Source organism: Pan troglodytes, chromosome 23 (genome assembly GCF_028858775.2).
Source record: "Pan troglodytes isolate AG18354 chromosome 23, NHGRI_mPanTro3-v2.0_pri, whole genome shotgun sequence".
Taxonomy (NCBI): domain Eukaryota; kingdom Metazoa; phylum Chordata; class Mammalia; order Primates; family Hominidae; genus Pan; species Pan troglodytes.
The window spans coordinates 11482248-11554336 of record NC_086016.1 but is presented as its reverse complement, the minus strand read 5'-3'; the positions used below and the strand labels follow the sequence as shown (position 1 = coordinate 11554336).

Genomic DNA, 72089 nt, shown 5'->3' with positions numbered 1-72089 from the left:
GGTGAATCACAAGGTCAGGAGTTCGAGACCAGCCTGGCCAAGATGGTGAACGCAGTCTCTACTAAAAATACAAAAATTAGCCAGGCGCAGTGGCGGGCACCTGTAGTACCAGCTACTCGGGAGGCTGAGGCAGGAGACTCGCTTGAACCCGGGAGGTGGAGGTTGCAGTAAGCCGAGATCGTGCCACTGCACTCCTGCCTTGCAACAGAGCAAGACTCCATCCAAAAACAAAAAACAAACAAAAAAAAAACAACGTAATTTCAAAGATTAAAAGTTAAGATAGATTTTTACAAATGTATATATCTACCATTATAGTATCATACAGAATGGTTTTACTGCCGTGAAGATTCTCTGTGCTCTGTGTATCTATCTCTTCCTTCCCCGTGGTCCATGGCAACCACTGATCTTTCTACTGTTCCCATAGTTTCACCGTTTCCAGAACGTCATATAATTGGAATCGAACAGTACATAGACTTTTCGGATTGGCTTCTTCTTTTAGCAATATGCATTTAAGTTTCCTCCATGTATTTTTTTGTGGCTTGATAGTTCATCTCCTGTTAGCAGTGAATAATATCCCGTTGTCTTTATACTTTTGTGAAGACTCAGAACGTACAACGTGAAGAGTAAACGTGAATGTGCCCTGTAAGCTTTGAGTGATAATGAAGGGTCAAGGTAGGTTCCTGGTTGTCACAGGTGTGCTCCTGTGAGGCAGGAAGCTGTAGTGGGGAGGCTGTGTGTGGGGAAAGGGACATATGGGAAGTCTGTACTCTCTGCTCCATTTAGCTGTGAACCTGCACTTCTCTAAAAAATAAAATTAGTTAAAATTAAAAGCAAAAAATTAGAAAAATTAAAACATTACAATGTGTCATATAGTTTTCAAATCACAAGACCGAAAAAGACATAATAAAATAAACTATAGAAAACAACAAGGATAGGAATAAAACATCAGTGATAAAAGGTAGAAGACAGAAACGTGGAGCCAAACACATTAATTTATTTTAATCATTAGTTATACTCATTTATACTAATTTGTATTGATTTAACATATTAATTCTGACTGAATGGAATTAAAGGAGGTCTGAGGAATTTGCATGTCACATTCTGGATGAGAGGACTCAATAATATTAACTCTTTAGTTTGTTGTAAATCATTTAAAAATACGCTAAAATTCCAATAAAAATTCCAAGAAAAATATTTTCGAAAATCCATATATTGAACACACACATACAATGAGAGCCATTATTATAAAATTTACTGTACGATATTTAAGATTATTATCACTATTCAAAATTAAACAAATTTGAAATGGCACAAAAATAAACACATTAATGAAAGAGAATTAAAAACACAGAAATTGAGTGTAATTTTATCTAGTAACAGGGTAACATTTTAAACCCACAAAACAGAGCGATTGTTCCATTTGTGATATTAAAATATTGGGTAATGATTTGAGAATATAAAATGATAGAATTGAATCATTGTCCCACACCTTACATAAAAGTTAATTCCAGCATTAAATGTAAAAAAAAAAAAAAAAGAGAGAGAGGAAAAAGAAAATTAAATGTGTGTGTGTTTTATGACCTTGAGAATGAATGTCTTCTAAAATCAAAATTTCAAACAGAAACCATATAAAAAGGAATAAACCTAACTTACCTAAAATGTAAATTCTTAAACATTTCAACACCAGGTAAAAAGCACAAAACAAACTGGGGAAACTTTTACAGCAATTATGTTACATGAAAGTTAAAATCCTTATGACATATACAATGTATAAAACAGTATGATTACTGCTATTATTAATAGCATTATGATTACCTGGTCTTCCCACACACCAGTCCTCTTCAGGTTCCCTGTGGTGAAGCAGAGCCCTCCCTCTCTGGCCACAGTGAGGGATCCAGCAGGAACCTGTGCCTAAACCCACAGAGGGTGTGAGCCAAGCCAGGTCATCACATTCCCTCCTGCGAAATGACGCAGATACCCACTCACGACAGAAATTTGGTCCCTCTCTGGAAAAGTTGTGTAATAATTATTGCAGAAACTTGTTTCTTATTTTCCCAGACACATGGAGAAAGCTGGTCTGGAAGACTGATGTCCACATGCTAAGAGAAGCAGTCACTTATAACACACACACTGCACACACCACACCACGTGCACACGCACACACACCCCACACACAGACACCACACAAACAGCACACACACCATGTGCACACACACCATGTGCACACACACCATGTGCACAAGCACACACACCCCACAGAAACCAAACAGCACACACACCATGTGCACATGCACACACACCCCCACACCCACTGCACACACCACACACACCACACCTACAGCACACACACCATGTGCACATGGATACATCCCATACAGACACCACACAAACTGCACACACTACACACACACCACATCTACAGCACACACACCATGTGCACATGCATACAACCCATACAGACACCACACACACTGCACACACACCATGTGCACACACACTACACATAGACACCACACACACTGCACACACCACACTATGTGCACACACCCCACACACACCACACACACTGCACACACACCATGTGCACACACACACCAGACACCACACACACTGCACACACACCATATGCACATGCACACACTGCACACACACAACACACTGCACATACACCATGTGCACACACACCCCACACACAGTACACACACCATGTGCACATGCACACACCCCACACAGACACCACTGCACACACACCATGTGCATATGCACACCCCAGACATCACACACACTACACACTCCATGTGCACACATGCACCCCAGACACCCCACACACTGCACACACACACCATGTGCACACACACACCCCATACAACACACACACACCACACACGCCATGTGCACATGCACACCCTAGACACCACACACTGCACACAGCAGACACCACACTACACACACGCCATGTGCACACGCACACACCCACATACACACACACTGCACACACGTCATGTGCACACGCACAACACCCCACATGCAGAAGCCACACACTGCACACACCATGTACGCACACACACACACCATGCACGTGCACACACCCCAGACACCACACTGCACACACAACCAAGACACCACACGCACTGCACACACACCTCACACACACTGCACACACACCATGTGCACACGTACACACACACCACACACTGCACACACACCATGTACACATGCACACACCCCACACAGACACCACCCACACACTGGCACCACCCACACTGCACACAGCACACCATGTATACACACACTGCACACACACCATGTACACATTCACACACACCCTGCACACAGACACCACTCATTGCACACACCACAGCATGTGCACACTCACACACACCCTAGACATCACAGACACCACACACTGCACACACATGTATACACGCACACACCACACACACACCATGTGCACTTGCACACACACCCCAGACACCACAGACACCACACTGCACCCACACCATGTATACATGCACACACCCCACACACTGTACACACACCATGTGCACACATGCACACCTCTGACACCACACACACTGCATACACACCATGTGCACACACACACCCCCACAGACATCACACACACCACACAGTATGTGCACATGTGCACACACCCCACCACACACATGAATCTACTACACATACACCACACACATACAGCACCACACACATCACACACCCCATACATACTCCCCACACACACCACACACCCCACACATACTCCCCACACACTGCACACGTACATACAGCGCCACACACATAGAGCAAACACATACCTCACATACATACACACCACACACACATTCTACAAACACATCAAGCACACATCAAACACTACACACACTGCACACACACAGCACCATACACAAAACACACACATCACATACACCACACACATATCACATGCACACCACACCATAGTACACATAAACACCAAACACACATACACCACGAACACAGCACATATACACACCAGGCACCACCCACATACTACACACAGTATACACACATAACACCCACAATACACTCCACACACACATATACATACCCCATGTACCTACTACACACACAGACCACACACACATATCATGCATACACCTGCACACACCTCACAGAATACATACAATCCTCACTTTTAGAAATTAATTTGGCTTTTAAGGAGCCTGGATAGTAAAATATTTTATTGGCGTTTGAGTGTGCCAAGAAAATGCGTATAAATACACATGCGTAACTATGAGGGCACAAGCAGCACTTTCGAAATCACAACATTAGATTAAACCGTGTAAATTTTTTATTGTTTTTAAAGAGGCAACTCTTTCTCATTTTACTAGAAACTATTTACCAGAGTAAACTAATGAGATTCTTCCTGAGGTCAAAAGACTTTCTGGAAAAACTTCTCCTTGATGAAATTGCACTTAAAACATCATTTCCATCGTGAAGTATTTCTTTAAGATGTTCTTGGTCCTTTTCCTGTCATGTGGAATCGTCAATTCAAATTTTAAAAGTGACTTTGAGATGTTTTTCATCCATTATTTTAAAAATGTTGAAGGGCTTTTTAATTCTGCCTTCAACAGAGATCGACACACTCTGATTATGATGTAAAACTGAACACGTTACCCTGACAGGCTTTCTCTTCTGCAGTGCCGCTACCATCATTATTAATAATGATTGAATGCTTTTACTCCATGCACAATCTATATTCCCTGCTTTATAAAGAATAGAAATCTAATTCTCACTATGAAGGCAGATAAAAGTAATCCCTTCAATCTACAGATGACTGAATCATTTACCAAAGCACACAGACTTTAAATAGAATTTATCAAATGTGTCTATATTTCTACGCATAATTCATATAAAGAACATGTAGTTTAAATCATTGCACATTTTATGCTTTTAATCAGTTGTGATGGTCATTAGTATTTTTATCACATTTCCCCAAAGGTAGGCTAATTACTATTATTATTTTCAGCTAGAAATATAAAATGTATTTTCTATTTTTGATGACTTTGAAACATAACCCTTGGAATATAATATCTGTGTATAATATCTGTGGAAAGCATGAAATTAATATTCAAACAGTATGCATTTTTTCCAGAATGAAAATTTCCTCTACAATAACATTCATCCTTTTTTCCTGGTGGACACATAAAAGTCAACATTTCTAACATTGCTGGACGTTATTTACATTAAACTTGCCTCAGCTTCAGGTGTTGCAGAAACTGGGCAAGAGGCCACAAGGTACACAATACACACACAAAAAAAAAACTTGTATTACTATACTTACCTAAGTGTCTAAAGAGGTGGATAAATATATTAGATTGCTCCAGAACAAGGATTTTTATGGGGCCTATTGGAAAGTATGACTGCAGTTTGAGTGAGATGCCTGTAAGAGATTCAATTTGGCCACTATTTATTGAGTATCCAATTTTAAAAGTACTGACAGAAGGCTCATGAGATAGAAATTTTCACCTAAGTCTATTGGAAATGTGCTACTAGATGCCGTAGTAAAGAGTGGTGTAGTTGTAAAACACATCTGATATCTAAACCTTTGTTTGTTTGTTTTTTACCTGAAATCCTTATGGGGGTGATTGTGTATGTCAATTTGAATCTTTCCATCAACAAGATAAATAAATAAATAGCCAGCCTACCTCGATAAATTAGTTCACCTTTTCGGCAGTGCTTCTCCTCCTTTGACAGCCACAAGATTCACCCGGGGATCTCCTTAAAATGCAAAACCATAGACCACACTTTGACTAGCTTGGATAAGGGGCCAGAGCATTGAAATGAGTGTGTAGGTGACTGTGCTAAGATTCTGCTGCTCATTTGGGCACTGGCTCACCATATAAACAAAGCTTAGGACCTCTAGTCCTTGCTGGAAAAGAAATACACATACATAGGATGTGACTACGGATATGGAATGTCTGTTGTGTTCTGGACATTGTGCTAGACAACAGAGATAAGAAGTCAAATAATCCCTTGTCTCTATCTGAAAAGAGCTTCCTACACAGTGGCTTCTGAGGTCTTTGAAACTAGATTCACTTTCAGATTTGATTATTTTATTTATGATTTGATATTTTCATTGAACTCCATGATATAATAAAGTTTTCCAGAACCTGCTATAACAATTGACTTTTCTTTCAGCATTATGAAGCCACTGGGGCATATAAGTAGTTCATTTATGTTTGTATTTAACCAGACAGGAATAAGTTGAGCTACTTTTCTGGCCACCTTCGTTTAGAGCTGTTTTTTTTTAGTTATTTTTGTTTGTTTGTTTTTGAAATGGGTCTCACTCTGTCACCTAGGCTGAAATGCAGTGGCGTGATCAGAGCTCACTACAGCCTCTACCTTCTAGGCTCAAGCAATCCTCTCACCTCAGCCTCCTGAAAAGCCGCGACCACAGGCTCATACCACCATACCCAGCTAATTAAAAATATATTTTTTTGTACAGACAGGGTTTTTCCATGTTTCCTAGACTTGTCTCCAACTCCTGAGCTCAAGCAATCTGCCTGCCTCAGCCTCCTAAAGTGTAGAGCTGTGTTTTTAGTCTTTTTTGAGCTGTTTTACGATGCAGTTTTGAATTGATAAGTTTGGATTCATTCTGATATTTGCAGATTTAACATCCTACTTCACAAGATGCTCATAGCCTTGATCCATTACAGCCGCTGCCTCATCCATCTCTGCTCATAGCCTTGATCCATTACAGTAGCCACCTTGTCCATCTCTGCTCATAGCCTAAACTAATAGAAGCCAACATGAGTCCAGAACACACATTTTATAAGAGCATAAGAAATTTAAAAATAGCAAAGTATATCATGAAGTTTTTAATAGATACGCGTGGCTAAAATTTATTCTTAATCAATATATTCTATAAGCTGGGAGAAAATATTAAACACATGAAAAGTAAGGAACTTGGGCTGGACGCGGTGACTCACGCCTGTAATCCCAGCACTTTGGGAGGCTGAGGTGGGCGGATCACAAAGTCAAGAGATCAAGACCATCCTGGCTAACACGGTGAAACCCCATCTCTACTAAAAATACAAAAAATTAGCCAGGCATGGTGGCGGGCGCCTGTAGTCCCAGCTACTCGGGAGGCTGAGGCAGGAGAATGCTGTCAACCTGGGAGGCAGAGCTTGCAGTGAACCAAGATCGCACCAGTGCACTCCAGCCTGGGCGACAGAGCAAGACTGTCTCAAAAAAAAAAAAAAATAAGAAAGAAAAGTAAGGAACTTTTATCATTAATATATAACTAATATGACGAGAATGTGATTTATGTTTTTATCTTTACAAGATTTAGGAACATTTAGTGCAAAGAGGAAGAATTTATAATCATAGGGAGCATGTATGATACTGGAGGGAGCCTTTTGACAAGGGGGAAATGGCATCACGAGATATGCTATGGTCATAGCTATGTGGGAGCACAGCTAGCTATGATCTCCTTCATCAAACCCACTGGGCAGTGTTCAGTTACCAACCTTGAGATAGAGCTCACCCACCCAGGACAGAAGAGAATATATACACTGCAGTCAGAAGCCACTGAGTAGGAAGCTTCTTTCAGATAGAGGCAAGGGATATTTGACTTTTTATCTCTAGTGTCTAGTACAATGTCCAGAACACAACAGATATTCCATATGCACAGTCACATCCTTTGTATCTGTATTTCTTTTCCAGCAGGGACTGGAGGTCCTAAGCTTCATTAATGTGGTGAGCCAGTGCCCACATGAAGAATAGCATCTTAGCACTGTCACCAGGACATCCATTTAAATGCTCCTATCTTAGCTAGTCAAAGTGTGGTCTATGAGTTTGCATTTTAATAAGATCCACGGGTGAATCTTGTGCATGTTACAGAGGAAGCATTGTCCTACATCATATGTGACAGGCTCTCATACTCACCATCATCACGGGAATCTTGTACATGTTACAGGGAAGCACTGTCCTACATCATATGTGAAAGGCTCATAGTCACCATCATCATGGAAATCTTGCGCATGTTACAGGGAAGCACTGTCCTACATCGTATGTGACAGGCTTTCATAGTCATCGTCATCACGGGAATCTTGCACATGTTACAGGGAAGCACTGGGGTCCTACATCATATGTGACAGGCTCTCATAGTCACCATCACCATGGGAAGCTCCATTTAGAGCATTTTAACTATATGGGCTCTGAAATCAGATGACTTAGGTTTAGACTTCCTTCTACTTCTTCCTAAGCAGAGAACTCTGGGGTGAAAACTTTACGAGGCCCAGTTTTATCATGTCCAAATTGGAGGTATAGGGAAATTGTAGCATTTTGCATGGAATATTGTTTTAAGTATAAAATGAAATAGTACATAGGAAGCTTCTGCCATACCTTAACTGCACAATAAATATTAGTTAATATTAACTTATTACTCCTAAGAAGAGGTCTATAAATTTGTACACAATTTTTTTTTGTGGCTACTCAAATTTTCATAATTAATCTAGATTTAAAATCAAGGAATATTCTTACTTGTAGTTGGCAATCAATATGACATGCCAAAATTATATGTAAGTATTTTATTGTTGGTGGGGATATAAGAAATTTACCATCAAAAGAGAGACGATAATCTATGCTTGCAGACTCCAGAAAGCTGTCTCTCACATAAGAATTTGCAATTTCTGGGGGAAAAGAAAAAGTTGATTGTACAAATAAAGATTACTATGGAGTCTTCTCTATGGCAACATCAAAAATGAAAGCTGATTCTCATCTTCCTAACAATCTGCAAAGACGAGTGAAACACAACCTACTGAGCATCAAGTTAAAGAAGGAGAGAATTTGAGTGGCACAGGAGGAAATCATGTCACCGCTAGCGAAATCAATATGACCAGTGCTCCTCTGCCCTCCTCCAAGGCTAAGGATGGGTTAAATATCAGTGGCTGACCTCAGGTAATGGAAGGAGCAAAAAAGCTATAAAAATGCATGCATTACATAATTAAGAGGGTGGGAAGGGATTTTTTTAAAAAGGCAATTCCTACTTGGGTTCCTTCCTGTTCACCCCATTGGTGAAGAAGCTAGTCTTGCCCTAGAATTCTGGGAATGGCTGCAGACAAAACAAACACTGAGAAGAGGAAATTCCCAGTAATTTACTCGTCACACATACTCAGCCCAGCGGGGGATGACACTGCATTTATGCAGGTCTACCCAGGGTTGCACTTCGGAACAGAGGGTGTGGGAGGCAGGCTTGGTAGAAATCAGAGGGTGGGGTAACGGCTGGTTCCTTCAGGGATGTGCTTGACTAATTCAGAGTTTTGCAGTCTGGTGGGGGCATGAAAGCCATTAGGCTGAGGACATGGTGGGGTGCTGCATGAAATTTTAGGTGTCACAATAAAATTGACACGATGCTTTAACATCAGACATTAATTTTCATGATGACTAATATTTTGAGAGGCTGAGAGAAAGCTGCTGAGACATTGTAATAAGTGCTTAGGGACATGAGAGATTAGGAAGGCCACAGTTATGAGTAATGTAATGCGGAAGCCGATGCAAATCTACTGCCCCCATTTATTTAGCAGGAGGCAGGAAAAGTAATCTGGGGTCTCTGGCAGCACAAGTGTGTTCATAAATATTTGGGTGACGTCATGCATTCCCCATGCATTGGTTTAGAGATCTGGGGTCTCTGGCAGCACAAGAGTGTTCATAAATATTTGGGTGATGTCATGCATTCCCCATGCATTGGTTTAGAGATCTGGGGTCTCTGGCAGCACAAGAGTGTTCATAAATATTTGGGTGATGTCATGCATCCCCCATGCATTGGTTTTCATGTCTCCAGTGAGTTGTTGGGCAAGTCTGATATTACTGATCCACACACAGCAGGCAGCTTCCTGCACGGAGCTACCTCCACCCTTTGGACAGTCCAGGACTGAATGGTTGTCAAAAATGTGAACTCCTTGATGTCCAGTAAAGGCAACTGAGGGAACTGTGTAGCATTGGTGTAAAAAGTCCACTTTCCTATGAAGTATTAACTTAAGAGTAATCAAAGCCTGTGGCAACAGTGGAACCCAGCAGGGCATCCACTCGCTGCTTTGTAACTTAAATAGGAATTCTTTGAGGAGCTCAGTCTATCTCTCAACTAAAGCAGCTGCCTGCAGCCTATAGGGGCGGTGGAAGCCCTACTGGACACTTTCACAAGCCTAGCACTGTGTTTTCTGATGAAATGTTGTCTTGGCCACCATCAGTAGTGTCTGGAACTCTGCAGGGGATAAGGAGTGTCCCTGTGAGATCCGCACTGTGTCCTTGGTTAAAAAAAAAGGCATCTGTTACCTTGATTGTATTCTGAGTATCCATGAGGCAAGAAGTTTCTTTAATTCAATGGGGAGGGAAGGTGGACAATCCTTGGCAATTGCCAAAAATTTGTAAAAATGTACAAATGGGGCTAATTGTTGGCCCAGCATCAGTGCTGAGATGACCACCTCAAGTTTGGCCAGTTGTGCTGAGGCTTGGGTGTCATCCTTTATCAGGGACATCCTAGCTAATGGAGGGAAGGCAGCAGCATCCCACTGAGCTCCATCACATCAGATGATGGCATCCATTCAGAAGGTGGATGAACTTCACTGCTGGTCACTCAGTCGATCCCAAGGGGCCTCGGAGACGGGTGACTTCCAGCAACACAGCCTGAGGATGAAGGAGGCCAGTGTTTCCTGCAGATGAGAATGGCAGGGGGTCCAGGTTTGACTCCATTCTGAGGCAAGGAAGTCTCTGCAGCTGTGCCAACGCTGTGGGGTGCTGCTTCCCAAGGCCTGATGGCCAGATGGGCATGAAGGCTCGTGGACATGGATGCAGAGCCCTCTGTTTCCAGAGGGTCCAGTATGTGGTCAGCAATCACTGCCCTGATGCTGTACAGAGCAGGGTCAAAAGGGGTAGGTTTATCTTTTACATCAGAAGCCCATGGACTACTATGGCCACCATATGCAACCCAGATACTTCAGGAGGCATGGGAACAGGTTGCTAAAGCATCCACATTGTGTTCTCTGAAGGAATTCATAGGAGCACCTGTTAATTTAAATTCGGACAGATTCCACACTTGTTGGAGGAGGCTTCATTCAGGGTGGGTGAGTTTGCCAATGACAGCATCAGTGGGATTAAGTAAGATTTGTAAATAAGAAATATGTTGTCACCTGAACCCCAAGTAAAGAATTAAAGGGCTGGGCACAGTGGCTCACACCTGTAATCCCAGAACTTTGGGAGGCTGAGGCAAGAGGATTGCTTCAGCCCAGGAGTTTGAGATCAGCCTGGGTAACATAGTGAGACCTTTTCTCTACAAAAAAATAAAAAAAATTAGCTGAGTGTCATGGCACACACCTGCAGTCCTAGCTACTTGGAAGGCCGAGATGGGAGAACTGCTTGAGCTCAGGAGGTCGAGGCTGCAGTGAGCTGAAACCGTGCCACTTCATACCAGCCTGGGTAACAGAGCAAGACTGTGCCTCCAAAAAACAAAACACAAATTAAAGAATATTAGGCTTGTATTAACATTGTGGACGCTGAGAGGATGAATAACTATTTTTTGAAAGTCTCAGGAATAGGGCAGCCCCATATTTACCAAGGAATTTTCAGGAATTGAAGCAAAGTGGCAGGGCCTTGCACTACTGTGTTGGGAAACATCCATTCCCTTTGTGTAAGCCTCCTTGTATCTGTGTGTCCTTAGTGGGTAAAGCGAATTTTCTCTGAGAATGATGTCATCAGTATAATGTCACACCTGTGCTCCTGTAGAAAGGTGGTTGCAGTGAGATCTTGTCTGTGAAGATTGCATGCAATGACAAGGCTGCCGAGGCACTCCGTGGGTCACCTGGTCCCTTCAGAGACGAAGGCAGGCTATGACTGAGACTCTGTTAAAATAGGCACAAAAAGAACATGGTAGCCAAATCTGTAACAACAAAATATTTATCAGTTGCATGAATATATATAGGTTTATTGTAAGGAATTGGCTCATGTGGTTATGGAGGCTAAGAAGTCCCAAGACCTTCAGTCAGCAAGCTGGAGAACCAGGACTGCCGATGTTGGAGTTCCAGTCCAAGCCTAAAGTCCTGAGAACCAGGAAAGCTGATGGCATAAGTTACAGTCCATGTCTGACTTCAAAGGCGAGAGAAGATCTACGTCTCAGCTCTGAAATCAAAGAGAGTGAATTCTCTCTCCCTCTACCCTTGTGTTTTATTTGGGTTTTAGTGGACTGGATGAGGCCCACTCACACTGGGGAGGGCAACTACTTTACTAAGTCTACATATTCAAATGTTCATCTCATCAAGAAACACCCTCACAGACACATCCAGAGTGTTTAACCAAATATCTAGGCAACCCAACTTGGCAAATAAAATTAACCATCATAAGGCGAAAGATGTATACAATCTGAAGAGAAACCAGGGATGCAGGATGGTTAAACATCTGCAAGTCAATAAATGTGATACACAATATAAACAGAATTTTTAAAAAAATCACATGATCATCTCAATACATGCAGAAAAAGGATTTGACAAAATCCAGCATCCCTTTATGCCTAAAACCCTCAGCAAAATTGACATAGAAAAAGCATTTGACAAAATCCAGAATCCCTTTATGATTAAAACCCTCAGCAAAATCAACATCAAAGGGACATACCTTAAGGTAATAAAAGCCATATATGACAAACACACAGCCAACATTATATGGAATGGGGAAAAGTTGAAACACTCCCCCTGAGAACTGGAAGAAGACAATGATGCCAACTTTCACCACTTCTATTCAACACAGTACTAGAAGTCCTCACCAGAGCAATCAGATAAGAGAAATAAAGTGCATCCAAATCGGTAAAGAGGAAGTCGAACTGTCACTCTTTGCTGATGACATGATCATGTACCCAGAAAAGCCTAAAGACTCATCCCAAAAGCTACTAGAACTGGTAAATGAATTCAGCAAAGTTTCGGGATAAAATATTAATGTACACAAGTCAGTGGCTCTGCTATACAGTAATAGTGAACAAGCTGAGAATTAAATAAAAAACTCACCCCCTTTTACAATAGCTGCAATAAAAACCTTAGGAATATTATAATTCCTATAATTATAATAGTATATTCCTATAATTGTCAATTGCATGCAATCTTTGCAGACAAAATCTTAATTATATCTGGAATACTTAACCAAAGAGACAAAAGACCTCTACAAGGAAAACTACAAAACACTGCTGATAGAAATCATAGATACAAACAAATGGAAACATACCCCATGCTCAAGGATGGGTAAAATCAATATTGTGAAAATACCATACTGCCAAAAGCAATCTACAAACTCAATGCAATCCCCATTAAAGTACCAACATCAGTCTTCACAGAACTACAAAAATTCACATGGAACTAAAAAAGACATAGAAGGGACATACCTTAAGGTAGTAAAAGCCTAGAACCAAAAAAGAGTCTGTATAGCCAAAACAAGACCAAGCAAAAAGAACAAATCTAGAAGCTGACTTCAAACTATACTAGAAGGCCATAGTCACCAAAACAACATGGTACTGATATAAAAATAGCCATATAGATCAATGGAACATAATAGAGAACCCAGAAATAAAGCTAAATACTTACAGTCATCTAATCTTCAACAAAACAAACAAAAACATAAAGCAGAGAAAGAATAGCATTTAACAAATGGTGCTGAGATAAATGGAAAGCCACACATAGAAGAATGGAAGTGGATGCTCATTTCTCACCCTATTCAAAAATCAACTCAAGATGGATCAAGGACTTAAATCTAATACCTGAAACCATAAAAATTCTAGAAGACGACATTGGAAAAACTCTTCTAGACACTGGCTTAGGCAAAGAGATCATGACCAATAACCCAAAAAGCAAATGCAACTAAAACAAAGATAAATAGATGAGACTTAATTAAACTAAAAGGCTTCTGCACAGTAACAGAAATAATCAGCATAGTAAACAGGTAACCTACAGAGTGGGAGAAAATCTTTGCAATCTGTACTTCTGATTAAAGGACTAATACCCAGAATCTGCAAGGAACCCAAACAAACCAGCAAGAAAAACATCCCATCAAAAAGTGGGCTAAGGACATGAACAGAAAATTCTCAAAAGAAGATAAGCAACTGGCCAACAAACACATGAAAAAATGCTCAACATAACTAATTATCAGGGAAATGCAAATCAAAACCACAATACAATATGATACCCCTTCACTCCTGCAAGAATGGTCATAATCAAAAAATCAAAAACTATAGATATTGGCATGGATGTGGTAAAAAGGGAACACTTTTGCACTTTTTGGAGGGAATGTAAGCTAGTACAACAGCTATGGAAAACAGTGAGGAGATTTCCAAAGAAGTAAAAGCAGATCTATCATTTGATCCAGTAATTCCACTCCTGGGTACCACTCAGAGGAAAATAAGTCATTATATGAAAAAGATACTTGCACACGTATGTTTATAGCAGCACAGTATGCAATTAGAAGAATTTGAAACCAGCCTAAATGCCCATCAATCAGTAAGTGGAGAAAGAAAATGTGGTATAAATATTTACCACATGGATTACTACTCAGCCATAAGATAGAATGAAATAATGCATTCACAGCAACCTGGATGAAACTGGACACCATTATTCTAAGTGAAGCAACCTAGGAATGGAAAACCAAACATTGTATGTTCTTATTCATAAGTGAGAGCTAAGCTATGAGGATGCAAACGCATAAGAATGATACAATGGTCTTCGTGGACTCAGGGAAAGGCTGGGAGTGGTGGAGTGGGTGTGGTGAGGGATACAACACTACACATTGGGTACAGTGTACACTGCTTGGGTGATGGGTGCACCACAAATCTCAGAAATCGCCACTAAAGAACATATTCCTGTAAGCAAACACCACCTGTTTCCCAAAAACCTATTGAAATAAAAAAATAAAACACCATTATATTCCCCAAAAACCTATTGAAATAAAAAAAAATTAACCACAATATTAGGCATTGGGTACGAGGGCCTTAATGGATGGGAGCACTGCAGTCACATTACAGTAATCCACTGTGAAACGCCATTTATTATTTGCAGGTTTAAGAACAGGCCAAATTCTACTGCTAAACATTGAAGCAATGAGGATTATCACCCCTTCACTAATTAATTAGGTCTTATATAATAAGTTTTATTTATTTGAAGTCATGTTGTAATTTATGTTGGACCATATTTCCTAATTTATCAAGATGGGGAGGCTAGGTACGATAGCTCACACCTGTAATCCCAGCACTTTGGGAGGCCGAGGCAGGAGGATTGCTTGAGGCCCGAAGTTAGAGACCAGCCTAGGCAACATAGCAAGACTTCACTTTTTTAATTGGCTGTGTTGGTGCATGCCTGTAATCCCAGCTACTTGTAAGGCTAAAATGGAAGGACTGCTTGAGCCCAGGAGTTCAAGGCAGCAGTGAGCTATGATTGTGCCACTGCACTTCATTCAGCCTGGGTAATGGAGCAAGACCCCATCTCTAAAAAAAATGAAAAATTAAAAATAAATCAAATTAAAAAAAACAGGAGAGGGAGTTTTGTAAGGTTACATTTGGTGAAGTCAATGCGTAAGTGCAAATGATTTAATATCAATTTGTTTCTCATTAGGTCAGAGCATCCATGTCCCCTATGGACAAAGACTTCTATGACTACGGGAAATTTAGTCAAGGTAACAAATGTGAGGCATAAATATGTGTCCTCTATTCTATATGCAGTTACTCTGCTAGGATTAGGGGATGCAATGTTTAAATTTAGTGAAATCTCAGGTATAAACAAAGTTTGAGCTCCAGTATTAAGTTTGTGAAAGTATGCCAATTGGCAGATTTCAGCAGATGTTAAAATTGATTCGAATATGTGCTAGAGAGTTACAAATACCAATCAGCACCCTTTTATCTTTGGACTGTATAAGTTGTTTTAGAAAATAGAACATTTTCAATTAGGTCAGATGATAGACTTCCGTTTTAATTTAAATTTTGTTTTTGTGCGTATCCAAGTTCCTTCCCTTCCTTCCTTCCTTCCTTCCCTCCTTCCTTCCACCTTTCCTTCCTTCCTTCCCTCTTTCCTTCCTTTTCTTCCTTCCCTCCTTCCTTCCCTCCTTCCTTCCCTCTCTCCTTCCTTCCTTCCCTCCCTCTTTCCTTCCCTCTCTCCTTCCTTCTTTCCTTCCTTCCTTCCTGCCCTCCTTCCCTCTCTCCTTCTTTCCTTCATTCCTTCCCTCTCTCGTTCCTTCCATCCCTATCTCCCTCCCTCCCTACTTCCTTCCTTCCTCTCTCCTTCCTTCCCTCCTTTCTTCCCTCTCTCCTTCCTTCCCTTTCTCCTTCCTTCCCTCTCCCTCATTTTTTTGCCACTGGATATTGGGAAGGTTGTTCTCTTTCCCGCTCATATTTATAATTTCTTTCTTTGAAACAGCCCCAAATCAGTATCTTCAGAGTTAAGGTCCTCCTTGTGAGCAGATTGTGTGGTTTAAGGACCCTAGACTTAAGTCAGGTTTGGATTTCTCCCTTCTCTGTGCCTTAGGGGTACCGCATGTGTCTTTTCCTATAACCCTGAGAATTAGATCTTTGTTGCGGCAGAACCATAAGTCACAGAGCGATGCAGCACAACCAGCCCACAATTCAGGGGTCAGGGGATTGAAATCATCTTCTGCTACGGCCCCATCTGGTTCTTCCAGGACTTCCCTCACCCATTTTTTTCCTTTTACGGTGTTGAAACTTTAGTGGTATACACATTGCCTCATAATCAGTCAAAACTCCCCTTATCCCACATCATGGATTAAAGAGAACATTGCCAGGAGCCCTTCACTGTCTAGAAGGACTTTATTTGATAGGTCCTTTTTCCATGGTTTAGAATAAAAGAGGTAATAACTAGAAATATCTCCCTCATAATAGGCTCTACAGCAAATTCTACTTTAAAGGCTGTTGTTCGTGTCTTTAACTGTGGCTGCCCTTAATGTTTTGATCAACCACAGACAATTGTTGTCTCATTTTGGTCCTCTTTAAATGATGGTTTTCTAATCAGCTATAAAATTTAACAGATGCCCTTAAATGCAGGATTCTGATTAATAACGCTGGAGATTGTGACATTAGAATAGAGGGAAAACTTTCAAATTGAAGAGTGAATGGTGTTTGGTCTACTTTGGACTGTATTTTTATAAATATGTTATTAGTATGTGTTCCAACATTATTGGAAACTTCTATAGAAATGTAATCCCCAGTTTCGGAGATGGGGCCTGCTGGGAGGTGGCTGGTCCATGGGAGCAGTTTCCAGTGGTTCCCAGTGTCAGAGACGGGGCCTGCTGGAAGGTGGCTGGTCCATGGGAGCAGCCTCCAGTGGTTCCCACTCTCAGAGATGGGGCCTGCTGGGAGGAGGCTGGTCGGTGGCTGGTCCATGGGAGCAGTTTCTAATGGTTAAGCATAATCCCTCTAGCGCTGCTCTTGTGATAGAGTTCTCATGAGATCTTGTTGTTTAAAGTGTGTAGGACCTTCCCCCTCTCTCTCTTCCTCCTGCTCTTGCTTTCCCTTCCACCATGATTGTTAAGTTTCCTGAGGCCTCCCCAGAAGCTGAGCAGATGTCAGCATCATGCTTGCTGTACAGGCTGCAGAACAGTACTCTTGTTTTCTTTTTATTTTTTTAAATTATATTTTAAGTTCCAGGATACATGTGCAGGACATGCAGGTTTGTTACGTAGGTAAACATGCATTATGATGATTTGCTGTACCTATCAACCCACCGCCTAGGTGCCTAGGTATTAAGCCCCACATGCGTTAGCTATTTATCCTGATGCTTTCCCTCCCCGTCCCCACTGACAGGCCCCAGTGTGTGTTGTTCCCCTTCCTGTGTCCAGGTGTTCTCATTATTCAGCTCCCACTCATGAGTGAGAACATGTGGTGTTTGGTCTTCTGTTCCTGTATTAGTTTGCTGAAGATGATGGTTTCCAGATTCATTCATGTCCCTGCAAAAGACATGATCTCATTCCTTTTTATGGCTGCATAGTATTCCATGGCGTGTATGTACCACATTTTCTTTATCCAGTCTATCATTGATGGGCATTTGGATTGATTCCATGTTTTTGCAAATGGGAATAGTGCTGCTATAAACATATGCGTGCATGCATCTTTATAATAGAATGATTTATAGTCCTTTGGATATATATCCAGTAATGGGATTTCTGGGTCAAATGGTATTTCTGGTTCTAGATCCTTGCAGAATCGCCAAACTGTCTTCCACAATGACTGAACTAATTAACATTCTTACCAAGAGTGTAAAAGTGTTTATTTCTCCACAGCCTTGCCAGCATCTGTTGTTTCTTGACTTCTTTTTTTTTTTATATTATACTTTAAGCTTTAGAGTACATGTGCACAACGTGCAGGTTTGTTACATATGTATACATGTGCCATGCTGGTGTCCTGCACCCATTAACTCGTCATTTAGCATCAGGTATATCTCCTAATGCTATCCCTCCTCACTCCCGCCACCACACAACAGTCCCCAGTGTGTGATGTTTCCCTTCCTGTGTCCATGTGTTCTCATTGTTGAATTCCCACCTATGAGTGAGAACATGCAGTGTTTGGTTTTTTGTCCTTGTGATAGTTTGCTGAGAATGATGGTTTCCAGTTTCATCCATGTCCCTACAAAGGACATGAACTCTTCATTTTTTATCCTGCATAGTATTCCATGGTGTATATGTGCCACATTTTCTTAATCCAGTCTATCATTGTTGGACGTTTGGGTTGGTTCCAAGTCTTTGCTATTGTGAATAACGCCACAATAAACATACATGTGCATGTGTCTTTATAGCAGCATGATTTATAGTCCTTTGGGTATACACCCAGTAATGGGATGGCTGGGTCAAATGGTATTTCTAGTTCTAGATCCCTGAGTAATCACCACACTGACTTCCACAATGGTTGAGCTAGTTCACAGTCCCACCAACAGTGTAAAAGTGTTCCTATTTCTCCACATCCTCTCCAGCACCTGTTGTTTCCTGACTTTTCAATGATTGCCACTTTAACGGGTGTGAGATGATATCTCATTGTGGTTTTGATTTGCATTTCTCTGATGGCCAGTGATGATGAGCATTTTTTCATGTGTTTTTTGGCTGCATAAATGTCTTCTTTTGAGAAGTGTCTGTTCATTTTCTTTGCCCACTTTTTGATGGGGTTGTCTTTTTTTTTTTGTCAATTTGTTTGAGTTCATTGTAGATTCTGGATATTAGCCCTTTGTCAAATGAGTAGGTTGTGAAAATTTTCTCCCATTCTGCAGGTTGCCTGTTCATTCTGATGGTAGTTTCTTTTGCTGTGCAGAAGCTCTTTAGTTTAATTAGATCCCATTTCTCAATTTTGGCTTTTGTTGCCATTGCTTTTGGAGTTTTAGACATGAAGTCCTTGCCCATGCCTATGTCCTGAATGGTATTGCCTAGGTTTTCTTCTAGGGTTTTTATGGTTTTAGGTCTAACATGTAAGTCTTTAATCCGTCTTGAATTAATTTTTGTATAAGGTGTAAGGAAGGGATCCAGTTTCAGCTTTCTACATATGGCTAGCCAGTTTTCCCAGCACCATTTATTAAGTAGGGAATCCTTTCCCCATTGCTTGTTTTTGTCAGCTTTGTCAAAGATCAGATAGTTGTAGATATGAGGCATTTTTTCTTAGGGCTCTGTTCTGTTCCATTGATCAATATATCTGTTTTGGTACCAGTACCATGCTGTTTTGGTTACTGTAGCCTTGTAGTATAGTTTGAAGTCAGGTAGCGTGATGCCTCCGGCTTTGTTCTTTTGGGTTAGGATTGACTTGGTGATGCGGGCTCTTTTTTGGTTCCATATGAACTTTAGTTTTTTTCCAATTCTGTGAAGAAAGTCATTGTTATCTTGATGGGGATGGCATTGAATCTGTAAATTACCTTGGGCAGTATGGCTATTTTCACGATATTGATTCTTCCTACCCATGAGCATGGAATGTTCTTCCATTTGTTTGTATCCTCTTTTATTTCACTGAGCAATGGTTTGCAGTTCTCCTTGAAGAGGTCCTTCACCTCCCTTGTATGTTGGATTCCTAGGTATTTTATTCTCTTTGAAGCAATTTTGAATGGGAGTTCCCTCATGATTTGGCTCTCTGTTTGTCTGTTATTGGTGTATAAGAACGTTTGTGATTTTTGTACATTGATTTTGTATCCTGAGACTTTGCTGAAGTTGCTTATCAGCTTAAGGAGATTTTGGGCTGAGACAATGGGGTTTTCTAGATATACAATCATGTCATCTGCAAACAGGGATAATTTGACTTCCTCTTTTCCTAATTGAATACCCTTTATTCCCTTCTCCTGCCTGATTGCCCTGGCCAGAACTTCCAACACTATGTTGAATATGAGTGGTGAGAGAGGGCATCCCAGTCTTGTGCCAGTTTTCACAGGGAAAGCTTCCAGTTTTTGTCCATTCAGTATGATATTTGCTGTGGGTTTGCCATAGATAGCTCTTATTATTATGAGATATGTCCCATCAATACCTAATTTATTGAGTTTTTAGCATGAAGTGTTGTTGAATTTTGTCAAAGGCCTTTTCTGCATCTATTGAGATAATCATGTGGTTTTTGTCTTTGGTTTTGTTTTTATGCTGGATTACAGTTATTGATTTGCGTATGTTGAACCAGTCTTGCATCTCAGGGATGAAGCCCACTTGATCATGGTGGATAAGCTTTTTGATGTGCTGCTGGATTTGGTTTGCCAGTATTTTATTGAGGAGTTTTGCATCAATGTTCATCAAGGATATTGGTCTAAAATTCTCTTTTTTGGTTGTGTCTCTGCCAGGCTTTGCTATCAGGATGATGCTGGCCCCATAAGATGAGTTAGGGAGGATTCTCTCTTTTTCTATTGATTGCAGTAGTTTCAGAAGGAATGGTACCATCTCCTCCTTGTACCTCTGATAGAATTTGGCTGTGAATCCATCTGGTCCTGGACTTTTTTTGGATGGTAAGCTATTGATTACTGCCACAATTTCAGAGCCTGTTATTGTTCTATTCAGAGATTCAACTTCTTTCTTGTTTAGTCTTGGGAGGATGTATGTGTTGAGGAATTTATCCATTTCTTCCAGATTTTCTAGTTTATTTGCGTAGAGGTGTTTGTAGTATTCTCTGATGGCAGTTTGTATTTCTGTAGGATTGGTGGTGATATCCCCTTTATCATTTTTTATTGCACCTATTTGATTCTTCTCTCTTTTCTTCTTTATTAGTCTTGCTAGCGGTCTATCTATTTTGTTGATGTTTTCAAAAAACCAGCTCCTGGATTCATTAATTTTTTGAAGGGTTTTTTTGTGCCTCTATTTCTTTCAGTTCTTCTCTATTTTAGTTATTTCTTGCCTTCTGCTAGCTTTTGAATGTGTTTCCTCTTGCTTTTCTAGTTCTTTTAATTGTGATGTTAGGGTGCCAATTTTGGATCTTTCTTGCTTTCTCTTGTGGACATTTAGTGCTATAAATTTCCCTCTACACACGGCTTTGAATGTGTCCCAGAGATTCTGTTATGTTGTGTATTTATTTTTTTTAAGGCAGAGTCTTGGTCTGTCGCCCAGGCTGGAGTACAGTGGCTCGATCTCAGTTCACTGCAACCTCCAACTCCCAGGTTCAAGCAATTCTCCTGCCTCAGCCTCCTGATTAGCTGGGATTACAGGTGCCTGCCACCACACCCAGCTAATTTTTGTATTTTTAGTAGAGATGAGGTTTCACCATGTTGGCCAGGCTTGTCTCAAACTCCTGACTTCAAGTGATCCACCCGCCTCAGCCTCCCAAAGTGCTGGGATTGCAGGTGTGAGCCACCGTGCCCTGCCTGTTTCTTGTATTTGATGATGAAAATCTGTTATTGACAGTAAGAGGATGGGGGCTCAGCTTAACAACAGGGTGTTAGAAAAGCAGCAGTGAAATTTTGGTTCTCAAAACAATTTGATGTCTTATTCCTTTTTTTGAACATAGGTTTTGCTAAAAAAGGCCAGCCATTTTGAAACTTGATTTTATTGTCGGGCTCTCATTTTGAAATTCATCTTTTTGTCTGTATGAATTGGCAGCTGTATGTGGGAAATTTCAGTTTTGCATATTTTCAGATTACTTTCATTTTTACATCAGAGATTTTGAACAGATGCTATACAAAAGTATTCATTTATTTATTCAACAAAATTTAGTTCTGGTTATTTTGCAAGCACTTAGTGAACTTCATGGTGTACGTGCCTCAGATACTTTTGTGAATGTAATGGCAATATCAAAAACTTTGCCCTTATGCACCTTATAAACCTTTAATTTCAAGGCATGTTGATGAGTGAGCATCTGCTATAACATAATTTCATTGTCATTTAATTAACCATTATTTGGGTATACCTTATATTAAAGCTGATTATTAAAAACTGTAAGACATTTAACACATCTTCATCTTGCCTTTTTCCTTAACATATATAGATCAAGGGAGTCACTGAGAATCAATTTTAGGGATAGTTACAAAATCTTAACTTTGCAACTATAACTTTGTCCTCAATGTAATAACTGGAAAAAATAATTTACGTTTCAAAGGCTTTACTCTTTGTATTTTTTTGAAAAGGAGCCTTCACCGAGATTCTTTAAAAATTCTTGCTCTGTCCTACAGTAGAGACTAATGGACTCATGGATATGGTCCTGTAATGGATCTGTACCACCTCAGTTCTCTGATTGTCGCCCTCCTGTGGTGAAAATTAAAGCTTATTTTCATTTCATGTCTAGGATGTAGTATGTTCTTGTTGGGAGAAAATGATGTTTCTTGAGAAATAAGTGCCTTCAGTATCACTGTGTGTCACTTAATAAATATGACTAATATCTACTTTTACCAATTGCTGCAATTTGATCCTTAAACAGCCACCTTTAAATTATACTTTTTCTTTGGTTAAAGAAATTATAATAGACATTAATTATTTTACATTATTTTCTTATGTGGACAGCCATTCTTAGAACTAAAACTTTCAGATGTTTATATTACAAGTACAATTATTATTTACTATTATTAATGTCAGTGGCCAAATGTAATCAACTCTCTTCCTTTTACTTCCTTTTTTGAATCAAACTGTTACACTTATACAAGCAAGAGCAACCATTCTATATCTCGATCACTGCAGTGCCTAGAAGATACAACAGCATAATTTACAAATCCAAATTTCCAGGAAGTCTCTGCACATACCTCTAGTACAAAAGATGCTTCAGAGACTAGAGGGTCAGAGGGCAAAGAGAGGAAATATTCAACTCCCAGTTCAGGTCAAAAGGGAAGAAAACCTGGTGTTGAAAGAAATCCAAGAATGACTGTGTCTGCCACTCGCTCCTTTCTGTAAAGTATTCATGGTGTTTTACTTAAAATATTTGCTCTTATGATGGTCAATAATATTAATAGTTAGGCTTTGTAAAAGAATTTATGCTTTACTTATAATTAATGGATCATTCTAAGTTACTATATGTTTAGTTGCTATAGTAAGATGATGTGAAAGATTTGTTACCTGTTAAATGTTTCTGGGATCTTTATTATGATCTGTGCTTCCAAAGTTGAGCTGTAATTTTATTGTTTATACAAATGTAGAATAAAGCTTAAGTATGGGGAGAAAAATAAAAGCTAGAGTTTTCCTTTCAGCTATAGAACAGTCACTTATTTCTATAAATGTTCTTTATGTAGCTTTCCTAGTTCCATATTTAAAAAGATAAATATGGGGATCTACACAGGTCTCATTAAATAATAGTTCTCGATTAATAATGAATTTATTATAAAGCTTGAAGTTTAAACTAGAATTTTGCTCAGCCTACATACCTTTTATGGTCAGGCTGCTATAATTATGTAATACCCAGTTAAATTTCAATTTCAGATAAACAAGGAATAATATTTTAGTATAAGCATGTCCCAAATATTGCATGGGATATACTTACACTGAAAAAAGTATTTGTTTATCTGAAATTTCAAATTAACTGGGCATGTGATATTTTCTGTGGCAACCTGTTTTACAGAGAACAGAGTAAGTCAGCTGAATTTTAGAATACTTAACCCTAACCTGGTGTTCTAACTCTTTCCTTTTTGTAATTATTATTATTATTTGGAGTCAGGGTCATGCTCCATCACCCAGGCTGGAGTGCAGTGGCACAATCACAGTGCCCTGCAGCCTTGAGCTTCTGGGCCCAAGTGATTCTGTCACCTCTGCTTTTGCCTCCCAAGTAGCTAGTACCACAGGTACGTGGGCCCAGCTAATTTTTTTTTTTCTCATAGAGACAGGGTCTCAGGCTGGTCTGGAACTCCTGGGCTCAAGCAGTCCTCCCACCTCTGCCTTCACTTCCCAAATAGCTGAGACCACAGGCACATGCCACCACCATAACCAGCTTATTTTTTATCAGGTTGGTGCAAGAGTAATAGCGGGTTTTGCCATTGAAAGTAATGGCAAAACCCGCAATTACTTTTTGCATCACCCTATTAATTTTTTGTGAAGACAGGGTCTTGCCCTGTTGTCTAGGCTGGTTTCCAACTCCTGGGCTCGAGTGACCCTCTTGCCTTGGCCTCTAAAAGTTCTGGGATTACCAATGGGAGCCACTGCACCAAGCTACTTTGTATAATTTTTAACATAAACATAAATATTTTGAGAAATAGAAATGTTAAAACCATTGGAGGAAAAATTATTGTAAAGTATACAATAGAAAAAAAAATCAAACAAAATACAACAAACAAAAAATTATCAAAATTTTCAGAGGAACAAAACAAAATCTAGTTTTACAATCTTCAGAATTCAATCCCATTATATCAAACATATAAAGAAACATATTCAAAGAAAAAGGCAATCAATAGAGACTGACCTCAAGATGACCCAGATGTTGGAATTAGTGTGGATTTTTAAAGTAGTTATTGTAATTCTTACTGAAATCAAAACCCAAAAAACCCTTAAAATAAATCAATAGGAAATCACAGCAGAGAAGAAGAAACTACAATAATAACAAAGGCTCAAGTGGAAATTCTAGAAGTGAGAAAGTTTTCAGAATTAAAAAATAATAATCAGTTGTGTTCAGGAGCAGCTTGGAGGTGGTAAAGAGTCAATGAACCTTAAAATACAACTGAAATGATTCAATCTGAAAAATGTGAGCAGTCATAGGTTGGGGTGAGGGAGCTTTTCCTTTGGTTAGTACTTTTAGGTAATCTTGGTTTTGATAAGGTTGCTACACTGATCCGTCAGGGGCATGCTAAGCCAGAGTTTATCTTGGTTTCAGTAGTGCTTTAAATAAAACTCATGATATCCTTGTGTACAAGATGGAAAAAGAGTGGACCAGATGACAATATTTAGATGCAGTCATTCTTAACCTCTGTTGCTCTCCCAGTGGTCTAGCTGGGGTTTGTATAAAGTGGAATGGGAGGAATAGGGAAGGAGCCCCCACCTACCCTCTCCCCTTGTCCACTTGTCCTCCACTAGTGGATAAAGTCCACAGGAACAGGCAAGTTATTTTAAATCTGTAACTTCTGTTGTCAAGATCTGTAATCAGTTCTGCTCGCTGGACTGGGGACAGGAACCAAGGGAACATGAGGGTGAACGGGTTGACATGGAGTCCAGGAACACACTGTGCCTACAGGCAGAATGTTGTTCCAGGAAAGCCAGTCAGCAGGCAGATGGTCTCAGATACCAAGCTAGTGTTGGGAAGCAAGATTCAGTCTCTTGAAGGTGGTGTTCCTCATTCTGTGGTTTGTATCAATTGCTTCAGAATGACCTGGAGTACTTGTTAAAATGCAAAGTTTGAGCCCAATCCTAGACCTCCTAAGCCTGCATCTCTACGGATGGGTCTCAGTAGTTGATATTGGAAATGTGCATGTCCCTAGGAGATGCTTATGCATATAGATTTGAACTGTTGTGTTTTAGGGTTAGGGAGCTGGCAAAAGCAAGGAATAGACCAAGCCCTTGGGTGGGAAGGCTCCATAACCTTGGCACTGTTAGCATTCTGAGCGGAACAGGATTCTGCCACATGCTTCTCAGCATCCCTAGCCTCTACTCTCTAACACCGTATTCCAGTTGTGAAAACAAAAATGTCCCATGGGAGGCAAAATAGTCACCAGTTGGGAACTGGAACCACTGCTTTGTGGGATCAGAGTGGTTACTTTGTTCCCAATCCAAGGATCAGAACACACGATGAGAGAAAGTCCAGCTATTGGAACTGGAGTGCCAAGTTGGAGCTAGACCTACAACAAAAGCTCCAAAAGCTCCTTTACAGAGCTGATCCCATGCCTCAGCTACCTAGCTTGTACAGATGCCATGTAACTCTAGATTTGGTGACAGAAGGAATTTAAAGGCTAGAACTAGATAGGGTCTTTCAGGTTAGGCCAGCACACAATGTGGAATTTTGACATCATCCAGATGCTTGAATCAACCTCAGTCCTGAGGCAGAATTTCCTGTGGCATCTGATACACAGCCTGGATTTGGAGCACTCACTGGGATTAGAGGCCACGGGAATATTGTGTTTAGGAACTCTGAAAGAGACAGGCTTCAACAAAGCAGACCTAAGCAACACGTAGCATCTGAACTTCTTTATCAGCTTCCATTCCAGCCCATGAGGACAAAAGCATCACATACATATCCACTGTGGCAAACCTGTCCTCAGTAGGGAGTTTCCCCAGTACTACTCTCCTCTCTGTTCTGAGCCTACTTGCTCCTTTGTAATGTTTCCACTTTCTGTCCCACTCCCTAATAGATGATTTGTCCTCTTTGTCCAGCCCCCTAGTTCTGATATTTGGATTGTCTGTGATCTGGGTAGTACTTAGGAGGTAGAATCAAAGCCTTGTTGATTGGATTGGGAGTTTCTAACTTCCTATTAAAGGCACTGATTAAGCATCTATTGTATAAAGTAAAGTAAGATTATGATCCAGTAAGAAAGATTCCACAAGTAGAGCAGGAAGAATTGGTTTCTAGTACACTTCATGCTTCAGGACTGGAAATCCAGAAAAAAATTCTGTGGTACGTTAAGTGTTTACTGTAAGTTTCATTTCCATGTGAAAAACTGTAGTTAGCTAAAAAGTACATCCATGAAGAATCCTGATTAAACTTGTTTAATCCTGGTTAAACTAGCTACTAGCTAAACAATAAGTTCACAACAACTCAATAACTCTGTAAAAGCATCTCCTCTGAATATTTTATTTAGAAAAAAACACAAAAAGATAAGGCAGAAACAAAAATCCCAGTCATTTGCAGTATCTGTCGGCTTTCAATTTGGTTCTCTTGTTTAAATAAAGAAAAATAGTAAAATTAATCTATGTAAAACATGTCATGTATATTCAACTGCTACTAAATATAAAAAGCTTTAAAACTGCGTGTTCAATTTTGGTTAGTGTATTACCACAACACTTATATTAATTATGTATACTTTTAAATTTGATTTCTATAAAAAATGGATTCTAATCTTATAAAAGTTATTTCCTAATATTCAATAAATGTTGCCTAAGGGCTTTTTCATTCCAAATAGCAATTTTAATTATTCCAGAATTTAAGGGTGCTCTAAATTTCCATTTAACAGGGTGAGAATGCTGTATTATTACAAGTGAAAAAAGTTACAGGACATAGAGCTTATTCTGTTTTAGACTCCACAACCTGATTATATTTTATATCCTCTTCTTGATTTCTCACAACTAGATACATATTCATTTGCTCAGCTGGAAAAAATTCTTAACATTATTTACTGACTTTAGGTATGAACTCTACCAGCTAGTTAACAGGAAATATGTAATTAAACATTGCCTTCATCAAGTAATGTAAAAAAAGGGTAAGAGTAACTTTCCAACATAGGACTTGAATGAGCAGCTGGTGATTATCAAAATCTGGCACTTAATTGATTTATACTTGTACCCTCACAGCTAAACGTCTCTACCTGTTTTTCTATGTTGTAAATCTAGGACATCACTTATCTACATAGGAAGAGTAATAAATATTAATAATGTGCTATGATAAACATCCTGCACTCTTCCAAATCTTACAATAAAACTGCTTCAATTTCACTTGTTTAGCTTTTATACTCAGTTTTTTAGTTGATCTATGCTTATTTTAAGGAACCTGAACTACTCTAACAGAATCCACATAATTTTTATATTAGTCAAACTGCTTCTTTCTAACTCTGGTTCTAAAAGTTATAAAAAGATAATGATAAATTTATCAAGTAGATACAGTCAAACCTGAATTTCTTAAAGTATATACTTAGAATTGGTTATAATTTTTAGATATTCTTTCTTGACAGTCTTTTCCCAAACTCATGATGTCCTCTCTAGGTAATATTACCACACTCATAAATTAGAAATAAAGACAAAAATTTGAAAACTACAGTAATTTAAGAGAATGTAGGTTTTCTATATGCCATTTCTATTGGCTACTGAAAATAGTGGAAATAAGTAAATAGCTACCTGTCCAGAAGCGTCTCATGCAAAAATCCATCTTTCTGAGCCTTTTTAAGAATTTTACTGTCTTCTTTACTTATTTTAAGTTTGTGGTCTTGGAAGCTCTGAAATTTCTTTCTGCAAAGAAAATGTCTTCATTGAAAAATACCTCAAACTCTGATTATACATATTTACTATTAAATTTATAAACACTGTTAATTTCTTTTTCACTTATTAAAAAAGTTTAATTGTAGGCCAGGCGCAGTGGCTCATGCCTGCAATCCCAGCACTTTGGGAGGCCAAGGCAGGCAGATCACTCGAGGTCAGGAGTTCGAGAACAGCCTGGTCAACATGGTGAAACCCCGTCTCTACTAAAAATACAAAAATTAGCAGAGTGTAGCGGTGCGTGCCTGTAGTCCCAGCTACTCGGGAGGCTGAGGCAGTAGAATCACATGAACCTGGGAGGCGGAGGTTGTGATGAGCCGAGATCGTGGCACTGCACTCCAGTCTGGGGGACAGAGCGAGACTCCGTCTTGGGGGAGAAAAAAAAAGTCTAATTATATTTTTTAAATAAGCTGGAGCTTTTGAACAACAAAGATGATCTTCGTGACCTCTCAAGAGGAGGGCCACTCATTGACTGGGTAGCAGAAGGCCCCACTTCTATTAGGGCATGCTGTCTGGAGTCCCGTGTCCTGGTCATAGCACAGCCTTTGACAGGCATTACGCCCATTCTATGAATGAATACAGAGATTGACTAACCTGAGTGACTAGCTTTGGGAGCTGGTAGGATGATTAGGAAAACTGAACCCTCAAGAAAAGAAAAGCATTTAGCTCAGTGCTCTGTCCCAGAGGCTACATTGTGTTGCCTCTTCTTGACCATCAGTTTTCATTTTTTCAGACAGGGTCTTGCTCTGTCACCCAGGCTGGAATGCTGTGGTGATCAGAGCTCACTGCAGCCTTGAACTCCTGGGCTCAAACAATCCTCCTGTCTCAGCCTCCCGGGTAGCTGGGCCTACAGGCGTGCCTCACCATACCCAGCTAATTAGGTAATTTATTTTGAAAGCACTTTGAGAAGCACTTCACTGTCAAATCTGTAGGTCTAAAAGGAAAAGCATACATACACATAACTGATTTCACCTTGTTTTACATTTCATTTGTCTTCTTCTGGAATGTCATCTTTTTTCTTGGTTTCTCTTTCAGCACAGGATCTAATCTAGATATTTGAAAAGAGAATCCAATGGGTTATATGTTTATCTTCCATCTTCCCCACTTTACGTATCACATAAGAACATTCGAGATGATTTCTTATGCAGAAGAAAAAATTAACTGAGCAACTATATTCAGAAAAAGACAGGTTCTGGCTATGTGTTTTTACTTCATATATATAATCTATATGAGTAAGTGCTATCACATGCTTCCTCCAGAGCCCTTGTGTCAGAAACACTACAGACAAAATTATTTCAGAAACATTTTACACATCAGATCCTGTTAGGCAGTAAAGCAATCATTAACTAATTTAATTTTGTCCTCCAAGTCAATACACTAGGATCAAATTATCCCTAGTAGACAAGTGTTCATTTGATCAGATTGAAAGCTTAATAGCTATTTTAGATTGCACAGACTATTACCAAAGTATTAAAACGTTTAACATTACACAACTTGTTTTTAATTAATTGGAACCCACCTATTTTACTAGCTTCTTATATCCTCCTAAGTTTGGATAGATGCTTACTATCACATGTCATAAGTTAATTGATCTGCATTCAACAATTAGGATCGCCCACAGAACAGGCAATTGGCAATGGTAAGGACTCATGTCTCCTAAGGGATCTCTGTGGCCAGAGTCCAGTTCCAGGGCTGCTTAGAAAGTGATGACAAATAACGTGTTTGTGCCAATGACATCTTTGTGACAGTTTTGATTAGAGGGGTCCCAGACCTGAAAACATTCCCTGCTAGGGCCTATAGCACAATGCTACCTTTAGTAAGAGGGATCTGTGTTCTGGTAGATAAGGCAAGGTCATAAAGGTGAAGGGCTGACAGAGATTAGGAGGTCCTGCAATTAAATGGTACGAAAAGAGTCCTAAATAATCACTGTTCAGAGCTTCCAAGTACTTGACTAACCAAAGAGATCCAGAAAACTTTGTATTTCATCTGAAAATTGCTTTAAATAGTGAAAAACTCAATCTTTGTGTAAGTATCATTGTATCTTTGTATAAGTGCAAAGCACTGCACATATATTTGCAATTGTTGCCTTCAATAACACTTTTGTGATGATATCCAAATGAAAAATAATTTAAACATGATACAATAAAATATAAATAAATAAAATTAAATGTAAGTCACAAACCAATCTGCATTTCCTCAGTGACCTGTTTCCTGAGAAGCAATGTGCTATGAAATACTGAGACTGGCCTCTGGAGTCAGCTGGGCCTGGGTACACATCCTCTCTTACCACACCTTGAAATCACTGTGATTTCCATGAACTGACTGACAAAAACCACGAGGATGTAAGGAGGTTCAGAGGCTGTCTTACTGTCTGTAAGGCTGAGCTCACATCCACCTCACAGGAGCATTATGGAAATTCAAGACTACAACGCATGTGCCGGATGCATGCAACGAAAAAATATAACACTTCACTTCTTTAACTGTAAGAAAATTCCTACATTTTAGATTGAAATTGTTTGAGCTTTAGATTTGAAATTATCTGAAATCAAGACTATTCTAAAAAGAAAATCAAACATATGACCGGAAATCTAACATGAAGCACATACAGAGAATTGATAGATGCTTTTAAATTACACTGGTAGTAGAGAAAAATGTAACATAAATTTTTATGCTCTGATTATAAGAACGAAGGGCATTTTAGAAAAGGCATTTGCCCCCTCTCTGAGAGCCTTCCACTCTGGCCCCCACAATGCCTGACAGAGCAAATCTGGGTCAGACTGGATGCAACCTATGATTCCCAACAGAGACAAAGCAGATTCAGGATGCTCAGTACTGCGATGGAATGCCAAGACACAGAAAAACCATGTGTCAAGAAGGGGGGAGTTATTCTTTAGACACATCCTGGTATATGTTTATCATTAAAGATCAGTGGCTTTTGTGAGTCTAAAAAATTAAGCCTTAAATGTTTTCATCAAATTCCATTTAACTACCTGATTTATCTAGGTTATATTAACAGTATTATTTAGAATTTCACCTTGATATGAAGATGTCTGTGTAACTTTTACGATGTAAAACAAAGAGTAGGATTAGGGAGGGCACAGGCCACTGGTGCAATGCATAACGCGTCTGACTACAGATGAGGGAATTTAGCCTGGAATAAGGAATTTTTATTTCCAGCTTAGTGATGCACACAAATTTTAAAAATAAAATAAAAATCATGTTTTATGTGATTCATGTTTCTCCTAATGCAAAGAAGATGGGTACTATTAATAAAAATATTTTTAAAATGTAAGGGCTAAGGCCCCAGAAGTTCTGCTATGATTTTTTACGTTTCATAGAGTGATTATCATCACAGAAGCTCAAGCATTACATAAATACAAACGTGTATACCCCGACCTGGTAATTCTGCTTCTGGAAATTTATCTTCAGGTCCACCCGCACATCTACAAATTGATGCATATTCAATGTTATGTACTGCAGCAGTGTTTATAAGAGCAAAAGACTGGAAACAGCCTAAATTTCCATCTACAAAAGACTAAATAAATAAAGGTACATCCCTAAAATGGAATATTATGTGGCTGTTAAAAAAGAGAGAGAGAGAAAGAGAGGAGAAGCAAGAAAAAGAGAAAACTTTCTACATTCAAACTAATAGTAGAAAACTCTCCAAGATACAATTTTAAGGAAAAAAAATCAAAGTCGAGAAGACTATAGAGGAGACTGCCTTTAGTGTAAGACAGTTGAAAATTATAAATATATTCATATGTTTATAAAGAAATTTTAGGAGGCTATAAAAAAACAAAACAAAGGGAAAGAGGAACAGGAGCTGGGACACAGGTGAGTAAGATGCATAGCAGGCATATGTCTTCATCTTCGTATGCTTTTATTTAAAAATGTTGGACCACATGTACATGTTATCTATTTTAAAAATTAGATTTTAAAATACAAGCAAGAAAACAAGAAAATGAAAGCATGAAAAGAGCATGTGGAACTACCAGAAAAAGATACTAATCCATGGAGATAATGGCAAGGTAGCTCCTAGATACACTGATTTCTCTACCACATTGTATAAACAAGCCATCAACTATGGGATTTATAATTAAAAATGAGTCTATCTGATATACCACATTATAAAAAGCTATTAAGTAAATCTTTAAAGTGACAGTAAATGATGACTTAACATTTTAAAGAGATACAGTCACATCGCATGTGTGAATGCAGTCATCTGTATAAAATGTCATCATTACCTTGATCATTTCTTCTTCTGCTGTTTTACTTTTTGCTTCTATGTCCCCTGCTTCATTGCATCTAATAAAGCAGCTATTTGAGGCCAACAAAGCCATTTTCCCCTAAGTGCAACAAAATAATGAAATAGCCATGAGGATACTTCTTGTAGAAGAAACATTAAGTGTTTAGACTGAATTAATTTTTCCTCCCTGATTTAAAAATCAGAGAAAAAAACTTAGAGAAAAACCTGAAAAATATAATACAAGAACATATAGAAAAGGAAACCAAAATCACCTTTCATTTTGCTATTCGAAGATTACCACAATAAATATTTGTAGTGTATCTTCCTAGTAGGACTAAATTCTAATTACATGAGGTAGGATTGCTTCCTTTCTAAAAGATCTAATGAAGATAAAACTGATTTAGTTCTGTTTGAAAAATTAACTTTAAAGACAAGAACATAATTATGAATGCATACTTTATTCAAATATTAGCATTTTAAGTAAAATTTATTTTCTTCACAATTAGAAAACATGAAAAGGCATATACAATGCCTTTGGTGTTTTGAATTTAAGAATCAATGTCTGAGGGACTTTTGTGTGTGAAAATAAATATTCATATACATTTTCATTTGTTTAATGTTTGATGTATTACACTGCTTTCTATTAAACAAAACTTTAAAAATTGATTTTCTTGCGTATCTAAATCTGGGTTATAAATTTGGTTAGCTTAACTCCCGTAACAAATATATTGTTTATTTATAACTTGTATTTGGTTGATTCTTTTGGAAAACTTGGAATACAATAACATTTAGACAAAATATTTATAAATACAATGATTACAAAATATGTTAACCTTACATCACATCCAGTTAAAAACGTGCTGATAACATGGATTTAATTTCTTAGTTAAGTCACAAGAGCTGGGTGGTCTCTCATCGCGATGGCTCCCGGTGAGCCCTGGAACATGGCGGTGTGGTCCAAGGTGATTTAAACCTGTGCCACAGATTATTCAGCTGAGTCCTTTTTGCAATAGAGTTTTAAGACCCTCTTTCATTTAAATTTAAATTTTTGAAACTTAGTGTCCTTCCTAAAAATAAAATGAAATGAACTTTCCTAAAGTGTGGTATTATTAGTACTATCTAAGTCATCATCCTGGCCTTATGAAATATTGGCATTTTCTACTGGTGTAACTTTTATTAGAAGCATCTCATCATAACTAGTAGGATCATCTCAAAGGGGTTGCAACACATTAGCAGGTAATGAAATCAATGTAGTGTTTCCTGAACAGTACTGGGTGGGTGGGGGGGGGAAAGAATACACACAGACACACAGAGGAAGGGGTAAAAGAGAATAAGAAATATCAAGATGCATAACACATGGATAAGTAAGTATTGTTAAGTACAACTCTTGCTTCAGTTACACATATGTGTGTGCTGGGCTGCAATGTAAAAATGCATTTCTCAATGGATTGGGTCAAAATGGTTTTCAAGTCACTGACTTATGATTTTATCCTAGGGGATGAGGAAATTAGTGTAAGTGATTACCACTTTCTGGTGGGATGTTTGTTTAATCTGTCATTTTAGAAAACACTGCTGAGTTCCTATTTTCAGTTCATTATTGTATACTGCCAAAGCTGCTACTCAAAGGCTGAGCTTATCTTCTATTTGCTTGTTCTGCGTGGTGCCCATTGGTCCTTACTGTTTTTGATACAGTTATCTACTTTTTAAAGACAGTTTAGCACTCACATATTTTTGTTCAATATTTACTTCTCACATAGAAAAAGGAAATTATGTATTCTGTATCAACAAAGATTTAACAAAACATCCATATACTACAACTGTCTACTTACTAAAATTAAGAATTAGTATATTATCTTTTTTCTTCTTATATTAAACTATCTTTTCATACACTATTTTAAGCTTATGAACTGGAAATCTTTTAGAGATAATTTACTTCAATGAACTCTAATTATTTAGATTTTATACGCAAATTGTCACAACTTGGTCTTAGCTAGCTCCACTGTTTGCTTACAGTCTGTAATGTTTCTGAAAGCATCCATGATTTCTGCTACAAAGAAGATACTTAGGAACTATTCTGTTTTCCTACTCTGTGACCTAAAATTGACTGGTTCTTCAATGGAAATGAGATATATATCTAGGCACTAAGGGTATACGAAATAATTGTGGGCAAAAGTACTAATGCTATTTTTGTTGCACTACATTTTGAAATCTCTTTAAGGCTCTATGTTCTGATTTATTCCAATTTAATGTATTATACTATTGCATCCTACTTTTTCTTTTTAAATATATTATGATTGACTGTTACAGACTTTCTGTTAAACTGACAGGAAGTTTTTATAAACAATAACAGCACTTACATTTTGAAAGACTGTTTCCCATTGTTCTCTTGGTCCAATTGCATCTGAACGCCCAACAACAAGTTCATCTGAATTTATACCAAGATATTTTCCATAGCCAGATTTCAGGGTGATTCTGTACATTAATAAGATAAATAAAAGTTAAAAACTGAGAGAAAATTAATTATAGGACACCAAAACAGGACATGTGTATGTGGGTGTGTACATATCTAAAATTTCAGACTGGACATATTCCAAGTGTTCAAAAGATGCATGTGGCTGAGTGGTGACTCACTCCTGTAATCTCTGTGCTTTGGGAAGGCAATGGGAGGATTGCTTGAGGCAAGAAGTTCAAGATCAGCCTGGACAACATAGTGAGACCCCATCTCTACAAAAAATTTAAAAAGTTAGCTGGGCATGGTGGTGTGAGCATGTAATACCAGCTACTTGGGAGGCTGATGCAGGAGGAGTGCTTGAGCCCAGAAATTTGAGGTTATAGTGAGCTATGATCACACCACTGCCCTCCAGCCTGGGTGACAGAGTGAGAATCTGTGCCTTCAAAAAAAAAAAAAAAAGCTACATGTGACTAGTTGTTGCCATATTGGACAGTGCAGTTTTAAATTTAGTTTTATATTTTGCTTTTTTAATATAAACATTGTGCCTTATATATTACATAACAAATATTTTCAAAACTCATCATTCTTTAATTATACCTCTTTAGTTATAAACTTCAATAATAAATTCTAAAACTTTATGTCATCAAACTGTTTTCCAGAAAATGCTGCTTCCATTTACATTCTTACCTCAAATTAACAGAATATGTTTTGTATCATGGATTTTTTTTTTAAACATTATGACTCTAAAAAATACTTGAAAACCTGATATGGAAAAAAACAGTACCCTATTAATTTGCATTTTAGTAGCTAACTAGAATAACAATTGTTTTTGTTTTCCTTTCCTTTTTAGTTTTTAGATTATCTGGTAATGTCCCTTGTCCATTTTTCTATTCAGATCTGATTGTTTGCAATTTTCCTACTGGGGTCTTCAGTGCTATGAATTCTATACAAGATACATATGAAGATTAAGAACTCACTGCCTACTAAGATTGTTGCAAATATTTTCCTCATTTGTCAGTTAATTTTCTTTATAATCCTTTTTTGTTTATAATTGTAAAGCAGTTTAAAACTATTTAATTTTTTCTTCCTCTGCTTTTCTTCTTTGTCTTTCACCCTACTTATCAGATTTTCAAAGAAAGTATAGAAATAATCATCTTAATGTGATTTTTTAAAATTATGATTTCTTTTACCTTACCAACAATCTCCTCGGATGCCAGAATTGACTTCTACTCCTTTATATGTTAATGATTATATAACAGAAATCATTATCATGTTGATGTAACCAATTACTAAAATATGTAAATTCACTTTCAGTATCTTTTACCCAAAGAATCATTTTATACTTCTGCACAAGGTGAGAATAAAAAAGGTTACTTTATAAAATGACTGTAAAAATAGTGAGTAAAAATATTCTTTTGGTCGTTATGATGCTGTAACATTCTCTGCTGGTTTCAACAATATTCCTTTTTTTAGTCTTCCTGTTTCTCTTTAGACTTCCAAACAGTGAGTTTAAATATCATAGCAACAGTGAACCAGGTTTTGTACTATTTGATTTATTTTTTAATCTATCTTATTTGGTGTGTGAAGTTATTAATCTTCATTTTTTAACTTACATATCTTTTTTCCAGCCTAGCATTATACATTGATAGGAAATCCATTAAAAGTTGATCACAAAATCTACTTTTCAAAAAAGCTATTTCATTTTTTATATCAAAATTACCGTGGGCTTAAGACAGATACTAAAATTTTTAATGAATACAATTAAATTTTTAAAATAACTGGTTACTAATTATATTACAACATAAGCTCACCTGGAATCAGATAATTTGACAGCTGTAAACTGCTCTGGAGGACTAAGGCCCTCATCAACTATTGGAGAAAAAACATTTGAAAATAAATTTGACATTTGCTATAAATATAAAGACATTATTTTGCTTTAAAAAATGTGGCTATTTTCTTCTGCAATTAAATGTAAGAATATTCAGATATACTGATGTCACTGTAATACTGTATCTTTGGAATCAAGATCTATTTTACCTTCTTTTAACTACAGTGCTAATTTTATACACTGAGTAAGACAGGGTGATATAATGCTTATTTAACAACTTTCGAGATAGCTTCTCTTTATGTTTTAAAATACAGTCATAAATAAGCACTTATTTAAAAAAGCTAAATGCTTTCATTTATTCAATGGATGGCCTTGCTGACCAAATGATACTGCTTTTTATCTTCTAATTATTTCGTATCTCATTAGTGCTTCCTCTAATGGGCTAAAGAAAATGAAGAAACTTCAAATTGTTAAATGCACCCAGGTTAGTTTTGGTAATAGGTCTGAATGAAAAAGAAATTCACACATGTTTGACTCAAATAGGTTTTCTTTTTTCTTTCCACTTACTATTTTAATTATTCATATTGTTTTGATTTCCAAAGATACTCTTCTGGAACAATACGGAATGTTTTCCAATGCTTATATTAGAAAAAGGGACTTGCCAATGGCTGGTAAATATTAAGGAATTAAAAAAAAAAATGGAAAAGTCAAATGCAATGGTTCCATTCCTTTGGAAAATGTTTGAGACTAGTTAGAGTTTGGCCTAAGTGAATGAATGTCCTAAAATCTACACTTGTGGCAGGATCTTCCCTTCCAGACACAAACCTTCTTTGTGTGGAGCTCCCAGGGTAAAAAGACCATTGTCAAGTGCATGTATATAGGTTCCCTCATCCATTTCAATGGCTATGGTTCCTGAAATTTCACCAAAGTTTGTTACTGTCCGCCAGATTCCTAAAAAATAAAATTGATATTTCAACTTTATATCTTAGTTTTGACACAGAGTTCTTTGTTATTATAACTTAGTTTTAAAAACTTTTTATTTGGCAGTCGTAAGAAATAATATGAAGATCTCACATATCCTTTACTTGCTTTGTCTCAATGATGACATCTTGCGTAAGTATCATACACTTTTAGAATCAGGAAACTGACACTGATATAATCCATGAAGCTTATTCAGATTTCACCAGTTTTACATGTACTTGTTTGCATGTATGTGCACAGATTCATGTGACTACCAGCACAGTCAGGATTAGGTTTTTAAAATACATAATAGCAACATACAGCCAGGCATGGGGGTGCATGCCTGTAATCCCAGCTACTCGGGGAGCTGTGAAAGGGGATCACTTGAGCCCAGGAGTTCAAGGTTATAGTGAGCTATGATCACACCACTGTACTCTAGCCTGAGTGACAGAGCAAGGTCCTGTCTCAAAAAAAGACCAAAACAAAACAAAAGGCAACATGTGAAGGTACAAAGTGATATATGGAGAACGGTCTCTCTCATGATAGACCCCAGCCTCTATTCATGCCTGCTTTCCAGAGGCAATGCCTATCATAATGCTTCTTAAAAATGCCTCTACAGGAAGACTTTCTAGCATAGTAATCTTTTTTGTTTGTTTGTTTGTTTTTGTTTTAGACGGAGTCTCGCTCTGTCGCCCAGGCTGGAGTGCAGTGACGCGATCTTGGCTCACTGCGACCTCCACCTCCTGGGTTCAAACAATTCTCTGCCTCAGCTTCCTGAGTAGCTGGGGTTAAAAGAGCCTGCCACCATGCCCGAAAAATTTTTTTGTGTGTTTTTAGTTAGAGACAGGGTTTCACCACATTGGCCAGGCTGATCTTGAACACCTGACCTCATGATCCACCCGCCTCTGCCTCCCAAAGTGCTGGGATTACAGGTGTGAGCCACCGCACCCGGCCAGTAGTCTTAACTATGATTTTAGATTGAAAGCAAAATGAGCAGAATCTATGTCTATGTATACTAATTTCCAATTTGCCAATAGAAATGTTAGACTCTAGCAACAATTATTTTAGCAGTTGTTATAAAAGTTTATATCTTAATGTTAAAAAATATCCTCAAACCTCTTCCTAAATTGTACTTTAACTAGAGTAGAAATGAGTCAATCATTAACTGGATATGACATATTAAGGAATTCTTGTTAATTTTACAAGGTCTGATAATGACATAGTATAATATATAGAAGTAAAGAACAAAACATGTGATGAGAGAAAGACATACCACGTTAAGAAATGTACATTTATGTACTTATGGGTAAAATGATGTAATATCTGTGATTTTACTTAAAATTTTATAGGAAAAAATGTGTGTGGGGGTGTGCATGTAAATGAAACGAGATTGGCAAAATATTGATAATTAATGCTAGGGCCTAGACACATGGGGGACTCATTATATTCTTCTACGTATGGATTAGTTGGGATATTTCCATAATAAAAAGGTTTTAAAGATTCAGTTAATTCCACTGCACAAAATTTTCTATTCAACTAAACATTTCATGCTTTTCATAATCAATTTTAAAATACATAAAATTTTAGCTAAAATGAAGTTGGACCCTTATCTAACACCAAATACAAAAAGTAACCTAAAATAGACCAAAGACCTAAATGTAAGAGCTAAAGTTAGAAAACTTTTAGAAGGAAATGGGAAAAGCTTCACGATAATGAATTTGGCAATGATTTCTTATATAGAACATCAAAGGCACAGGCAACAAAAGAAAACACAGACAAACTGGACTTCATCAGAATTAAAAACTTTTGTGCATCAAGAACCACTGTCAACAAGAGTAAAAGGCAACCCAGAGAATGGAGAAAATATTTGTAAGCTACATACATTATAAGGAATTAATATCCAGACTATACAGAGAACTCCAAAAAGACAAATACCACAATTCAAAACTGGGCAAAGGATATACACGGGCGTTGCTCCAAAGATGATATACAAATGGCCAATAAGCACTCTAAAAGATGCTCAACATCACTAGTCACTAGGGAAATATAAATCAAAACCATAATGCAATACCACTTCACACCCATTAGAATGCTATTATCAAAACAAACAAAAAACAGAAACCAAGAAAACCAGAAAAACAAATGTTGGGCAGGATGTGGAGAAACTGAAACCCTCTGCAATGCTGGTGGGAAGGTAAAATGGTGCATGTATTTAAATGCCACTGAAGTGTACACTTAAAAATAGAAAAACTGGCAAATTCTATATTCTGTATATTTTACCCCCCCACACACACGAAACCAATGGAGAAAAAGAAAATTAATCAAAATTAAAATTTCAGCTAAAGATGATTAGAAAGCAATAAAACTAATGACAATTTAGATGATTGAGTTATAGCTACAATTGTTTTCAGGAAAAGAAATAATGCTTTATTCAGAATCATTACGAACAGTGTTATGATTAGCAAGTCTTTCTTATAAATGTAATAGTTAATAATTTTAAATTAGTTTTATTTTGTATGTTCTATGCCACATTCACCAAGTACACTTAATATTAAATAAAATCATTTAAATACAATATCTCATTAATGTTTTGCAAATGAAGAAGAAATTTCTGGCAGACAAGCTCCTCAAAATTTTCACACTCTGTCCAAGTAGGGAAATGATACAATAACATTACTTATAATATTGTCAACTGAAAAAGAAATTACATTGAGCAGATGCCAGTATTTCTTCTCAATGAGATTTCAAATAATAAGAAAGCTAAACACAGTATCATCAAGAATTAAATGTGAGCATTCTGCCTACTTTCTGCAAGTGGCCTACATTCAACATTTGGAGGTATGCTTATACGTTTAACGACTAAAGTAACATAACATAATACTTAACGGTGCCACTCGGGGGTTTTAGCTGTGAAAAAGCAGTGGATCCTAAGAACAGTGGGCACTGAAGTTGCCTGTCTCTACGTCAGGTGACAGCTCAAGCTGTGTATATGCTGCAGACGCCCGAGCTGAATTTAAGAGAATCCGCTCTAAAACATTATTTGCTATTTAGACACATGCTTAAAGTTATTTCCTTTTAAACCTTAGGCAGATGATGAAATATTCCCGCTGTGTTGTCTCACAATGCATAACAAAGCTTTTCACACATTTTCACATAGTTGAGAATGTTTCCATATGTCTGGCATGCCTGTAATCCAGCACTTTGAGAGGTGGAAGCAGGAGAATCACTTAAGCCCAGGAGTTCAAAATCAGCCTAGGCAACAAAAGGAGACCCCTATCTCTACAAAAAAATTAAGAAATTAGCTGGGTATGGTGGTAAAAGCCTGTGGTCCCAGCTACTCGGGAGTCCGAGGTGAGAGAATTGCTTGAGCCTTGAGCCTACGAGTTCGAGGGTGCACTGAGCCATGATCATGTCACTGCATTCCAGCCTGAGCAACAAAGCAAGAGCCTGTCTCAAAAAAAAACAAAAAACAAAAAACAAAAAACAAAAATGGCCCGATGCACCAGTGTCATGGCTGATAAGATACTACCAGGGCACCATCATTCTAGCATCAAGGCTGTGAGACAGCTCACATCACCTTCTGACTAACCCAGTGCTTCTGTGTTAAGGGCCCCCTTAAATCTCTACCTTCATTATGTTCTTGGCACAAAGGAATGATATATCTTAGATTTGGAAATGGAATTTTCTTCCCCAATCTTACTGTAGTCTAAGTACCCTTCACAGACCTTCTATTAACCCATAGTTTACTTAGCTTTAGTTCCTGGGTAAATCAAATCTGTGTTTTGCAAACTACGATGTTGTAAGTTCAATTGCTTCTGAATCTAGCAGAGCTCAGTGAAACCCTTTGCTTACAGACATGCTCATTTTTATTAATGTCACACATGGTATTCTCCATGTGAAAGACAGAATTTCTTTCATCCTATTTACCAATCCCTTCAGATCCTTGTGAGGAACCAACAGAACAGCTTTAAAAAATTAAAAGGGTTTTTTTCTTTCCCTTCACAAATAGGCACATGCTTACTTATACGGCAAGTTTAGAATATCCACAATGCAAAAGAAGGTGGAAGGACAAGGAGAAAAAGACGCAGAAGGACTTCCTCTTCCAGCCAAGATGGACTTGCCCTCCCACCATGACCAACGAGAAAACTGAAACTGGTTAGAATATTTGAGAAAACTGTTTTCGGGGATTGGAACACAGGCAGAACAGGACTGTGATATTTGAGAACAGGAAAACACAGGAGGCAAATCTCACACACACTTCTGTTTTCTGCCCAATGGCAGTTTCTTGACCACACAGAGAGAGGTAGAGACCTCCAAAAATGAGGCAATGTCACTGTCACTAAGCTGAGAGTCTTGCAGTACTAACATGTTTGGAGTTTATAGAATAAGGTACTGGAGAAGAGAGAACTACATACAGGTGAGGCCTCAAAAGAGAATGCAAAAGTTCTCTGCAGGTCTGGGGCCAAGGGCTGGGGGGAGTGCATACAGCAGGCAGGCTCCACAAGGCCTCTGCAGAGTGGCTGGCACTTCTGAGGGCTGACTGGAGATGCCAGAGATCACACAAATTTGGGACATAGCAGAGTGGAGAGAACTCATCAAGTATACATAGAACATGTGGCTGAGGCCCATGAGGATGAACCTTTCCTAGAGTAAGAGTCACTGTCTAAGTCTACAGGCAAAAACCTAATAAATAAGCACAAACTAACAAAGGCCCAGGCTTGACAGGAGAAAAAGGGTGGCCAAATAATATAACTAGGCATCAAGACATTTAACAGAAATAAAGGTTAAAATGTTATGAAAATGAAAGACTGAATTTATAAGGAAGACTTAACAATCCTAAGTGTGTACACATGACAGCTTCAAAATACTTTAAGCAAAAACTGCTCAAGTAGACAGATCTAGAATTACAGCTGGCGATTTTAACATAACTCTCAATACATTGTAGGATGAGTAAAAAATCAGTAAGGACACAGAAGATGTGCATAGTCACAAGCTCCACCAGTTGATCTAACTGACATCTAAAGAACACTGAACCACCGGGCGCCACGGCTCATGCCCGTAATCCCAGCACTTTGAGAGCGAGGCGGGCGGATCGCCTGAGGTCAGGAGTTTGAGACCAGCTTGGCCAACGTGGTGAAACCCTGCCTCTATTAAAAATAAAAAAAAAAATTAGCCAGGCATGGTGGCAGGTGCCTGTAATTCCAGCTCCTCCAGAGGCTGAGGCAGGAGAATCACTTGAACCTGGGAGGCAGAGGCTGCAGTGAGCCGAGATCGCACCACTGCACTCCAGCCTGCTGGGCAACAGAGCGAGACTTCATCTCCAAAAAAAAAACCAAAAACAAAAACAAAAAAACCCTGAACCAACATCTGCAGAATACACATTCTTTTCAAGTGTACATGGAAATTCACTAAGAAAGTATGTTCTCCAACTATATTATAAATGAATTAGAAATCAGCAACAATAACATACCTATAATATCTCTATGTAGTAGAAATTAAAAAACAATACACTTTTAAATAACTCAAGCATCCATGAAAAGAAAAATCACAAGGAAAACTAGATGATATTTTGAATGGAATGAAAATGAAAGCAAAATGTGTTGACTACAACTAAAACTAACGTGGAATGAAGAGATCTAACTCTCTTCTTAAGAAGCAATAAAACAAGAGCAAAGTAAACTGAAAATAAGTTAAAGGGAGGAAAAAAAAGACTGAAAATAAATGAAATAAAAAATGAAAAAAAGAGAAAATAAGTAATACTGAAACAGGCTTGTCCAACCTGAGGGCTGCATGTGGCCCAGGCCAGGTTTGAATGCAGCCCAATACAAATTCATAAACTTTCTTGAAACATTATGAGATGTTTTTTCCTTATTTATTTATTTTTTTTTTTGGCTCATCAGCTTATCGTTAGTGTATTCTATGTGTGGCCCAAGACAATTCTCCTTCCACTGTGGCCCAGGGAACCTAAAAGATTGAATACCCCTGTACTAAAAGATCATTAATGATCTAAAATAAGTGATCTTATAAAGAATTGATAAACCTCCAGCTAGACTGATCCAGGAAAAAATAGAAAAAAAAACAAATTACCAATATGAAGAGACTGCAATACAGATTAGATTCTACGGATATTAAAAGGATATTAAAGGAATATTCTGAAAAATTTTATGCCAATAAATCCAACAACTTGGATAAAATGAAATTTTCCTAAAAGACACAAATTACCAAAACTGACAACAGAAAAATCTGAAAATATCTCTTAAAAAATCTTAATTCTCCCACAAAAAACTAAAACCAAACCAAACAAAACCCTCTAGGTTCAGATGACTTCACTGGTAAATCCTATCAAACATGTAAAGAAGAAATCATACCGATCTTACACAGCTATTTCCAAAAACAGGGAAGGAGACAGCACTTCCCATCTAATTTTATGACACCCAATATCACCTTGACACTAAAATCAAATAAAGACATTACAAGAAAAGGATACAAAAGTCCAATATCTCCCATCAACACCAATATAGAAATCTTAAAAAAAAACAAAAAAAAAAAACCTGGAAATCAACTCTAGCAATATCCCAAAGGACAACGCACCACAACCAGGTGGGGTTTATCTCAGGGATGTAAAGTTAGTGTAAAAGTTGAAAATGAAACCAATGTTATTCATTGGCAGAATGAAGAAAGTTGTATAATCATCTCAACAGATACAGAAAGAGACATTTGACAGCATTAAACATCGTTATGATAAAAACTGCGAGAAACAAAGTTTAAAAGGAATGTCCTCATTTTGATAAAGGTTTTCTCTGCAGATCCTACAGACATACCATATGGTGGACCACTGAAAGCTTTCTGCCTAAGCTTGCAAACAATGCAATTATGCCCATTCTCGTGACTTCTGTTCAACACTATGGAAGTCCTGGACAGTATAATAAACCAATAAAAAGCAAGACAAGACAAAAGGATTAGAAAGAAAGAAGTAAAACGATAGTCACAGGAAACATAATTGCAAATTTCTTAGTTTTCTATATAAACAAACCACTAGAAGTAATAAGTGAAACAGACTTATCAGACTACAAAGTCACTATACAAAAATCAATTGCATATCTACATACTGACAGCAAACAACTGGAAAATCAAATTCAAAAGTTCTACTGACAGTAGTGTAAAATTATAAAATACTTAAGAATAAATTTTTAAACAGGCATGCAAGACTGCTACATTGAAAATTATGAAATATTGAGGCCCAATATTAAGATGTTGATTATCCCCCAAATGATGTGGACTCAATACAATTCTCCGAGAAAATCCAACAGGCTTCACTGTAGAAATTAATAAACTAATAGTAAGTACAAAGTTGGAGGACACACACTACCTGATCTCAAGACTTCATGAAATTATAGCAGTCAAGATAAATATATCAAAAGAAAAACAGACAATCGATAGAACAGAGTCCAGAAATAGACCAATACACAGAAAGTTAATTGACTTTTTATGAAGATACGAAACTGGATTAATGGAAAAAGGAAACACCAGTGGTGCTGGCACAAATGGCTATCAAGATGTTAAAAAAAAAAAAAAAAAGTAAATCTTGAAACCAAACTCACACCATGCCAAAAATTAATTTGAGATTAATGACAGATTTAATGTAAAAACTAAAACTATGATGCCTCTAAAAGACAATGTAGAATATTTTCCTGACTTTGGGGTAAGCAAAGATCTCTTAGATCAAAGAGATAAGGCAGTAACCATAAAAGAAAAAAAATAAACTAAGCTTTATAAACATTAAAAGCTTCTGACCATCCTGGCTAAAATGGTGAAACCCTATCGCTACTAAAAACACAAAAAATTAGCTGGGCGTGGTGGCAGGTGCCTGTAGTCCCAGCTACTTGGGAGGCTAAGGCAGGAGAATGGCGTGAACCTGGGAGGTGGAGCTTGCAGTGAACCGATATCGTGCCCCTGACCTCCAGCCTGGGTGACAGAACGAGACTCCATCTCAAAAAAAAAAAAAAAAGAAAAAGCTGTCCATCCAAAAACCATTAAGAAACTGAAAAGGTAAAACTCAGACTGGGAGAAAAGACTGATAACACCATCAACTCTTGGCAAGGATGTAACTGGAGAACTAATTCATTCTTGGTGGGAGGATAAAATAGCACAACCACTTTAGAAAATTTTTGACAGTTTCTTATATAGTTAAACATTCACCTATCCTTTGACACAGCAATTCCACATCTACATATCTACCCTAGATATTTACCCTAATTTTAGAATTGTTGATTTGCCATTTCAAAAGCAATGATTCTTCCAGAACATTAGCTTTACATCATTCCATATTTTATATATTTTTTAAGCTAACATAATTTATGAAGATTCAAAATGCAACTTGCCAAGTTTTAAAAGAGAAAAAATAGTATGGAAACAGCTAAATGGAAAACAGGCTGGTTAAGTGTGTTTGGGTCAGTTTATTTCTAGTATCATTTACAGGCTACCCTGATATTGTAATTAAAATTTTCATTCATTTCAGAGTTCACAAAATAATGATTTTTCCTGTGAGGATACTTCGTTTAAGAGACAACTGACTTCTACAACAAAAATGCATACATGTTCAAAGAAAATATCTTGTAAAATATATTTGGTTGAATAATATTTACATTAAGCCTTTAAAATTATGTATCAGAATCTGCGGCTATTAAGCAGTCTAATGGTGCCTATTAAGTCAGAGAGTTGTAATTCTTCTCTCCTGTGCTCTTTTCTGATAATGAAGTAAAGGGATCAGTAGCATATACTGTGCTAAAGAATAAATGGAATTTGCAACTGTAGGTAATATTTAAGCACTTTAAGACAAATATGAATACATCATAAATTTCTAACTAGGAAAATATTTTCAATGAGATCTCAAGAAATGTTAACTTTTTTCAGAATAAAGCACTGAAAACTGACTCACCAACATATCAAGCTGGGTTTCTTCATCTTCTTCTCTTTTTCTCTTCTTATCTTTGCTCTTTTTCTTCTTACTACAGGAAATAATTTATATAGATGAGTTTAAGTATATTGATTTGTGTGATAAATAAATATCGTTAAGATTGAAACTTGGAAGTCTTTTAAGTTGTTTCATTTATAAATTATTGATTTAGGAAGACTTACATTGCTATGCCCTCTTAAATACAGTACTGAGAATTTGCTTCAGGCTTTGTACATATTATGTTAAAGTTCAAAGCAGATTGTAGAGCCACACTGCCAGATTTTAAATCCTGATTCTGTCACTTCTTAGCTCTGCAATTTTTGGAAAAGGTACTGAATCTCTCTGTGAGTCAGTTTCCCCACTTAAAAAATTAGGATAACAACTCTTAAGGCTATTGTGGGGATTAAGAGGTAATATGTATCTTCACACATTGCTGGTGGAAATGTAAAATGGTGCAGCATCTACAGTAAACAGTTTGGGGTTCCTCAAAAAGTTAAAGAGTTACCATATGACCCAGCAATTTTACTCCTAAGTATGTATACCCAAGGGAAATGAAAACATACACCCACAAAAATACTTACATAAGAATATTCACACTCGCATTAGTCACAATAGTCAAAAAGGGGAAACAATCTAAATGTTCATCAACTGATGAATGGATGAACAAAATATTACATCCATACAATGGATTACACTACGCAGCCATAAAAAGGAACAAGTGCTACAACAATTATGGACCTCAAGAATGTTATAAGTGAAAGAAGCCAGATACAAAAGGCCAGATGTTGCATGATTTCTTAGGAAATATTCAGAATAGGCAATTTCACATAGATAGCAGACTAGTGGTTGCCAAGGACTAGGAGAGGGGGAAGATCGGATGTGACTGCTTTAATGGGTAGGAAGAGATTTCATTCTGAGATGATGAAAATGCTGAGCAACTAGACAGTGGTGAACCTCTTGGATATATACTAAAAACCACTGACAGTACAAAAGGGTGAATTTTATAATTATGAATTACATCGCAATAAAAAAATGAAAACCCAAGAGCGATTTGAAAAAAGTTAATGTGCAAAGTGCCTACAACAATTTCTGGTCAGACTGAAAGTGCTATATAAGCATTAATTATGATTATTACGATAATCTTAAGACACTCTTGTCTGCATTTTCATCATAAAGTTTTCAGAAGATAACTCACCACTTCTCACAGGAAATTCACAGAGTAAAAATCTCACATTCATTCAGGATGTACCTGCCATTTATTCTGGCATCTTCATGAGGCCAGACTCCTCGAGAGGGTTCTCAAGGGCAGTGGCTTCAGCTCACTCCTTGATACTTTCTTTCCATCTCGCCTAACAATATCAAAACCTCTGTTTATCACAGAGGCCAGGAGGAAATGCTCAATATTTGTATGTACAGTCAACCTCAGGCAAATCTGCCAGTTAAAAAAGAAGCGGGGATATGAATGCACAGGTATTTTTCTCCTAAAGAGCTAATAAATTACCACTACAACCTCCTCCTCATATTTGGCTCAATTTATTTACTGTATGTATGTTCTCTCATTTAATCCTCACAGTCTTCTAAAGGTATAAAAAATGGTCTGAAAGTATAAATGTGTAAACGGAGGTTCAAAGATACTTGATCTCTTAATGAGTAAATGGAAGTTCAGACATATTGACCAATTTGCCACAAATTACAAAATTAGTAAATGACAGAGTGCAGGTTCCAACCCATATCCCTATCAAAGCCCATATACACCTCAACCACTCTGTGATTCATCCTGGTTTCACTCTACATATTAGCTTAGAAAAAAATTAATAATTTTTCCAGGAAGAGACAATAGAGAAAAGAATAATCCCTAATAAAGGAAGTTATTATAATGAACTACAAGATCAGACTAACACAGACCCACCAGGCAGAGGCCTGGAGAGATGCCTCAGGGGACCCAAACTCGTGGGTACGGGGCCACGGGTCACCCGCCCTTCTATCCTGTTTCCAGGGTCGTCCGCGCGGGAGGCTGCCCCTCTCTGCACAGGCGCCAGGAACCGCGGTCCGGCCTCCGTCCAGCCCAGACAGGGTCAGAGCGAAGCCTGGGAGGCCACGAAGCCGGCTCTCCGCACCACGGCTTCCACCGGATTCGCGGGGGTGGAGTGCGTCCGAAAAGAACTGAGGAGGCTCCCGCCGGAGCTGCAGGACCCAGCTCTTCACCTCGGTTCCCTTGAGCACAAGCTTGGTAGACTTCACATAAGAGTACTAGGCCATGGCTCCGGGAGACTTCTGCGCGGAGAGGCTGAAGCCAGCTCAGGATGAGTATGTGACCTGGAGCAGCACCACGGCGGGGAAGAACAGAAGTGGAGGCGAAGTAAACACTCCCTGACAGCGTACGTCTGTCCAGAACCCGCCTCCGTCTTCACCCAAACGCTGAATGACTGAGATTTCCACTTCCGAGTTTCTGCCGGCGAGCTATGGCGGCTGCAGAGGGCCGAAAGGTGTCCGCACGCATCTGCTCCCTGGCGCCCTCTCCAGGAGCCCCTGAGGATTCGTGCCTCCCAGACGTGGGGAAAGCCCGCCCGAGGCGCAGGTGCTGACGGTGGCGGGGCTGTCGGGCGCGCTGTGGAACCGCCTCCCGCTAGAGCTGCCGGCTGGCGAAGGTTCCCGCGGGGGCGGGAAGCGGCTCAGGCTGCCCTCCCTGGCCTGCGGTGGCGCGTCTGGAAGCGCGGGCCACTCGTGCGCGGGTCACTCGGGGATGTGCCTCGCGCGACTGTGTGTGCAGGAAACAAGCAGGAAATACCCTAAAATAGAATGAAGCGCCATGTTGAGGGCCGCGGACGTCGCGAGTGCTGTGGGAATGTGGGCCGAGGTGGAGAGTTATGGTGGCGCGTGTTACAGGCTCAGGAGTCAGGAAGAAACCTAATCGTGGAGGCGGCATCTGAGGAGGGTCTTGAACGCTGGGCAGGCTTTTGCCCGATAGAAAAGGAGGAAGCTAGTCCTGTCTGATGGAGGAAACAGGGCAGAGGCGTGGAGGGAGCCGTGCAGCGCTGGTGTGAGGAGCCGCGAGCAGGCCAGGCCTGTAAAGCAGAGTGGTGGGAACCAGGATAGAGAAGGCAAGTCGGGGTCCTGTGGTCGCTGAAGAATTTGAATGAAATCAGTAAACAGGTGAGAGGGATCCATCGCAAGAGCATGGGATGAAACAAGGAGTAGTCCACGGTGATTCCTCTGCAGCGGTGGGTATTATTAATCGCGTATGTGACACCAAAACGGTGAGTATTATTGATAGCGTATGTGACACCAAAACCACCCCACTCAAGCTGTGGCTCTTTCCCTAAAGTAGAAAACAGAGACCAGTTGGGTTCCAAGCATCCACGAAGATCTTATTAAATTCGTGATCCCTGGTGGCACCATGGGATTGGCTCATCTCAAACCTAACTCAGAAACAAAACTATCTCAATGTGCGGAGATGAGCATCCTTACCCGCTATCATAACGTATTTTCTGGTGTTTTCACAGTGCTGCGCTTCCTAATCCCCATTCTAGGGCAATCCACATGCCATGATGCCCAGAGGCATTAACAAAGGAGACACACAGGGGCTCCTCACGTTGGCTTTCCATGGTTTTGATGAAAATCTCAGTTTCCTCATCTCATACAATGTGGCTCATAATAGTATCATTTAGGGTTGAAGAATTAAATGGTACAAATTATATAGTATGCTTATTATAACCTACATGGAAAATGCCTAGGATATGTTAGCTATGCCCATCACCAACATCGTTATATGATGGTAATAATCAGATAGTCAGGAAGGCCGACACCAAGTAAATGGATACATGCTCTGAGGGAATGAATGTGGAGAGATCAGAAGGTCAAGAACAAAGCCATACAACATGTCTGCAGTAAAGGGATAGAGAAAAGAAAGGCTATAAAAGAAGGAATGAAACAGAGTAAAATTATAAAATCAAAGCTAAGGAGAATTTCCAGAAAGGGTAATATCATTTAATATCATAGAAGTTTAGGAGCACAAGATGGAAAAAAGGCCTCTGGGTAACTGACATTGAGGCAGTCTTTAGGGCAGCTCCGTTTCCGATAGAGAAGTAGACACAAAGTCAGCTTGAAGCAGGGACTAGGTGAAGAAGTTGTTGGCTGGTCGCATGGGGAAATAAATAAGGATGGCTTATGCCATATTTCTGGATTTCTTTCTTGCCCAGCCTCTATATATGCATAGAGTTTGGCAAAAACTTACAAAAAATAAAAATGAAACCAATTTCGTTTGTTGACTCAAATACAATGCTTTGTGTTAGAATCAATATAAATTCATGCCTCTCCCTTCTATTGTCACCGTCAGTTTTGAAATTAAACATCAGCTTTTCTTCTTCATTAAAAATCATTTTCAACTCCTCCCAGGTGTTGGTGGTTTGGGGGAGTTACATAAGCAGTCAGGTCTTGATGAGTAGAGGAGGAGGGAACAAACACTTTCAGCAAAGGCAGAATTCTGAAATTCTGCTCGTATTTTTCTCCAGTAACTTTCCTATGTTTGTGAGGTTATTCAGTCATAATGATCGTAGTGAAATTTTTTTCAAGCTTGACTAATCGTAATCACTGTGGATGTTTGTTTAAAATGTGTATTCCCAGGCCTCTCACCTGCTGATTCTGATTCAGGAGATCACGGATGGGACTCAGAATACACGTGTTTGACAAGTACCACAAGTGTTTCTTATGGTCAGGCAAATTTGGGAATCTAACCAGAAATTTATGTTTTTATGACTGGCAGCTAGAAAAGATTCCTAGAGTCTTTGCTATTTGAAAATAAAATATTTCTTTTTTAAAAGGAAAATTGTATGACTAGATACAACATTTATACATGTGGCACATGTACTATACTGTGTGCTTTTGTCATATTTACAGTTGAAGATGTGTAAGAACACTCTGAGAAAAATTATATATTAAATGCAAAGAGGGGTAAGTCAGGGTTGGGGAGAAATGGGAAGGTTGTGCTTATTGTTGCTAAAAGGTAGAAAAGCCAGAATGATAGCATCTAAGGTTGCAAATAGCACATTGTAAGTTGAGGGAACTTCGTAATCATGTCTGAAACCTTTGATATACTGAGTTGTAAACAGTGGCTTTGGACAAGATTTGAGGGAGAAACCAACTATGCTTTAAAGTGTTAATTTAAAAGGCTTTAATTAAAGGAAAGTCTTTATATTTACTTGAGCTAATTTAACTTCAGGACTTTAACAAATTACTAGCCCTTAACCTCTTAAAAATTGTCTTTCATTTCAAATGAAAGTTTAAGGTGGCCTTTATGTTCGATTGGTATACTTGTGCGAAGACTTAACAGCAAGGTACTGTACATTTCTAAATGTTTACTTCTTAATTTTGCTGGAAGAAATATACTACTCAATTGATTATTTTTAAAGCAAAGTAAAACAATTTATTTTGACAAGCGACACTGTATTTTCCCAGTTTTCTGGTGGCAAAGATTAGGCTTAACATCACTAATCATCAGAGAAATGCAGATCAAAACCAAAATGAGATACCATCCTACACCAGTCAGAATAGCTACTATTAAAAAATCAAAAAACAACAGATCTTGGGAGGCTGTGGAGAAAAGGGAACATTTACACATAATTGATGTGAATGTAAATTAGTTCAACCACTATTGAAAGCAGTTTGGAAATTTCTTAGATAATTTAAAATAGAAATTCCTTTCAAGCCAACTATTCCATTACTGGTATATGACCCAAAGAAAGTCAGTTATTCTACCAAAAAGACATACGCACTTGCATGTTCATCGCAACACTATTCAGAATAGCAAAGATATGGAGTCAGCCTAGGTGCCCATCAACAGTGGATTGGATCAATAAAATGTGGTACATCCACATTAGTATTATTAGGCCATTCTTGCATTGCTATGAAGAAATACCTGAGACTTGGTAATTTATAAGGAAAAGAGATTTAATTGGCTCATAGCTCTGCAGGCTGTACAGGAAGCATGGTGACAGCATCTGCATGGCGCCTGTGGAGTCTCCAGGGAGCTTTTACTCATGATGGAAGGCCAAGAGGGAGTAGGTACATCACATGGCCAGAGCAGGAGCAAGAGAGAATGGGAGTGGGGGTAAGTACCACACACCCTTACACAACCAGATCTTGAAAGAATTCACTATCACAAGGACGGCATCAGGCCATGAGAGATCCACCCCCATGACCCAAACACCTCCTACCAGGCGCCACCTCCAACACTGAGGATTACATTTCACCATGAGATTTATAGGGGCCACCTTCCAAACCATTTCACACACCATGGAATACTATGCAGCCATAAAAATAACAAAATCATGTCCTTTCAAGCAACATGGATGCAGCTGAAGGCCTATCCTAAGTAAATTAATGCAGGAATACAAAACGAAATACCACATGATCTCACTTATAAGTGGGAGCTAAACACTGGGTACTCATGGACATAAAGACGGAAAGAATAAACACCAGGACTACTAGAGGGGAGAAGGAGGAAGGCAAGGTTTGACAAACTAACTATTGGGTAATATGCTCATGTATTAATCTGTTCTCACACTGCTATATAAAACTACCTGAGGCTGGGTAATTTATAAAGAAAAGAGGTTTAACTGACTCACAGTTCCACAGGCTGTACAGGAAGCATGGCTGGGAGGCTTCAGGAAACTTATAATCATGGCAGAAGGTGAAGGGGGAAGCAAGGCACGTTCTACCATGGTGGCAGGAGAACAAATGAGCCAGGGGGGATGTGCCATATGTTGAAACCATCAGATCTCATGAGAACTCATTAGCCATCTAAGAACAGTAAGGGGGAAATCTGCTCTCATGAGCTAATCACCTCCCACCAGGTCAGTCCCCCTACATTGGGAATTACAATTCAACATGAGATTTTTGTGGGGACACAGAGTCAAACCATACCAAATCAGCATCTGGATGATGGGAACATTCATACCCCAAAACTCAGCAATATGAGATATACCCATGTAACAAACTGGCACACGTACCCCTGAATGTAAAATACAAGTTAAAATTATTTTCAAAATAAATTAATTAATGAATAAATAAATATGATTAAATGAAATTAAAATTTTGAATTAAAAACATTTGAGAGTGATTTCAGCTTGACAGTTATGTAAGTTATGTAAATTGAAACAGTGAATTCTGTAGGGTTCGGATCAATTGCACTATCTGTACTAAGTTGATGACCAGTTGTTTGGATGAAAAGAAAAGAGGAGAAACATATAGATCTAACAGGAAAAAAATGGACCAGTTTTTATGATAACAAAAAGAAGAATGGAGGAAACAGGACTGAGGTTATAGTGACTGATAGATATTAATAGACGACTAAGTCAAAAGCCACTGGTTGCAGAAAATATTGATTAATTTTGTTTTATTCCAGTCAGACAAAAAAATCCTATAACCTGCCTCTAGAGAAAACCCTTTTAGCCCTGTAATTATCTTTATTCCAGGCACCATTCCATTCATTAAGTAGTGTATAGGGTGATTAATAAGTGAATTATTCACAGAAGTAAGACAGAATTTTTGAGTATTTCAGGACATTAATAGTATAGTCAATGAACTAAAATAAAATTTGACTAGAGGTGTACACGATCACCATGAATGCCATGTTGGTCTCTTGTTAGATTTGGCAACCTAAAGTTGACAAATTTATTAATAAAATAAACGTTCCTTGATGATTAATTTACATTTAGTAGACATGCTCTTTCTTCTTCCTTCCCTTTCTTATTCATTCATTCATTCATTCATTCATTCCTACAGAGCAGTGACTTTCATTCTAAGATTCCCAGAATCCTAAGGAATTCTTGAATGTCATCATAGGGAGCCAGGTGTGAGGATTCCCAAAAGTTGTATTTAATACTTGAAAAATCTCGAAAAGTTATATATTTACACCAGAAAAAGCTATACAAGTTTGAAGTTATATATATATAGTTGAATACTTTTTATTTCTATCCAGAACTAAGTCATTAGAGTTAATAATGTTGATTATTTCATACTGACCTAATGGTTAGCCTTTATATATCATTGATTACTTATTAGTAAAATAAGAACCCCCCCAAAATTACAAAATAAATATATTTTGTGGTTTTTTCTTAAGGCTTTTGAAACATAAAATCAGAGGAGAGGATTAAAAGTAATCCTTGATTGTTAAAAAGGCAGGGAACTACTAACTTAGAAAATTGTATGAAAACAGCAAGATATATACATGGCCCTCAGACCAGCTGCCTGTTTTAATAAAGTTTTATTGGAGCACATCCATGGATCTACGGTGCTTTCCTGCTACAATGGTAGAGTTGAATGGTTGCTATAGAGACCGTATGGTTTGCAAAGCCTAAAATATTTATCATCTGGTCCTTTATAGCAAAAGTGAACCCAGTTTTAGAACATTCACTTTACAAATTAAGATACAGTGGATGCTGCCTTAACTGACCTCCACTTAACTGATTTACAATCAGCACTTTTTTGTACCCCTGTACAACTTATTGACTGATGTTCACTGCAAACTGAAAGCCTTTGAGCTACTTTTAATGCCTGTACATTTCTCCTTCCATCACAGAAATTGTATAGTTTCTAAGAGGAAGCTGTGTTCATTCCTAAATATGTTTACACCATTTGTTCTTGTTCTTGTAGTTATGCAATTTAATTAAATATGATGTTGAGAGGCTGAGACGGGCAGATCACTAGGTCAGGAGATCAAGACCATCCTGGCTAACTTGATGAAACCCCGTCTCTACTGAAAATACAAAAAATTAGCTGTGCGTGGTGGCGGGTGCCTGTACTCCCAGCTACTGGGGAGGCTGAGGCAGGAGAATGGCATGAACCCGGGAGGCGGAGCTTGCGGTGAGCAGAGATCGCACTACTGCACTCCAGCCTGGGTGACGGAGCGAGACTCCGTCTCAAAATAAATAAATAAATAAATATTACGTAAACTGAGAAAATGAGTATAACAAGAGTAGTATTGTTGTTTCTCTGAGAAATAAACTAAATGTGTTGGAAAAATGAGAAACTCAAACAGTTGCTGTCAGCTTAACTGTTGGCAAGACAACTAGAAACAAATGGGAAAAATTGTGTAATCTAGGATTTCAGATTGCTTTACCCCAGTTGTCTTCACAGAAAGTGAACAAGAAATCAATGACAACATATCATTGGCGTAGTTTCCACAAGAAACTCCACTCTGAATCCGTGCAAGGCTTTGACCTTGTCATCAAAATTCTGGCAAATTTATTTACACATGTCTTTTAAATTAAAGTTAAATTTTAAGGACTTACATCTAATACGTCTTATGATTCCTCCATCTAACTTAAATTTGTGATTAATCTGTTTATTACTGGTCCCAATCTGATTGAATAAGGGGATTTCTACCGTTTTTGCTAACCAAAAGTTTACTTTGATGAAGATGGGATTATAAATACAATAATTCAAGTTTAAAGAATTAGAATGGTAATGGTTAATACAATTTAGTATGCCTAAAAATCACTTGAAAAGCTTAATAACAATGTAAATTCTTGTGCCTGAGATTTTGATTCAATAGGTCTAGCATGGGGCATAGGAATCTGTATTTTTAGGAATGATAAAGGAAAATTGCTTAAAATAGGGTAAATTATGACTTACAAATATAAAATGAACACTTGTCTAAGATTTTTGTTTAACTCATTTATTTAATGAGGGAGCCAGTAAGATGTTATACTGAGTTTTATGGAAAATTAAAAGAGCCACACGTATCTAGGCACTAAGGAACACTGAAATAAATTTGCTTGATAGGTTCAAAACTGACTTCTTGATGGAAGGTGGAAAAAGGAAAATTAATTATACTTCCACCAAAATCAATCATTTGCCTATGTATAAACATGAATATTTGCATTACTATCAGTAATCTACAACTAACAGAATTGCTAATAACAAAGAAAACAAAAGGCACAGAGACCCCATAGAAACAGATAACTCAGGTTATTCTAGACAAGGCTGAGGTTTCCATTAAAGACACTCAGTGGTAATTTCGTTGGTCCATCTTAAAATCTTTCCATTTTCTCCTGAAACAAATTGCTCAAGCAATTCAAATACAATGAATGTGGTCAGTGGGTCACACCTGGAGAAATCATTTTCTAACCTGTAATCAAGACTGTTGAATTACTCCCTTCACTGGAAAGAATAAAATATTACCACATAAATTTGTATTATGATAATGGCCCACTATGAATGCTTTGGTGTTCTTAATTTTCTTAAGATTTATTAATATTTCTGAAGTAACTACTGAATGCCAAGCAATATATCTTCTAATTTAATCTTTCATTGACTTTTACTTTCACTTCAATTGAGCTACTCACTTTCATGGCTATAAACTTAACTTTTCAATAACTTAAAAATTGATTTCTAATGTTATAAACTTTAATGTTCCACTCTGTGACATGCTCTTTCAGACTCTCTCTTCCTTACTGCCAATTCACCTTCTCTTCTATCTCTTCCAGTGCCTCAGTATCTTGACTCTTCCATTTTCTTTTTTCTTTTCTTTTATTAAGTGGATACATGATAATTTCACATGTTGATGGGGTACAATGTGGTATTTTGATACATGACACATTGTTAAAACCTCTCCTCCCTATCTTTCCCAGTCTGGTAACCACTCTTCTACTTTTTATTAGATCGGTGTTTGTAGATTTCACATATAAATGAGATCATGTGATATTTGTCTTACCGTAGTTAGCTTATTTCACTTACCACAATGTCGTCTATGCTCATTCATGTTGTCACAAGTGATACGATTTTACCCTTTATTATGGCCAAATGTGCATATGTTATAGTTTGGATATTTGTCCTGACCCTTATCTCATGTTATATTGTAATCCCCACTGTTAGAGATGGGGCCTGGTAGGGGGTGTTTGGGTCATGGAGGTGGATCCCTCATGGCTTGGTGCTATCCTCATGATAGTGAACGAGTTCCCAAGCTTCCTGACTAGTCAAGCAGATGTTGGCATTATGCTCCCTGTACAGCCCATGGAACCAGGAGCCAATTATGTCTCTTTTCTTATAAATTATCCAATCTCAGGTATTTCTTTATTCTTGCAATGCAAGAATGACCAAATACAGCATATATGCCACATTTTCTTTCTCCATTCATTCATTGATGGACACTTAGGTTGATTCTAGGCTATTGTGAATAGTGCTGTAATAAACATGAGAGTCCAGAAATCTCTTTGACATACTGATTTAATATTCTTTGAATATATACCCAGTAGTGGGATTGCTGGATTTTATGATAAGTCTATTTTTAATGTTTTTGGAAGTTATATTGTTTTCCATAACAATTGCTCTAATTTACATTTCCACCAACAGTGTATGAACATTCCCCTTTCTTCACATCCTTGCCAGCGTTTGTTATTTTTTGACTTTTTCATAAAAAGCATTCTAAGCAGGGTGAGATGATATCTCACTGTGGATTTGACTTCCATTTCTCTGATTATTAGTGATGGTGGGCATTTTTTCATACACCTGTTGGTGATTTTTTTGTCTTATTTGGAGAAATGTCTATTCAACTGTCTTGACTATTTTCTAATCCAATTATTTGTATTTTTGCTATTGAGTTGTTTGAGTTTTCTATAAATTTGGGATATTAACCCCTTGTGAAGTGAATAGTTTGCAGATATTTTCTCCTGTTTTGTAGGTTGTCTCTTCACTCTCATGATTGTTTCCTATGCAGTGCAGAAGTTTTTATTTGGTGTAATCTCATTTGTTTATTTTTGCTTTTGTCGTGCATGGATTTTGATGTCTTTTCTAAAAATTCCTTGCCCAGACCAATGACATATAACATTTCACCTACGTTTTCTTCTACTAGTTTCATAGTTTGGGGTCTTACATTTAAATATTTAATTTATTTTGAGTTGATTTTTGTATATGATGAGAGATAGGGGTCTACTTTCATTCTTTAGTATGTGGATATGCACTTTTCCCAGAACCATTTGTTGAAAAGACTGTCTTTTCCCAATTGAATGTTTGCACCTTTGTCAAAAATAAGTTGCATGTACATATGTGGATTTATGCCTGGGCTCTCTATTTTTGTTCCACTGGTCTACGTACCTTTTTTCATGCCAATACCATGCTGTTTTAGTTCGGATAGCTTTGTAATATATTTTGAAATTAGATAGTGTAATACCTCTAACATTGCTCTTTTTGCTTAAGATTTATTTGGCTATTTGGGGTGTTTTGTAGTTTCACATGGATTTTAAGATATTTTTTAATATCTGTGAAGAATGAAATTGGAAATTTGATAGAGATTATATTGGATTTATAGATTGATTTGAGTAGTATGGTCATTTCAACAATATTAATTCTTCTAGTCCATGAACATGGGATATCTTTCTATTTATTTTAATTTTTTAAATTGCTTTTATCAATGTTTAATAATTTTCATCTTTCCATGGCTTAATTTACTTGTAGGTATTTTGTTTTTTTAATAGCTATTTTAAATGGGATTATTTTCTTGATTCCTTTTTCAGATAGTCTGCTATTGATGTATAGAGGTGTTACCAATTTTTTATGTAGATTTTGTATCCTGAAACCTTATTGTATTCATTTACTATTTCTGATTCTCAGTGGCGTATTTAGGGTTTTTTACATATATGATCATGTCGTCTGCAAAGAGGGACAATTTGACTTTTTTTTCCAATTTGGATGCCTTTTATTTCTTTATCTTACCTAATTGTTATGACTAGGACTTCCAGTACTATGTTGAAAAAAGTGATTAAAGTGAACATCCTTGTCTTGTTCCAGATCCTAGAGGTAAAGCTCTCAAGTTTTCACCATTCAGTACAATGTTGCCTGTGGGTTATCACATATGGTCTTTATTTTATTATGTTCTTTTATAATAACTAATTTGTTAAAAGGTTTTATCATAAAAGGATGTCTAATTTTGTCAAATGCTTTTTCTGCATCTATTGAAATGATTATATGTTTTTTATCCTTCTTTGTTTAATGTTATGTATCACATTTTATTGATTTACATGTATTAGACTATCCTTACCTCCCTGGGTAAATACCACTTGATTATGGTGAATAATCTTTTTAATGTGCTTTTGAATTATCATTGCTAGAACTGCTGGCTTTGAATGTTTGCATCTATGTTTATCAATGATATTGGCCTGGAGTTTTCTTTTATTTGCTGTTCTTGTCTCATTTTGGAATCAGGAAATGCTGTCTTCATAGAATGAGTTTGGAAGAGTTCCCTCCTTTTCATTTTTTTGAAATAGTTTGTAAATAATTTGTATAAGTTTTTTAAATGTTTTGTAGAATTTGTCAGTGAAAACCACCAAGTCGTGAACTTTTCTTTCTTCCTCTATTTTTTTAGAGACAGGGTCTCACTCTATCACTGAGGCTGGCATACAGTGGTGCAGTCATAGCTGACTGCAGCCTCAAACTCCTGGTCTTAAGTGATCCTCCTGCCTCAGCCTCCTGAGTACAAGTACACACCACTATATCTGGGGAATTTTTATTTGTATTTTTAGAGATGGAGTCTCATTGTGTTGCCCAGGCTAATCTTGAACTCCTGGCCTCTAGTGATTCTCCTGCCTTGGGCTCCTAAACTGTGACAATACAGATGTGAGCTACTGTGTGAAGTCTTTTGGATTTTCCTTGACTGAGAGCCTAAATCACTCCTTCAATCTCATTATTTGTCATTGGTGTGTCCACATTTTCTACTTCTTCTTTCTTCAATTTTGATGGGTTATATGTGTCCAGAGCATACGTATTTCTTCTAAGCTTTTCAATTTATTGGCATATAATTGTTTGTAGTACTTACGATTCCTTATATTTCTCTAGAGTCTATCATAGTATATCCTTTTTCATCTCTGATTTTATGTGAATTTTCTCTTTTTTTCTTAGTCTGACAAAACATTTGTCAATTTTACCTTTTCAAAAAAGATTCCTTCATTTAATTAGTCGTTTGTATTTTTTGTCTTCATTTATTATATTTGTGCTCTGACCTTTATATTCTTTTGCTAATTTGGGTCTTAGTTTGTTCTTGATTTTATAGTTCCTTGAAATACATTGTTAGATGCTTTATTCATTATCTTTCTTCTTTATTGATGTCGAAATGTATTGCTATAAACTTCCCTCTAAGAACTGTTTTGCTGTATTTCATAAGTTTTCATATGTTCTGATTTCATTTTTATTTGTCTTAAGACGTTTTAAAATTAAATTTTTTTCATTGACCCATTGGTTGTTTAGGGATATGTTGTTTAATTTGTATGTATTTGCACAATTTCTGAAGTTCCTCCTGTTGTTTATGTCTAGCTTTATTCCATATGGTCAAAAAAACACGTGATATGGTTTGATTTTTTGATTAGCTAAGACTTGTTTTGTGCTCTAACATATCTATCATGGACAATATTCCATATGCAGGTGAAAAGACAGTGAATTATGCAATTGTTGGATGAAATGTTATGTAAATAACTGTTAAGTTCTTTTGATCTAGAGTGCAGTTTAAATGTTTCTTTGTTGAGATTCTCTCTCAATGATCTGTTCATTGCTGAAAATGGGATGTTGAGGTTTCTTACTATTATTGTACAGTTTTTTGTCTCTCCTTTTAGATCTATTAATGTTTGCTTTATATATTTAGGTTCTCCAATGTTGAGTGCATTATATATTTACAATTATTGTATTCTCTTGTTCTACTGACCCCTTTATTATTACATAATGGCCTTGTTTGTCTGTCTTTACAGTTTTTTTACTTGAAGTCTATTTTATTTGATATAAATATAACTACTTCTGCATTCTTTTGATTTCCATTGTCATAAAATATATTTTTCCATCTGATCACTTTCAATTTATGTGTGTATTTACAGGTGATGGGAGTCTCTTGTAGAAAGAATATAGTTAGGTCTTGTTTTTAATCCATTTACCCATTCTCTGTCTTCTTACTGGATAATTTAATCTATTCACATTCAAGGTAATTATTGATAGATAAGGACTTGTACTGCCATATACTGTTTTCTTGTTGTCTTTTAGAATTTTTGTACCTTTTTGTCCCTTTGTTGTCTTCCTTTGTAGTTAAGTGATTTTCTCTGTGTGTTTTTATTTCTTGTTCTTTTATTTTTAGTGTATCTAATAAAAATGTTTGCCTTTTGGTTACTATGAGGCATGTGAAGAATATTTTATAGTTTCAATAGGTAATTTTGAATGGATAACAACTTAATTTTGATAATAAGAAATGGGGAAAAGCAATCACTCTGCTCTTTAACTCAATCACTCCTCCACATTTTGCATTTTTGATGTCTTAATTTACATCTTTTATATCACTTATCTCTTAACAAATTATTGTAGTTGTTATTATTTTTGTTTTAACCTTGTATTTTAACCTTCTTACTAAAAACATGTAAGTGCTTTACATTCAGTTATTGCTATATTAGAGCATCCTGAATTTGTCTGAATATTTATTTTTACCTGTAGATTTATAACTTCCAATTTTTTGTATTACATATTAGTGCCCTTTTCTTTCAGTTTGAAGACTGTTCTTTAACATTCTTTTAAGGCAGGTATGGTTACAATGAATTCCTTCATCTTTTGTTTGTCTTAGAATGTTTTAACCTCTCCTTCATTTCTAAATGAGAGCTGTGCTGGAAAGTATATTCATGGTTGACAGTTTTTTTCTTCAGCACTTGATTCTATTATGCTACTTTCTGCTGGCCCATATTGTTTCTGCTGAGAAGCCTGCTGCCAGGCACATTGGAATTCTCTTATGTGTTATATGCTTCCTTGTTCTTAGTGCTTTCAGGACCCACTCTTTGTTTTTGACATTTGAAAGTTTAATTATAATATGTCTTGTGGTTGTCTTATTCAGATTAAATCAGATTAGTGAGCTTTGGCCATCCTAAACATCTTAATCCTTCTCCAAGTTTAAAAAGTTGTCTGTTATTTCTCTGAATAAGCTTCTCTTTTTCATTCTTAGTTCCACTTTAACATTGTAGATTTGTTTTTCTGATGGTGTCCCATGGATCTCATAAGTTTTCTTCGTTTCTTCTCATTTTTTTCTCTTTTCTACTCTGACAGTGTATTTTCAAGGAGCCTGTCTTTGAGCTCACTGCTTTTTTTCTTCTACTTGATCAGTTCTGCTCTTGATGCCCTGTAGTGCATTTTTCAGTTTGTTTACTGAACTTTCCACCTCCAAGATTTCCTTTTGATTTTTTCCCATTATTTTAAATTCTTTGTTGAATTTCTCATAAATTTCCATATTGTTTCTCTTTACTTTGTTGAAGTGCACAGATTTCTTTTTTAAAAAAACAGCTATTTGAATTTTTTTGTCTGCCACATCATTCATTTGCATGCCTTTAGGTTCAGTTGCTGACACCTTGTTTTCTCCATTTGGTGAGGCAGTTTTTCCTAGGCTATTCTTATTTTTGTAGATGTACATCTCTGTCTACACATTGATGAATTAAATATTTATTTCAATCTTCTCAGTCTGGGTTTGTTTTTGACTGTTTCTCAGTGGGTTTGTTTAGAAATTCTGTGTGGATTTCCATTATATTCCATTTTAGCATTAGGAGGTGCCCAAAGCAAAGTTTAGACATAAGTCTTGCAATGGGGCTTCACCACTGATGCAATGTAACTGGATGGGCCCATGGGTGATCTGTAGAAAGACTGCTGTCTGTAGGGGGAGAACAAGTCAGGCCATCAAATCTGGACAGTCTGTGTATCAAGTTTCCCACAGCGTGGTGCCCATAAACAACCTGTCTGGTATAATGTTTCCTCTGGTAGGAATGACTAGCCACTGCTAAGTTTCATATAGTAAGTATTGCTAACGCAATCCCTTCTCTATGTCCCTAGCATGCCTCTGGTGGTTCAGCTCTGTTGACACTCATGGTGCTGCTTGTAGGCTGATGCAGGAGTGAGTCTACTGTGAAGGCACTCAGTATGGTGGAAAAAATATTCAACTTCTGCTCACTTTATTCAGTGTAAGAATTGTGAGTTCAGGAGGACTTTCTGCATATAATACCATTATGTCCGGGGGGAGGAGTATCACAGTCACAGAGTACTGTTTCCTTTACTGTCCAAGCATGGTTTTACTCCTCTTTGCAGTCCAAAGGGGCTTCATAGACTCACTCATGTATTCAGGGTTCATTAGCTCTTGTAAAGTTAATTTCATATGTGGATAGTTGCTCATACAGATGTGTCCATAGGGGTATGATTACTGGAGAGATCTACTCCACTACCTTGCTCTGCCTAAACCCTTCCCCTTTCCAACAAGAGTTTGCCACCTCCTAGTTTTCTTTTTTCTTAACCAAACTAAGTTTAGCCTTTTAATCCTTCACCCTCCTCCACTTATAATGCCCTTGCTTCTTTGTATGCTTATTGTATTTTCCATGCTATATGACTTTCAGCTGGTTATTTACAGTATGTAAGTTTTAATATCCTGTAAAAGGGAGATAATAATAGCATCCATTTGATAAGGATGTTAAAGATACTAAATGACACTGTCCATGTTAAATAACTTCTTGAGATATATTGAGATGTTTCTGTACTTCCTTGTTTTGCCCTTCTTGTTGAACCAGAGGAATCTATTGCCATGAAAAACAATAAAACTGTGATAGTAGAAATTAAAAGTGAGTAGGAACTTATTTAAAAATCATCATTCTCCTTTTCAATGCAAAAATAAGAACTAGAAACTTTTAATAAGGCAATAGTCCGAAGAAATTACTTATGGAAGATAACATGGGTTTTTTAATCTTAAAGGGTTCTTTTATATATTCAAGGGTCAAGATTGGCTGCCTTGAATCCTACTAAAATTTCAATGTAAGTTTTAGAGAGGGAGGAAAGTGTCAAAGAAAAAAATCACTGGAAAAAGTTAAATAAGTAAGGAAGATATTATTCAAGCTATTGCAATATGGGAGAGAGGCCAGACCTAGTCTGAACTCAGCTCACCTGATACAAAGGGCCGTGGAGTTTTTGAAAGTGAGGGTAAGGGGGCGATCATAGGCCACCTGTCTTTGCTAACTGTCTTTTCTCAAAGGAAAAATAAACTTTCTTTTATCTTTATGATATAAGGTAATTTTTACAACTTGGAGCAAGATTAGGCTCCTACTCTCTCCTAGAGACTGGGAAATAAGGTATTATATTTCCGGAGGATTACATTTGAAAGGGATGGCTCCCAGATCCTTGAAAAAGGAAATTTTCTGCTTGCAAGTTACACATGCCACTTCTACCTGCATTTCACTGGCCTAACAGGTCACATGTCTTAATCTGACCCTTCCTTCAATAGGACAGAAATGTATAATCTTCTAGGAGACAGGGCCACTACAGCAGGAAGACCAGATAATGGGAGAATGGTAATATAATCTACCACAATGACCACAGTGAAAACATTAGTAATCCTCAGGGTTAAACCAAGTCTTCTTGGACACTTAGGTTGATTCTAGGCTGTTGTCAATAGTGGAATAACAAAAAATAAAGAGAATAGCCCATTTATTTTTTTCAGAGAAGCTAGACAATTCACAGGAACTCATGGCCTAGACAATTTTATTTCTTGATCAACACAACTCTTTATAGATGCCTGTGGTCCAAAAATGCGGATTCCTAATCGTCCCCAAAAAGAAGGGATCCTCTGCAAGGCAACCTGGGAGGGAGCTTAGGATTGTTCTGAGGCAGTGAAAGCCACTGAGATTCACATGTAAGAGAGTAGAGAAATGGAATCCACATGTTTTGATCCCTCCATGTGCTGGATATAACTTCGTCTTCATTACATTGCACCACTTTGGTGTCAGAGAGAACTGGATTTGAATCCCAGTTCCATCACTCATTATGATTTGATGGTGACTGTGTTTTAAACTCGTCTGCGCCTCAGTTTGCTCATCTATAAAAGATGGGATTGTTATGAGACTTACATAAGGTAAGTGTTTAAAAATCTGGGAATAATCCCTGTAATTTAAAAGATGGGATTGTAATGAGGCTTCAATAAAGTAAGTGTGTAAAAATCTGGACACAATGTTACTAATTTTGTAGGTTTTCAATATATAGAGAAGGAGGAGTATTTTTCTTTCATTTAATTTTTAGAACAAGTTTATAAAATTGGTATTATTCATATTTTTGAGATAATCAAAGGATCAGTAGGTTTAAATAAATCACCATAGTCACAAAGCAGTTCACAATATATTGACTGGATAATTGCTAGTGAAAAGTAGCAATGATGATCACATTGAAAATCTTGTGTTAGGTGGTGGTTTTCTCTTGCATAAGCCTCTTCATTTGTTGAAACCATAGATTCTAAGTTTGCTCTATCAAAGTGATCATTAGAAAAATATAATGTACTTAATGTATAAATTTTAGAAAATTTCCTTTTCAATACTGTTAATTTGATTGAATATGTGCATTTTGAATTATGAATATAAATATGAATATGTATGACATATGAAATATGACTTGACATCACAGAGTAACCTTAGATCGTGGCAACGTTTTTTTCTGAAAGCACCTGCAGAAATGTATCTTCTTTCTAGTTTCCAAAACACTCAGAGGTCATGGGGGAAGAGGGGACTTTGGCTGTCAGATAGTGCATGAGGTACATTAGGATACAGTAATTTCATCATAATTCATATTCATAATTCACAGTGAGGAAACCTAAAAGTTGCTACCAGTTACCAATAAATGAAAGGTGGGGCGGGGTCGCTGGGGGGCGCGGCTTTGTGAGCCAGTGCCTGGACTCCCACGTCACAAATGGAAGGGCAGCGCGTGGAAGGAACTCAAGGCCTGACTGGTTCTTCCTAGGCAGGACACATCAGGTTGTCAGGGCAACCGGCCTTCAGTTGGTGGCCTTCAGTGCGTGCTTTAAGTTGGTGGCATTTGGTTGCCTTTCCTGGGGAGAGGGGGCAGGTGCTCAGCTCTGCAGACGTGAGGGCAAGCGAAGGCCCAAGCTGCCTCGAGAAGAGCAGAAGTGCCCCATGGGGACCACGATGACCAGTCGCATGTGCACCAAAGCCAGCCCCCTGCAGGGCCAGCGGAGGGGTTCTGCGGGGCCGTCCTGTGGCTTTGATATCTATGAGTGGGCAGCCAGCACAGGCACAGGCACCAGCAGAAAGGAGCAGAGACGCCCAGAACATGCTGTCCCCCAATGCCAGCCCCAAGCGAGGCCAGCTTAGGGTGCGGTGTGCAGAGCCATCCTGCAGCTCTGAGATCCACGAGGTGTAGGTGGGAGTAGGGCCAGGCTCCACTGCGTTGGAGCTCACACAATTTGAGCCCAATTTGATTCCGGAGCCATGACCTGCAGCACATTGGCGACCAGAAGATGCCCAAAGGTAGGGAGGCGACAGATACCTCTTGGCCTCAGGAGCTCCTCTGGCCGTTGCTGAACCAAGGTTCCCCCAGAGACATCCACAGCCTGGGGCTCCTCCCTTCTTCACCTAGTTCCTTTCCTAGGCCCAGGCCCCAAACCTGAGGACTGGCTCTGCCTGGGGTCTCCATCCCTTCGTCTTTCCCTGTTGCATCCAGCTGGTTTCTTTTCCCCTCCCTACCCATATGCCCAGTTCTGGGCCCTCTTCTTCTTCCTAGAGGCTGGCCAAAAACTAAGTTTTCAAAGTACAAAATGGATGCTACAGATTTCGTTGCTGTAGAGGAAATGTCTGACAGCTCTTGTATTTAAACTTAAGTAGCTACACTGGGACTCACAGTTTCATAACTTGAGTTCTAGACCAGAGCTCTCTACCCTAAAGCAACAGCAAGGGGTTAGAGGTACTCTTCTTGATTCTAATAATAAAAAATGATTTTTTTGTAGGGACAAGGTCTCACTGTGTTGCCCAAGCTGGTCTCAAACCCCTGGCCTCAAGTGATTCACCCACCTTGGCCTCCCACACAGCTGGGATGACAGGCAAGAGCCACCACACTTGGTCATTGGAGGTGCTCTTGCTTTGTGTGTTTCGGCTGGTCTTCAGGCGCAGCTGTCTGTAAGATGCTCCTGCAGTATAGTTCTATGTCTTTCTGCACAGATTCAGTGGATCCTGTGATTTTTTTACATGGAATAGCCCCTTTATTTTTTACAGAGAAGCTAGACAATTCACAGTAACCTATGGCCTAGTAAATTTTATTTCTTGATCAACACAACTCTTTATAGATGCTTGTGGTCCAAAAATGCAGATTCCTAATCATCCCCACGAATAAGGGGGCCATTGCAAGGCAACCTGGGAGGGAGTTTAGGATTGCTTTGAGGCAGTGAAAGCTATTGAAATTCCCACATGAGGGGCCAGAAAAGGGAATCCACATGTTTTGATCCCTCCATGTTCTGGGCGTAACTTGGTCCTCGTTAAATTGCACCATTTTTGGCAACAGAGAGAACCGGATTTGAATCCCAGTTCCATCCCTCATTATGATTTGATGGTGAATGTGTTTTTAACTCGTCTGAGGCTCAGTTTGCTCATCTATAAAAGATGTGATTGTTACGAGGCTTCCATAACATACATGTGTAAAAATCATGGCAAAATGCTTGTAATTTAAAAGACAGGGTGTCAGGAGACTTCTCTCAGGTAAGTATGTAAAAACCTGGACACAATGCCTATAATTTTGTAAGTGTTCAATATATGGAGAAGGAAGATTATTTTTCTTTCATTTAATTTTTAGAGCAACTTTATAAAATTGGTGACACTCATATATTTGAGATAATCAAACCAAGGATCAGAAAGACTAAATAAATCAGCATAGTCACAGAGCAGTTCACAATACATTTACTGGATAATTTCTAGTTAAAAGTAGCAATGATGATCACATTGAAAATCTAGTATTATCTGGTGGTTTTCTCTTACATAAGCTTCTTGGAATTTAGTAAGATAAGTTGCAGCTCAAAAAGCAGATCCTTAGAATATTTTGTTCCAGAGATTGTAGTGGGGGACCAAGTATTGCATGAGTTTTGTTGGGAACAAGGTGTAGGCTGAGAATCTAAGCAAACTTCAGTTGGTGGTTTTCAGTTGGCGGGCAGTGGCAGTAGCAGGAGGAGCTCCGTCTGTGCTCTCTCTTCCCCCAGTCACAGCCCTCAGGCTTGTTGCATCCAGGCCCTTCTTAGTTAAACCAGACAGGTTGACAGGTTTATTTATCATTTAGCAGACAAGTCAGCTCAGGGTAGGCGGGTGAGGTGGGGTGTGGGCTGCTAGTACAGTGCCGCCCTTTGACCCAGGGTTGCCCCTGCCCAGGGGGCTATTCCATATATTATATATTATATATATACATAATATTTTTATATTTATGTATATAAGCCTGTTGGTTTATTAAAACCATGGATTCTAAGTTGCTCTATCAACGTGATCATTAGAAAAATGTGATGTACTTAGTGTGTAAATTTTAGAACATTTCTTCTGTTAGTCTTGTTAATACTCAATTATTTTCTAAAACACCTAGTGCAAATCTCCATAGGTTTTAATCGAATTATATTATAATTTGGATTTTCTGGTCTGCCTATCTTCCAAATAATAAAGTTCTTAAAATTAATTTTCTATTGCTGCCATAACAAATTACCACAATTTTGTGGCTTAAAACAAAGACTTATGACCCTATAGTTCTGTAGGGCAAACCTCTGACCGTGGTCTTACTGGGCTTAAGTCAAGGTGTTGTCAGGGCTGTATTGCTTTCTGGAGGCTCTAGAGAGAATCCATTTCCTTTTCCAACTTTTAGATGCTGTCCCTATTCCTTGGATCATGGGACAATCCCTCCATCTTCAAAGCCAGTAATGTGGGATGTCTGTGACCATTGTTCTGTAGTCATATCACCTTCTGACTGTAGCTAGGAAAGATTCTCTTATTTTATAGACACATGCAATTAGATTGGCCCCCAAGATAATCAAGGATAATCCCCCTAACTCAAGGGTTAATCACATCTCCAAAAGTCCCTTTTGCCTCATGTAAAGTAATATGGTCACAGATTCCAGGGACTAGAACATATTTATGGGGTCATTATTTTGACTGTCACAAAGGCAAAGTCTTGGACTTATGCATATCTAGATTTTCTTTGCTTAATTTCAGAGCCTAGAACACATTAGACTCTAAATAAATGTGAATGAGTGATAAATATTATATTTAAAGATTGCTGCCACATTACAATTCTGTCCTCCCACTGGTGGTGGAATCCTATGTACTTTTTACCATCTCCATTTTGCATTCAGACTGAACATGGCTATGTTATTGCTTTCACCTGGGTGATTTGAAACCATCTCTCTATTTCTATTTGTAGAGATCTTATCTATCAAGCCCTTCTCAAATGCCACTTCAAAAAACTTTTTCTAATCTCCAATTGTCTTAGTCAATTTATGCTCTTATAACTAAATAACACAGACTAGGCAACTTATGAAAACCAGACGTTTATCTGTCAGAGTTCTGGAGACTAGGAAGTCCAAGATCAAGGCGTTGGCAGGTCTGATGTCTGGTAAGGGCTGTTCTCTCCGTTCAAGATGGTGTCTTGATGCTGCATCTTCCAGAGACAAGGAACACTGTTTCCTCACATGGTGGAAGGCGGGAGAGCAAGAGGGATGAACTCCCTCCATGGAGCTCTTTCATGAGGGCTCCTAAACCCATTCCTGAGGTAGGAGTCCTGATGGCCTCATCACTTCCTGCAGGCTCCACCTCAACACTCTCACATTGTCAACGCTGAATCTCGGAGGAGGCACAGTGAAACCACAGCACCAATCAAGTATGATCTTTCTCTCCTCAAAAACCCCCTCATATGTTTAGACCTCCCATGCACTTTTATACGTTGTGTTTCATGGTTTCTTCCTGTACAAATAAGGTGCTATAAATGGATAGCTATAGTTTTGGGTTTCATTTCAACAAAACACCCTTCCTAGTTTTTTGAACCCCAAGCAAAATATGAGGACAGGCCCCACCTTCCATTACAAAAGCTGAAAGGGAGTGCATGATCCTTTTTCCAGTTTCTTGGCCACTCACGTGTGGGCACATATCTAGGCCCAGCCAACTGATGGCTCTTTATTAGAACTTGGAACCCGATGAAATGATGCAAAAGACCTGAAAGTATCAGAGATGATTCTGAGAAATTGAGCAGAGATGCAGGTCCAGGAATGTGGCAGCAAGTGCCTAGGTTCAGCAGAGCCCAGCTACATGGTGACAAGTGTCAAATGACAACATCCTAGTGGTGGCATCCCAAGATCTGCTTTCATTGAATGAACTTGGCTGTGCTGAGTTTCCCTCAGTTCTTACCTTGCTTCTCCAGCATCTTCAATGATTTTGTGAACTATTCAATATCCTTTCATTGAATTCCTGTTTTGCTTAAGTTGTCTAGAATTTGTTATTTTCAGTGAAAAATATAAACCAATTATCCCCTCACATTAAAACACACTCCACTTAGGCATCTCCTCTGATCTCACTGGAGAAAACTGTGGACGTTATTTGTAATTTGACTCAGAATCATAGGATTAGTTTGGTACTAGTAAAAATGGAGATAAGTAACTAACTTTTTGTGAAACTTCTTCCTGGGGTGAAACAAAATCTATTGTGGAAACTCTTTCCAACTATCTCTGGAAATTTATTAAGTGGCTTAGTATATAATGATAATTTACCATGATATTTGATAAAATAGTTTTGTGTGTTCAGAATAATTTCTTTTTTCTTTACCTTTGAAAATGCGTTGATAGTTAATTTTCTCCTAAATTGTCTGTTTTTATTTCCATAAAAGGTATTTATTGAATGTCTCCTTACTTTTAATATAACTAGGCATTGTGTGATCAAAGTAAAATAAATATGTTCTTGTTTCTGGAATTACTAAAGCTTTGAAAATGGACTTATCGACCTCAAACCAATAGGACATATTCCTATGTGGCCTGCTCCTCTGTTAGGGTTCCCAGGGTAAGTGGTGATTCCTTTTCTGTCTTTTTAAAGATTTTAGAAATGCAGTTTCTGCTGTGGCCCACTAGGAGGAGTACTTCAGAGCAGGGTTTGTGGGAGTACAAAGCTAACTTCTGCTGCTTTTGCTTAATGCTTCTGCAGCTTCCTTGACTACTGTGGATGATAAGTAATCATTTTCTTCCTCTTCTTTATTTTTCCCCCTCCCTGTTTGGAGTGAACGTGAAACATTTAGGAAGTTTGTTGATCAACATGTACCGTGTTTATGAAAATCCGGCTAAGAT

At 38.0% G+C, this 72089-nt stretch overlaps 1 pseudogene; it reads right to left on the bottom strand.

Annotated features, from left to right (window-relative positions):
* Nucleotides 1-26391: 26391 nt before the first annotated feature.
* Nucleotides 26392-49474, bottom strand: LOC129138564 (protein FRG1-like; annotated as a pseudogene).
* Nucleotides 49475-72089: the final 22615 nt, after the last annotated feature.